This window comes from Mya arenaria, chromosome 9, assembly GCF_026914265.1.
Source record: "Mya arenaria isolate MELC-2E11 chromosome 9, ASM2691426v1".
Lineage (NCBI taxonomy): Eukaryota > Metazoa > Mollusca > Bivalvia > Myida > Myidae > Mya > Mya arenaria.
The window spans coordinates 71,962,953-72,035,041 of record NC_069130.1 but is presented as its reverse complement, the minus strand read 5'-3'; the positions used below and the strand labels follow the sequence as shown (position 1 = coordinate 72,035,041).

Here is a 72,089-nt window from a genome sequence, read left to right as displayed (position 1 = left end):
TCTGAAATCCGACGTTTTTATTTACCTGCAGTTTTTGCTCAGAGAAGTATTTTACCACTGACATACTTTCAAGAAGTTCAGAAGATTTGTCGCGACATAACAAGATTTATAAATCAACTATTAAGTATTTGACGAGATACGGGGGCAATAGCGGTACCAATACCAGACGACTAGAGACAATATATGCCTTGAACCTGATATACTTCAACCTATTAAATACTTTAACCATGTTGTACGTTTTTATAATACAGTTGTATTAACCCGTCGGTTGTTTTATTACTATTGTGATTTTGTAAACCGAAAAAATCAACGACGACCGTGAAACGAGGTGAAACATTTTGGCAAACGATTTACGAAATTAAGACGAAAAGACATGCTTCCTTTAACTGTACAGTGTTTTATTCATAAGAATGTACAATGTCACTTTAAGAATACTTGTCAAAATCAGCAAAGTCAAGTCTTAAAAAAGACACAATGAATGAATAAGGGATAAATACGTCAGAACTTTGTGAACTTATCAGAATGTTTAAACCAAGATGGTAATAGATAATTAATAAAATACTTATTAATAAGGTGATTTCATAACCTTTCTGGCTCAGGCAAATACAGCAAACATCGGACAAATAACTGGGCCAATATGAAATCACCTTATTAATAACATTATAATATAACTTGATTTTATCTTCACGGACAGCGATTGTTGTCAGAAAAGCATTTTGTTAAAGCATTCATGCAGATGTTGTTCGAAGTCAATATAATGATGTGCTTGTCTCTTTAAGGAGAGCTAGACATATTTCTTATAGATATTGGGCGACACATCCGTATTATCAAGGTATCCAATGACACACGAGATCATTGAAATCTCAGGGCAACTATTACGGAGCAATACCCGGAACAAACGACAACACAATAAGTCTAAAAATGGGAATGGACTCCTGCTTTGGTGTCATTTGACCTGTACAAAATTAAGTGACATTTAACCTAAAAAGATTTATCAAAGGGGTCACTCCTACCTGCTATCTAGCATAACATAACTATGAATTACTGCAGTTTAACAATGTCAGAAAATCTCGAAATGCCTAAATAGAAGAAAGTGAAACATCTTAAATTTGATCTAAATGTGTTGAGTACAAAAAGTTGCAACAAAAAACCTGCAGCCAACATGCAGAATACCCTCCAATCTTTCAATTGCAACCAGGATTATCACCTTTACTTGAAGAAATTTGTTCAAGTTTCTAAAAGTATCCAAAACAAATCTCAACACAGTGTTCTGCTACACAACCAAAAAAGACCACTCTATTTTTTTATTATATAATATTGATTCATACAATCAACCTTATTACTATTTCATTAATTACCTTTCAATATTACACGAACACAAAAGCCTTTATTTGTGAAATTATTTGTAAATTAAAAAATATAGCATACATGTTGTGGTTACATTACCCTATTACTTCTTCCCCTAATTCCCCAAATTAAAGAATTTGTGTAATGAAACTATAACATGTATGTTATATTTTACACAATGTATTGTATTATGATATGCTTTGTATGTATGTTATGTTGTTATTAAACACTACTGTATAATAAACGTGAATAAAACGCCTTTCTGTTTTATTTTGTTCTGATGAGTGATATAAAAGAAATACATTGGTGCTTTTGCATTTTTTACAAAAAATATACAGACATATATCTTGGAAGCATTTACTTGCAGTACTTTTTGCAACGCCTAAACATTTATGACAGTGAAAACAGGGGTGATAATACCGCGATAGGCGACAAAGGGGTACGGAAGTAACGACCTGTGTGATTTATTCAAAAGGTTCTTGGATGACGAATACAGTTTTAAATGATCGTAGTTACTCCCTTTCAATATCCAGAAAATGGTGTCACCAGTTTGACTCCGTTAAATCCTCGTGCCAGTGCGGCAGAGATTTATTCAAATAGTAAGTTATCGAGGGGTATAATGTGATGACGCTCCAATTGATATTTACTAATATTAGCCCGAATAAGCCCTTCTCGTTTGCATGTGGATATGGTACTTACACTGACACCGGTATTTTTTGTGTCCATCTGAATGACTTTACTCTACACTTTACTTTAGTAATTTTTACAAACATCAGTACTACTTACGACAACTTGAAGTCGTATGTAACGTTGAGGAAATTACTTGCTTCAGGCAATATGTTAGCATGTAACAAAGAAACGGGCAAAGCCAGTAATGGTCATAACCTGAAATATTACTGTGCGTACTTATTTCCTCAAAGAATCAGCTCCTTGTGTTTTGTTGAAACTCACCTTACGTCAAATGGACGGCAACGAGATGCCACACATTCTGATAATTTATCTTAAACGGGTGTCGAGATTAATTTTGCATACTCTTTACCGTGATCAAAGTTCATGGATTTCTTTGCAAATTCATGTATGTGTTTGCCTGTCACGACGCCTCAAGCAGCAACCTATTCATGACAATTAATAACGGAACAATACGAGGAACGAACAAGATATGTAACTTGCAACATCTGAGACGAGTTATGACTAATTGAATATTGAGATATTATACAGCAACTGTAGAAATCGACACCTGTATTATGATAACGTTCGATATTACATCCATTACCGATGTATAGCTGCCAATTGTTGTAAATTATTGTTTATCCAGATGCTGCAATGATTTACAACAGCTCATACACCACTTGAATTTTGTAAGAAAAAATGATAACTACCCAGATAAGAGTAGATACATTTTGTTCGTTTTTTAACGTTCCCCAGCTGTCTTTAATGTTAAGCTAAGCATTTCAGATGCTATCACTATTGTTTTATAAGTTATAGCCTTATGTCAAAGAGTTGTAAAGTGAAAAAAAAATAATACAGGTCCTATGGCTAAATGTTACGCATAAAATATCAAAATAAGATCATTTGGATTACTTTGAAATTCTTTATAAAACCACTATAGACATTTTAAACAATTAGATATGTTCCTTTTTGTGTGGGTTTTTCTTTTGATATCGGAATATTCATTTGTTTTTTTATGAAACACCAAGAATGTATAACAAATTCATTTTTATGTCATGGAATCGAAAAGTTAGTAAATCGAACACCTTTGAAAACAAGAATATGTTTCTTCTAATTTCTTAAAAACGATATATTCTATGTAAAAAATATAATGACAACGTTTGTTTTGTCGACTTAACTTTCCTATATGCTAGGATTGCAGACAACCCATCACATATAGTTAATTGAAAATGTCGAACCCAAAACATGTTAATACATTTTTCATTTGGTTGCTTACTTACGCTATAAAAGCCAAAAGACACATGTTATTTATTTTTGAATTTCCGACTGCATGATTTTTCAAAGAGTAGCCGTCTTTCAACTTTTTCCCGTACATAATAGTCGTTGAGCGTAGAGGTCTGTTCACAATGATCTGTAAACACGCAAATTATGTTTCATGCGTATGTTGTTAAAAATCGTTTCTTTGCACTCACAAATATCGCATATAATTCAATCAGGCCCGGATTCAAGGCTTCCCTCTACCAGGTGTGTTGTTTCCAGAGGCGATAACGGACCCTCTGGAATATTTCATCATACATTTCAGTTGGCATACAGAGTAAGTTATTTTATGGCCTATGATCTTAGGCCCGATCATCTGAGTTCTGCTTTGAGCTGATTATCGATGCCAATTTGGAGCCATCTCTAGGGATGCATCCATTGTCTTTTCCAGATGCGACGTGACCCAAACTCCTATTCTCCTATTAAATCGGCCTATGATGAGCTGGTGGAAGACTTCTTGGCTTCGTCATAACAGCCACATTCTGCTGCCTTAGTTTAATATCTTCCATTTTGACGGAGAGAATACTTATATTTCTTGAATTACATACAACTGTTGAGATACTCAACACTACTCAAGAACTTAAAATGCGTTATGATTCGTTTGGATTCGAATGCGGTTTTTACCATTCGTAATTGTTCGCATGTAAGTGTATGCCGTTTGTTTTCAGGACGTCAACAAATCGCTACAATTCGCTTGAACTCGTCATGACATTTCGGTTTCAATTAGCTCCTATACGTTATTATTCGCTACATTACGTATAAGTTCGCAAATTATCGCAAAGATTCGTCATCGGATCGTCCTCGATCACTTGTTTTGCAAATAAGCGTATCATGTTCCTTATTTTAACTTTTTAACGCCAATTTACGAAAGATACGCGAACATTTTCCGATTGGTTAACGTATTGAAAGATTTTTTTAACAAAGAATAGACGTAACGCTTAATCGCAACACATGTCTCAATATGTTCAAAATGTTCCGACGTAGGACTATTCGCAGCGGACACAAAAGCCCACAAACGCATCCATACGAACACCACCATCGATGATCAACGTACATATACTTATTGGAACGAACTTTACCCAAGTTCTTTTCGCCATTGCACGCAAGGTCACTGTGCATTCAAGACTTATCATTCTGATAACAGACGTATTAAGACCAAGTTTTATTTCACCACATGTACAAGTTAATGCAGGCAAGCATGACATATTATGATATAAAGAAACAAATAAACGAATAAACCAAACTTTCCACAGACACCTAGACTTACAGGTTACTTAACACTTATAATTATGTATCGTACACTAATAGCCCAAATGGGGCGGAGGGGATGGGGTTGGGGGCACAAACATGGGGATTTAGTACAGAAATTATAGCGTCTTATCAGTGCATACATCAGGTGGCTATCATACTGCTTCCAACCCAGTCTTTCAAATATCATCTGTTGTTATAAAAGTGATGAAACAATGACAAAGGGATAAAGTTGTACTATTCTTCAAACATTTAAGAAGATTTAACAATGTCTAAATGTACGCAAACACCTTCCACTGGTAATGGGTCCAAGCAAATAATTTGAATTATTGGATATTTATACAATTATTTGTCTGTATGTAAAATAAAAACATATGGATACATTATTTTCTTATCAGATATGTTTCTATAAGGGCACTATTTTCTACAGTGCCTTTGTTTGACTTCAAAAGCACATGTAATTATTAACTCCAGCAAGAACCTTTGTGTCTATAAAACAAAACATTGCTCGAGCAGAATCAATAGAAGCATTTCCGTGGGTCAACATAGCGTACGTTTCCATATCCGAATCCGTAACTATAAAACATTGTTCGGATATACCAATTTGTCAGGATCCCAGTAGCCAAGTATAATGAAGGCAAAACATGAATAACTGTGTAAACAAGCTTCATACTCATCATTTACAGCATAATCTTCTACAGAACTATTTGCTGCCATGTCGTAGTCTGCAAGGTATGTGAGTCGCTATAGTTATAAAACAATAACAGTACTTAAAATCATGATTTTTATAGAGCTTTGTAACTCTTCAGGCATTTTTGATGTCATGTACATTTTGCATATATGGGTGTACTGGTATATTGTGAGTTTAAACAGTTTAACAACACGGAGTTTTTATAAACTGCGATGTTTAAGAAACCTCTATGACAAACAGGATAATCTTAAATGTATCCTTGGTTTAAATTCTCGAGATTCATTGAATCAACAAAAAGCAAAAAGTTATTAATTTGTCTATTTATATGTAAAACCTACTCCCGGTTAGCCATAAACCTATCAATACTGAAACAATAGTAAAACAAATTGACCACTGTATATCTTTTGTGCAACACACGCGTTTGTACAGTTTGGTTCTGGATGACTTCTGAATTCAAATTAAATTTAAAACGTGTGCTTTTGAAAATAACTATATGTTTGGTATATATCGTTTTTTTTAATACAATGAACTATTTATTATACCTTCTACGTATTCGAAAAACATATTGCCAGCATTAACACATTTTTATGCCTAACAAATTATATTGCAAGCATTAACACATTTTATGCCCAACATATTATTAACCATAACCATATCAATTCTGAAGCAATAATAAAACACATACACCTTAATATCTTCTTTGAGTCACTCATGCGTTTGTACATTATGGATCAATCTGATTATTTGAAGCCATAATATGAAACAAATAGTAATTATGAAAATACACACTTCCTACAAGGGGCTCTGGCTGGACAGTACCAACTAATAGACCCGCATTTGTATCTTCTTTAAGCGAGTGTCATTTGTTCGTTTTATATTGCTCATACGCTCAAACAAGTACATACAGGCCAGAAGTCGTTCCAACATGTGCGAGTTGTTTCATATTTTGAACTTTGTATCTTAAACGGGTTTGCAATAGCATAAATATTGAAATCATTATGATCGACAATCTTCAAACAATAATTTAGTGCGCCTTTTCGATAATATTTTGTGAGAAAGACATTTGCATTTGTGTTACCAATAATTGAATGAAAAGTCACAGAAGTACAACAAACAAACAATAATACATACAGATCATACATCATAGTCATCCTAAATATCCTTATTGTTAGAGCCATTTTGAGTATTAATTTGTACATATGTTAAATGATTAAAATTTTCTTTAAAATTACGCTTCATACACCGTATGATCAAGAGCCTTAAGATAACCAAATAATATTATATGTATGTTTTAATGTAGATACAAACGTGCATTATGATTTGACACGGTATTTCTACACGCAAAAACAGTACGTTCTTAACAAAGCATCTTGTACACATGCTGACTGGTTCCCGTACAAGTTCACTCGGTCTATATCACTCTCAACACGTACACCGCCATCTTTATAAACGCCAATAGTTGCTTCGAATATACCAAACCCTGGTGTTGTTTGAAATTGCACAACATATCTGTCTAAACCTTCGGCATTCCAAAAAAGAGACAAAGCCGTTTGTATGTGACCTAATTTGTTAATTGTCCTTAAATACCTTCGAACAGAAGTAGTTTTATGGAATGTTAGTTTAGCGCATCGATCTTCTGACAACATGATGTGATTTAACATTTGCACGCCTGTTTCTGACATTGTTTTTGCTAAAGCGTGAGATGTTGGTTCCTCAATTGTTTGGTCACAGACGCAATAGGTATCTGGGATGCATGCATCTCTACAAGTTCTTGCTAAGGGAATTGTCTGAAAGAGACTTATTCCGCGAACTTTGCCTTCGCGATAAGCAATAGATGGTCTTGAAAATCTCTGTTTCAAAACGTCAACTATAGTTTGATGAAGGTCGAAATGGGTTGTTAGTCTGTTTGTATTCGCAAGCAACGATTCATGTACCGTCGCATGTCTTGATTTTAGTTGTTCTGGTATAATCATTTGCATCAATGGCATGCGATCTTCTAAAAAGCCGACAGGTGTGCTTCTTATACCACTGAGTCTATTTCCATGATCACTAAAGATGATGAAAACTGTATGTTTTAGATGTCCTTCATTCCCCATCCACCGTACAAAGTCGCGCAAATCGTTATCGCCATATTGAAGAGTTTTCTCAGAATTGTGACATAAAACATTGATCATGGACAAGGCAAAACGACGCTTCCCTTTATATAGATCCAAAAACTGCTTGAGGTAATTGATTTGTAGTGAATGCCTTGACATACCATTATAACAATTATAGTTAATATATGGGTAATTTCTTTTTACGGCGTTTCTGAGGGCTAGCTGATATGGTCTCATGTAGTGGTCAGTGGGAGGATCCTGGAACCCTCCTTTTAAGTAATTAAATGTATCCATGTACGGCGTATCTTCAGCATAAAACGTTGTATAGCCATTTTTAGAATAATTCTTCCACAGAAAGGGAATTGTGTCCATGTATGGCTTTTGAGGTAAATGTAATTCAGACACGTTCAACCCAGTCAGAAGCGGTATCAGGTTAGGAAAGGTGTTTTCACCAACCTATAAATATAAAACAAGAGCGGTAAACAGACACAATACGTATGTGAAAATCTACATAAACAAGCTCAGAAGCCAAAAGTTTAAACATAAACCCCGTTTAATGACACAGGGTAAACGTCAAAGACATAAAACACAAAATCACAAACAAAAAATATGGAACAGCACAAAACTACACAAACATCACAGTTCATGTATACTGTATAAAACAAACTATATAAAAACGTACAAGATACATCCACCGAATTTTTTTCTTTCTTCTAAATGTGTACATAAAGCAAACAAAATGCTATAGCTCGAGTCTGTCTAGGAAATGATGCCGATACACGTTGTCCAATTTAAACGATGATCGGAGAAAAGCTCTCTGAGTAACAACTAAGATTCATCTTAGATTATAACTAAAAGCATCCCGATTGCAGTTCAAGCGAAACCTAACCGATATTGCCTTGCTGACAACCGTGTAAAATCCTTAAAGGTGCACTCTTACCCCCAGAAATGATTTACCACACTTAATTACATTGTTTTTATATACCCAAAGCATGAATAAATGTCGAAAACAACCCTTGTTATGCTTGATTTGTTATCCGAATTGAAATAGCTCTTTTGTTCAAACACAGCGTCTCAAGCCTCGGCAGTCAGGGACTAAAAGGGGTGGGGAGAAAACCCGGAAAATTTGTTCTCATCAATCAGCTTAAAGTATCATACAAAATCATCATAAAGAAAGTAGATCCCTTTACAGGCAAAACGGCTGGGTTTACAACATCGCGTGGTAACTTGTATTTTGCCTCACCATAATGATTGTCTCGACCATAAGAAGCAAACATAAACTGGAAACCAACTTTGTCCGTTCTAAAAGTTAATGAAATACATGTAAAATATGTTTGTCCTATGGCTGCACTGTGACCTTAACACAAGCATGCAACAGAAAATCCGACATACATTTTTTAACAATAAGTGAAGCGATTATTTAATCGTGATTTAATTTACAATGCAAGTACATACTTTAAACTCGCTTCGTACGTACCGTACCTTTGTATAACCTTTAAAGTCGTAGGCTTGCATATCTCTCAGAATTTCCATTGTTTTAGGGAGTCTGCGAATGGCGGATGACCTCGATACTGAATCAATACCGAACAAGATGACGCTTAAGTGTTGTGGTGATTCCTCTGCCAACAGGAAGTCGCGATGAACAGACGTTGGTGAAATATTGGAGAATAAATTCTCGTAAATAATAACTTCAGAGCTGTTGCGGCAGGTAACCAGGTAGAAATCATACGGCAGCGTTGCTGGTAACTCCAACGGAATTGTGTTATTCATTCTGACACCCTTATCACCGTCAACGCGCATGATAGTCTGATAGTAGCACCTCAAAGTAGATTGTGTAATATTTACAATACGAAATGCACTTTGATTAAACGCTATAGTATTATTATTCATCTGGTATACAAGAAATACAAAAGATTTACATACAAACGGTTCTGCTTTCGGTAAAAATTGACGAAGAGATTTATCGAAAGGGTCTAAAATTGGTATTGAACATCCATATGAATCATATATGATAGGAAAAATATCATTTTTCTGAATCAGAATCAAAGCACAAGTAAACACTAAACTAAATATTAGCAAAATCAGAAAGAGACGCGTTTTGGTTATCTTCATTTTCACTTATCCGTTTAATTCGTTTATAAAACCTATTAACAGCTTTGTTTCATGCACTACCGACTAAAGATCCAAGACAAGAAATGTTTACGGCAAAGTGAGTATAATAAACTATAAAAGATTACGTATTTGTAGACAATGGTAACAGCTTTGTCTTGATGGAGTCTTTTATATATGATCGTTATCGGTCATATAATTTTTCTATAAATGCACACGTTTCATTAAATATCAGACAGACGTAACACGTAAATACGGGATTCGTCACGATTTTTGAATACTGTGAACACCCACACTCTTATTTCTGTTTAAACTGCTTGATCTTGATCAATTATTATAGGCTTAAGTATACACAATTAACGTCGTTGAACGAACAAAATGAAACAAATGCTTCAGTTCGATTTCAAACTAAATGCAACTTAACTCGTAGTTTGGCAAGAGTTTGTTTAAATCTTAAAGATTGAGGCAAGTATACGAACATATGATATACTCATAAAATGCAGAAATAGCCATATTTTGTCAATGAAAAGCAGCAAGCCTTTGAACAATATTCATTTTCTTATACATAAGAATAAATAAAGTAAACCTTCCCTGTCGCTTGTAATGGTATCTATCAAGTATTGCCTAAAAACTGACCTTTTCCTTCACTTTTATCTTAGCAAAATAAGTTGCCAATGACTTGAATCGGCTTTGTTTTTGTCATACAATTCACATGGTCAAATTTAAATGCATTAAGTTGTCAAATTTGTTCTTTTCAGTCCATTCATATAATTATCAGTATAATAATACACAAACATTGATCTTGTGTTCATAGATGGTCAAAACAATACTCTTTGTCCAACTGATAGTGATTGCTCCTTTCACAAATCGCGCAACAAGATAAATGGAAAATATCACAAACAAAACCCAAAAGATATATTATTTTCTGCGTTTGTGTGAAACGAATTAGAAGAAAATTATTTTCCCTTGTAATGGAATAATAACCGCCAGGTGGCGTTTTATATGCACGAGTGGTTCATAGGCACGAGTATTTCGTGCGTATATGAATGTAAAGGCATTCAGTACTGGGAAGCCGATACGCTCACATCGATACAATTGATAGTAAAATTTTACAAGCAAATGTTTAAGGTGGAAGATTTCTGTTTATTATGCAATTTCATCATATGAATGATCTTTTTGTTCTCACTTGTTTACATAACGTTGTAATTGACAATTGTATTGTTTGGTATAGTACGTGACATGAATCATATAAATGATATGCATTTTATACCTAACTGTTAAGGAGCTTATGGGTGATGAGGCCCGACATCTAGTGATACGAGACAAATCCTGTAAATCTGGATGACAAACGGGCAGAGGTTTCTGAGTTTTCCCCAGAAGGAGGGTTTTATCTCAGTTTATCCTCGGCCAGTCGACCACGTCTGTAAGCTCCATTTTTGTCAGGCATGTTGTTAAAAAGACTTTGCTCATGTTGCAAGTTCAGGCTGTATGTGTTAATCGGTTTCCCAAATCGCTTCACTGAGACTTCCAAAATAATACTATTGAAAAGTATTCATTTTGTTGTTTTCTATAGGATAGGAGGTTATAGAATGGTATTCAGGGAATTATATAATTGCTTGTGTTTGATATATCACATGACTTCAACAGGTCTTTTTTCTATTTACTTAAAGCAACTTTTAATTCCTCCAACCGCACAAGTAAGTTGTTGCGACGAGATTGGTAAGACATTTAACAAAAGAACGTAAGACGCTTTAACGAAAAGAAGACATTTTATATGTGAACAGTCCATGCATTAAAACTGATAAAGTGCGCAGCTGGCCTTAGAAGAGTTCTTAAATTCAAACTTCATTCACTAATTAATTCAGTAGTTGTTTGAAATCACCTTGCAATATTCTAATCCTTCGGTTTTCCAGTAATATGTTCGTATAGCTGCATAATTTAGTGAATAATGCACACAATAAGAATGAAGCGACGAAGTTTTGGTTTATCATAGTTACTACCTACTATTAGCTGTCACTCGCATACCACTCATGCATCAGAATAGCTTTATAGTTAAATTATATTTTCAACAAGGAATTGTTCTACACAAATGTTCACCGTTTTGAATCTTAATTACTTATAAATGAGTGGTGTTTAATACAACAAGTATATGTTATCATCGTATTCAAATTTTGAGATCCCCGATGCGAGCCCGCAGGCCGAGTTTACCTACTTCATTTTCTGTAGATCGCAATAATTGAACATTGATTGCGTATTTATTCGACCAACGGACACCGCCTCCTTCAACTCAATCGCCCATATGAAAGTAATATGAAGTCCAGTGATTGATTGTCGCAACAGTTAAATGGCAAAGTGTACTTCATTGTCGATTATGATAGAAGGTGTTAATGAAGTGTTCGTTCTTGCTGCGAATTTTATGGATGCCTTGTTTTAAAACTAAAAGGAGAAAGCCATCGTTCGACTCGCTACATCGCGATTTTTTACTTCTTAATATGGTCATAAACGCACACTAAACCAAACATTTATCAACAAAATATTTACAGTACGTTATTTATGTTAAAAACTGCAGAAACAAGCTCTGACAGTAGCAAAAAGTTTAAACAAAAACACTGTTTAATGGCTCATGGTAAACGCCAAAACAAACACAAAAAAAAAAAAAAACAAGAAACATGGAACAACAGCACAAAACTCTACAAACAGTACGGTGTATATATACTATATAAAAATCTAGGTATGTTTACCCAGGATTGTTAGGTTCCGCCTTCGAACGGTCAGTGTAAATTTAGTTGGGATTTAAACCAGTCTACGTGCACACACCTCACTCTTATCCCAACAATCCTGAATAAAGTACACAAGTTAAAGGTAAATCTTAACAAAGTATGCATTAACTTGAGAAAACTTAATAATAAAACACATAATACTAAACTAATAGGTAAATCCCAAGTACTTCAATGATTACTTCAATGATTACGGAAGCAAACTCAATCTAACGGAGGAATATACCTTACGCAAAAACCTCAAGGATACGATGCGGTTATTGTTTGAAACTATGAACATCACACACATTCTGCCTTAGAAAATAACAGGTTTAAGACTGTGTTATAACAGAGTTTCATAATAAAAAGCATTGTTGTCCTAAAACAGTGTGTGTATACGACGTGATAAATTATATATATGCTACGTCGGAAGGCAACATTTTGCCTAATATAATGCCTTAAATCAGAGATAACTTTCCTTTTGCTAAACCATTTTAAATAAAACAAAGGGCAGTCTATGCTGATTTGACAGTGAGAATATCAATGCAAATTTTAACACAATATTAACCGAGAATATAAAATCAAGCATGCAAAGAGATTGGGCCACAAGTTTTGCCAACATCAGTTACGGCAATCTCACGAAAAGTCACATTCTTTACCAAGCAAAGGTGTTTTATCAGCAAAGACAATGAGAGTAATATCTAATGTATATTGCATTGTTTATGTGGGGAAAAACATGATACTACAGTAGAAGTTGTAGAGAAAGACGTGTGAGAGAAAGAGAGATCGAGAGAAGATGAGCTCCTGATACCGATTGTTGGCGAATTTAGAATGAAAAGTACCGATTCATGTACCAATTTTTGCCTGATAAGTGTGAGTTTTTTTAGTTTTGAAAATTGAATGCGTCCAGTATGTGGCAAAAACATATTCTTCCATCGACATCTTAGTTTAGTATCAAACCTGTTAAGATAAAAAAGTTATTGAACAGATTGTGGCTGAGAAGGCAATGTTTACATTTTAACGTGTTTATTTTATCCACAATTGTTCGTATTTTCTCGGAAAATAGGGCATATTTGTGCATGTTGTAACTGTTCATTCATGTATATATTCCTATTTTCCAAACTTCATGGTTATTACTCGACTGTACAGGTTTCCTGACCGATTTTTTGTTTCTTAACCCCCCATTTTGTTGATTGCAAACCTGAAATGTCTGCCCTTGCTTAATAAAACGTTCAACTTCACTTAAGATCCGGCCGTTGTCCTCTTCTGAAAGATTGTTAAAACCAAATAGCAGTTGATCTTAACTGAGCGGATGGATTTTTTAGTCTTTCTGAAGATACTTATTCGATGGTCGGAGAATAGTGAACACCGAAATAAGATGTGTTCTGCATTATCGTCTACATTGCAATTAATACATAGTAGAGAGTCTAAAAGGTGAATGTTAAACAAGTCGGAATTTAGGTCACTGCCAGAGCTTCTAAAACGCGCATGATAAACCGAAAAGCGACGTTCTCCACAAATATAATAAGATGGGATGAAGGTTTGTTTAAATTGATCTTTAAATTGACGCTTAAAACTAGAGAGAGTTGGTGAGTGTCTTATTTCTATATCTAGTGAATCTCACAATGACCAGGATGACGTTATCGTTGAACGATTATATATTTCTAGGCGTCTATTCATTGTATAAATTGTTTCTCAGATTATAAGCATTAGAATAATTCACTGTTTAAATGTAAAGTGTAAAGTGTGCTAATAAATACGAAGGCAGTTCACCGTGGATATGTTTGTAAGCTAAAATTGACTTTTGTATTTTTCTTTTATCCGACAATAAATTCCAGCCGATTTCCTTAATTAATCTAGCTATTGAAACGTGTGAGACCGGTAACAAATCTTGCTGCTTCGAATCGCAGTTTTTCCAAGGTCTCCTTTTCATAAATTGTACAACCATCCCAGAAAACTGAGGCGTACTCTAGAATTGATCTGAAATTTGATGAAGAGTTTTACGATGAAGTTCATATTTTAAGGCTTGCATAGAACCAATAATTTTCCTGGCAGAACTAACGATTGAATCTAAATGATGGTGCCATGTACCATCAGGACCAACGTGACTCCTAAATGTTTGTGACGATGACAAAGTATTAGCGGCGTAGTGTCAAACAAGAGTTATGGTCGTTGCTGGTTATCAAGTGGACAAAATATAGCTTCTGTTTTAAAGGCTTGAATAATTACAGCCATTGTCTAGACCAGTCGGAAATTTTCTGTAGATCGTTATTAATTGTAGTTCCTATGTCAGTTGCGTTAGAAGATGAAACGGCGAGAGACCTGTCATCCGCAAAAAAAAACTAGTTGTGCTCGCAAGGGTACCAGCTGTGTCGGGCTTAAAATTAGAGAAGGATGTACCTATGAACACTCTTTAAGACCTATTTAGTAGATAATGAGACAGCCATCTTAGAACATAACCTGAAATTCCATATTCTTTGAGTTTAAAAATAAGGCCTCTGCCATGTCAAAGGCCTTCGATGTGTTGCAAAAATACAATGCTTGTATATTGTTTGTCGTTCAAAGTTTTACAGATTTGGTAATATATAACTTTATGTTGATGAACAGTTCAGTGTCCGGGGATAAAATCCGACTGGTGCATATAAATATGATTGTTTGGATACATATAATTGTAAATGTGTTTAAAAGGAATGCGTTCCATTATCTTTCCGACCCAGCTTTTCAAAAATATTGGTCTATAGTTGGACAAAGATGTCCGATCATATGCCCTTTTTATGCAGTGGCATACCATTTGCGAGTTTCCATTTTGTAGGATATATACATTATCGAATCGATCTATTAAAAAGAATACAGAGTGGAATACAAACGGAAGATAAGGTATTCTTTAGCATTCTATAACTTATTTCGTCAGGTTCATTAGCTTTATTGATATCAAGATTATCAAGGATGTCTTTTACTTTGGTTTCAATAATGTTTATGTGGCTTAGTTCACTATGTGTCCTCATGTTTAAGTTTGGTAAAGGAAAATTATCATCGTCGATGCTCGAAAGTGAAACGAAATAGTCATTCAGGGAATATGCCTTCTCTGAATTCGTGAAGGAGTAAGAGTTATCAAAATTTGGCAATGGAGGTATTGCATTGCTCTTGTTGTTGTTCTGTTTCACAAGCATTCGAACAGTTTTCCAATAAACCCGAGGATTGGATGAATTAAAATCAATTATGCTGTCCTCTAGGTTACTTAAGAATAGATCCTTTGCATGTTTAGTCATATTTGATACTGTATTTCTTACTTTTTTATATTCAATCCAATCACACCAATTGACAGATCGTGTCGCTTTGATTTTTAGTTGATCGCGTTTGTTAAATGATTTTCTAATTTCCGAGTTATACCATGGCTTATCAGAATAGCAAAGAGATGTATAATAAGTAGGGATACACTTTTTGGTTATCTCAATAAATGTTCTTGTAAAAAGATTGGTCGTCTGGTCGATATCTCCTTCGTTTAAGGGGTTCCAATTGATATTTCTAATTAGTTCGTTCATTTTATTGAAATCTGCTCGTTTGTAGTTCAATACCTTTGTTGTTATGGTAGAGCTTGACCAAAAAAACTACATTTGATATAAGCATGAGCACAATAATGATCACTTATATGTTGAGGAGTTTCTAATACACCAGAATTTAATACGTTTATGTTTTGTGAAATGGCAATCGGGTCTAACAATGTCCGCGTTGAGCGCGTTATTCTAGTTGGGTTGTTTATAACATTTCACAAATTATTAATTGTCATAATATCTCGAATTTTCCGATTTGATTGGTTAAGTTTGTCTTCGTTTTTGTCGCCAAGGATAACTATATTGTTACATAGATCTAAGCAATTGTTCACTCTATCCTAAAAGTCAACTGTTAAATCAGGATTACGATAAATCAGGCCTATTAGAAAACTTTCGGTTTCATATTTCAATGCAACCCATAATGATTCAGGTAAATAATGTTCTAAGTCATTATTGCGAACCTGTCGGAAGTATGCTGAGACGTACATAAAAAAACACCACCGGCGTGGGACGATTTATCTTTTCTAACATAAATTCATGACCATCAATGTGTAGAAAATCTTCGTTCACTTCGTTTGATAGGTGTGTTTCTGTGAAATACAAAACGTCAAAGTCGTTGAAGTGACTTTTTATTTAGTCAGTTTTTGAACGAATACTTTGAATGTTTTGATGTAACATTGAAAGACACGAAGCCTGTTCTGAATCGGGTCCAGGATTTGATTCTATATCACCTGACAACATCAATAAGATTGGTATAATAATATTAAATATGCCAGATTTAAACTATTATCAAAAATAACAGACTATTCACTTAATATACATCCTGTGCATATTATAAAAAACTGCCAAACCAGCTTAACATGAATATATATGCAAAAAGCTACAGAAATTAATGAAGCCATGTTTGATAAGATGGTATTTAAAACTGTCAGTGAGACACGTAGATATTTCAAAAGTAATTTAGCATAAAACGTAAGCTAGCGATTGTGTCCATAAAGGGAGTTATACGAAATATACATATACTTGAAGTTCTAAATAGAAATGCGTCGTATACCCCTGGGGCAATTCTATAAGAAGTTATGTCAGACACGATACTGTTGACTACTTGACGTCGACTATCAAATGTTTTTGCTATAGGGATAAACATGTGCAGAACAGTAAACAGGAGCATAGAGAAAGATGAAAAAATCGAAGAATGATAGAATATTGAGCAAAAAACAACATATAAATGAAACCATTTTTCGAACTTGCAAGTAAAAGTGAACTGCCCGTTAGTGTTTACTTGAAATCTTGAAAACGAATAATTATTGGTCGGTAAGTAACATATTATGTATCTGAGTGGAAAATAATAAGTGTATGTTCTAGCATAACAAATGCTTATGTATCTTAAGAAAACTACTATTGTAAACTTAATATACATTCATTGAAATTTTAACTGAACAAACTGTTGTCCAAGGGAAGCAACTTGTAGGCTTAACCTAAACTAATTCAAAGCATGGTCTTGTAATCAGAGCAAACATAACGATGTATAATAAACGTCATAGTGGTGTAAAAGTGTTATAACAAGATGCACAGAAAAGACGAACTAGGTTGTGACAACAAAGTATATCAGTAATTTACAAATACATTTAGCACACTGGATAACCGTTATTATGTACACCACACTGGTTAGTAAGTATGCTCTTTTCACTTCAGCACCAAATGAACCTTACAGTTCGCGAAGCAGTGTGGTAGTTTGTCATACTTTAAAAAGATCGAAAATGATATTAATTCAGTTAATTGTTGATTTTCAAGTTATGAAATTGCTACAGTTTTTTCCCAATTCGTTTCCTACTAAATTACATTTCATGAGCACCACAACCTATTCATTGGCACCACAACGTTCAGAAAATCGAGCATAGTGCAGCAAGTATAACAAATAAAGTTTTAAAATTTGTAACGAGGCAACCTTTTGTCAATAAAAATGCCACACATATGTAAAGAAACTGTTTAAAACCTGAGGTACATTTACAATTCTCACGAAAATCAGGTTTTTTACGTTGTCAACACTAACGTCTAGCAAGTTATGCAAGTTCTAGACGATCAGATTTTAAATTTTATTCAGAACTTTTACATTTAGAACAATTTATAGCCATTCCTTTGTCGAACTACATTCTTCATTTTTTTTCTCGTATAAACCTCTAAAAATAAAAAAATAAGAAACCATACCCACTGTTTATATCCATATTCCACTCATTGGCACTTTAACGGAAGACGCGTTGGAGCATTTTCAACACATAACAAAATGTTATGGCTCCAATGTTTGCCCGGCGTGTAATAGAATTATCGCTGACTGCTCACTTATTTCCATCTTTATTTTTACCCCATATTTTTTTTTCTAAACAAAACAGTTTATACGGGGAAGGGGATTTTGAAAGGTTGAAAGCAGGGCCTCCTGAAACCCACAATTTTGGGCCTTTTATCACTATTGTTATTGCTCGTTCCACCTTTTGTGATCAATGTGATTTCTAATCTATGAAGCGTGTACGTACAACGGAGTTAGAAAATTATACGAACGATTATCATGTATGTAGTGCATTAACATTTAAACTATAAATAAACTATATAATTGATTCTTTTATATTTACATATTCTCTCGCGAATAAACAGTCATCCGTCAAAAGACTCCGTTACGAGACGGAACTCTTCCTCTTAAGCGGTCACAAAAATCTTGACGTCATGTTATTTAAATTGCGATTTATATGGCAATCACTATGACGACAAACACCGACAATCAGTTTCGTTACGCTATGGTGAAGTTTTGTCGTTCGACATTAACACGCTCAATATAGATTATGAAACGAAAATAGCGGGTTCCATCACATTTACGTCCTTTAATTTGCTGATAGATGTATTTACAATTTTAATGTAATGGCACAAATAGCTTTAATATGGTGATGAAGGGGGTCCTTCCTGTTCCTTTCCCATTTTATTACATTGGTATCTACATCTTTTTTATATGTTAAATAAAAACATTATCAAAATTTCAAATAAGTCAGAATTGTACGGAAAAAAATTGATACAAATATTACAACTTTACTGCGCCATTTTTAAGTTTATTGTGTAAACGCTTTTCAAATTATGAAGATGAAAGAAGCTTAACGTTCGATGCTTTAGATATTTTTCGTAATTGTGTTTAACAATAGAAGCTTTATGAATATCGAATTTTCGATAAATACTATTCGAACGTTTAATCGAAAGCTATAATACAATACAGGGAAAATGTATAAAAACTGTTTGTTTAGAATAAATCAAAGTGAAATCAAAACACTGGTATTTCTTATATTCTTTTAGCACTCACCTGAAACTCCAGGAAACGTATTTGAATGATGCAAGTCAAGCAATTATTATATCCCATTTAAGGAGAGCTAGACATATTTCTTATAGATATTGAGCGACACATCCGTATTATCAAGAATTTTCTCAAGGTATCCAATGACACACGAGATCATTGTAATCTCAGGGCAACTATTACGGAGCAATACCCGTAACAAACGACAACACAATAAGTCTAAAAATGGGAATGGACTCCTGCTTTGGTGTCATTTGACCTGTACAAAATTAAGTGACATTTAACCTAAAAAGATTTATCAAAGGGGTCACTCCTACCAGCTATCTAGCATAACATAACTATGAATTACTACAGTTTAACAATGTCAGAAAATCTCGAAATGCCTAAATAGAAGAAAGTGAAACATCTTAAATTTGATCTAAATGTGTTGAGTACAAAAAGTTGCAACAAAACACCTGCAGCCAACATGCTGAATACCCTCCAATCTTTCAATTGCAACCAGGATTATCACCTTTACTTGAAGAAATTTGTTCAAGTTTCTGAAAGTATCCAAAACAAATCTCAACACAGTGTTCTGCTACACAACCAAAAAAGACCACTCTATTTTTTTATTACAATGTATATTGTATTGATTCATACAATCAACCTTATTACTATTTCATTAATTACCTTTCAATATTACACGAACACAAAAGCCTTTACTTGTGAAATTATTTGTAAAATAAAAAATATAGCATACATGTTGTGGTTACATTACCCTATTACTTCTTCCCCTAATTCCCCAAATTAAAGAATTTGTGTAATGAAACTATAACATGTATGTTATATTTTACACAATGTATTGTATTATGATATGCTTTGTATGTATTTATTAAACACTACTGTATAATAAACGTGAATAAAACGCCTTTCTGTTTTATTTTGTTCTGATGAGTGATATAAAAGAAACACATTGGTGCTTTTGCATTTTTTACAAAAAAATATACAGACATATATCTTGGAAGCATTTACTTGCAGTACTTTTTGCAACGCCTTAACATTTGTGACAGTGAAAACAGGGGTGATTATACCGCGATAGGCGACAAAGGGGTACGGAAGTAACGACCTGTGTGATTTATTCAAAAGGTTCTTGGATGACGAATACAGTTTTAAATGATCGTAGATACTCCCTTTCAATATCCAGAAAATGGTGTCACCAGTTTGACTCCGTTAAATCCTCGTGCCAGTGCGGCAGAGATTTATTCAAATAGTAAGTTATCGAGGGGTATAATGTGATGACGCTCCAATTGATATTTACTAATATTAGCCCGAATAAGCCCTTCTCGTTTGCATGTGGATATGGTACTTACACTGACACCGGTATTTTTTGTGTCCATCTGAATGACTTTACTCTACACTTTACTTTAGTAATTTTTACAAACATCAGTACTACTTACGACAACTTGAAGTCGTATGTAACGTTGAGGAAATTACTTGCTTCAGGCAATATGTTAGCATGTAACAAAGAAACGGGCAAAGCCAGTAATGGTCATAACCTGAAATATTACTGTGCGTACTTATTTCCTCAAAGAATCAGCTCCTTGTGTTTTGTTGAAACTCACCTTACGTCAAATGGACGGCAACGAGATGCCACACATTCTGATAATTTATCTTAAACGGGTGTCGAGATTAATTTTGCATACTCTTTACCGTGATCAAAGTTCATGGATTTCTTTGCAAATTCATGTATGTGTTTGCCTGTCACGACGCCTCAAGCAGCAACCTATTCATGACAATTAATAACGGAACAATACGAGGAACGAACAAGATATGTAACTTGCAACATCTGAGACGAGTTATGACTAATTGAAAATTGAGATATTATACAGCAACTGTAGAAATCGACACCTGTATTATGATAACGTTTGATATTACATCCATTACCGATGTATAGCTGCCAATTGTTGTAAATTATTGTTTATCCAGATGCTGCAATGATTTACAACAGCTCATACACCACTTGAATTTTGTAAGAAAAAATGATAACTACCCAGATAAGAGTAGATACATTTTGTTCGTTTTTTAACGTTCCCCAGCTGTCTTTAATGTTAAGCTAAGCATTTCAGATGCTATCACTATTGTTTTATAAGTTATAGCCTTATGTCAAAGAGTTGTAAAGTGAAAAAAAAATAATACAGGTCCTATGGCTAAATGTTACGCATAAAATATCAAAATAAGATCATTTGGATTACTTTGAAATTCTTTATAAAACCACTATAGACATTTTAAACAATTAGATATGTTCCTTTTTGTGTGGGTTTTTCTTTTGATATCGGAATATTCATTTGTTTTTTATGAAACACCAAGAATGTATAACAAATTCATTTTTATGTCATGGAATCGAAAAAGTTAGTAAATCGAACACCTTTGAAAACAAGAATATGTTTCTTCTAATTTCTTAAAAACGATATATTCTATGTAAAAAATATAATGACAACGTTTGTTTTGTCGACTTAACTTTCCTATATGCTAGGATTGCAGACAACCCATCACATATAGTTAATTGAAAATGTCGAACCCAAAACATGTTAATACATTTTTCATTTGGTTGCTTACTTACGCTATAAAAGCCAAAAGACACATGTTATTTATTTTTGAATTTCCGACTGCATGATTTTTCAAAGAGTAGCCGTCTTTCAACTTTTTCCCGTACATAATAGTCGTTGAGCGTAGAGGTCTGTTCACAATGATCTGTAAACACGCAAATTATGTTTCATGCGTATGTTGTTAAAAATCGTTTCTTTGCACTCACAAATATCGCATATAATTCAATCAGGCCCGGATTCAAGGCTTCCCTCTACCAGGTGTGTTGTTTCCAGAGGCGATAACGGACCCTCTGGAATATTTCATCATACATTTCAGTTGGCATACAGAGTAAGTTATTTTATGGCCTATGATCTTAGGCCCGATCATCTGAGTTCTGCTTTGAGCTGATTATCGATGCCAATTTGGAGCCATCTCTAGGGATGCATCCATTGTCTTTTCCAGATGCGACGTGACCCAAACTCCTATTCTCCCATTAAATCGGCCTATGATGAGCTGGTGGAAGACTTCTTGGCTTCGTCATAACAGCCACATTCTGCTGCCTTAGTTTAATATCTTCCATTTTGACGGAGAGAATACTTATATTTCTTGAATTACATACAACTGTTGAGATACTCAACACTACTCAAGAACTTAAAATGCGTTATGATTCGTTTGGATTCGAATGCGGTTTTTACCATTCGTAATTGTTCGCATGTAAGTGTATGCCGTTTGTTTTCAGGACGTCAACAAATCGCTACAATTCGCTTGAACTCGTCATGACATTTCGGTTTCAATTAGCTCCTATACGTTATTATTCGCTACATTACGTATAAGTTCGCAAATTATCGCAAAGATTCGTCATCGGATCGTCCTCGATCACTTGTTTTGCAAATAAGCGTATCATGTTCCTTATTTTAACTTTTTAACGCCAATTTACGAAAGATACGCGAACATTTTCCGATTGGTTAACGTATTGAAAGATTTTTTTAACAAAGAATAGACGTAACGCTTAATCGCAACACATGTCTCAATATGTTCAAAATGTTCCGACGTAGGACTATTCGCAGCGGACACAAAAGCCCACAAACGCATCCATACGAACACCACCATCGATGATCAACGTACATATACTTATTGGAACGAACTTTACCCAAGTTCTTTTCGCCATTGCACGCAAGGTCACTGTGCATTCAAGACTTATCATTCTGATAACAGACGTATTAAGACCAAGTTTTATTTCACCACATGTACAAGTTAATGCAGGCAAGCATGACATATTATGATATAAAGAAACAAATAAACGAATAAACCAAACTTTCCACAGACACCTAGACTTACAGGTTACTTAACACTTATAATTATGTATCGTACACTAATAGCCCAAATGGGGCGGAGGGGATGGGGTTGGGGGCACAAACATGGGGATTTAGTACAGAAATTATAGCGTCTTATCAGTGCATACATCAGGTGGCTATCATACTGCTTCCAACCCAGTCTTTCAAATATCATCTGTTGTTATAAAAGTGATGAAACAATGACAAAGGGATAAAGTTGTACTATTCTTCAAACATTTAAGAAGATTTAACAATGTCTAAATGTACGCAAACACCTTCCACTGGTAATGGGTCCAAGCAAATAATTTGAATTATTGGATATTTATACAATTATTTGTCTGTATGTAAAATAAAAACATATGGATACATTATTTTCTTATCAGATATGTTTCTATAAGGGCACTATTTTCTACAGTGCCTTGTTTGACTTCAAAAGCACATGTAATTATTAACTCCAGCAAGAACCTTTGTGTCTATAAAACAAAACATTGCTCGAGCAGAATCAATAGAAGCATTTCCGTGGGTCAACATAGCGTACGTTTCCATATCCGAATCCGTAACTATAAAACATTGTTCGGATATACCAATTTGTCAGGATCCCAGTAGCCAAGTATAATGAAGGCAAAACATGAATAACTGTGTAAACAAGCTTCATACTCATCATTTACAGCATAATCTTCTACAGAACTATTTGCTGCCATGTCGTAGTCTGCAAGGTATGTGAGTCGCTATAGTTATAAAACAATAACAGTACTTAAAATCATGATTTTTATAGAGCTTTGTAACTCTTCAGGCATTTTTGATGTCATGTACATTTTGCATATATGGGTGTACTGGTATATTGTGAGTTTAAACAGTTTAACAACACGGAGTTTTTATAAACTGCGATGTTTAAGAAACCTCTATGACAAACAGGATAATCTTAAATGTATCCTTGGTTTAAATTCTCGAGATTCATTGAATCAACAAAAAGCAAAAAGTTATTAATTTGTCTATTTATATGTAAAACCTACTCCCGGTTAGCCATAAACCTATCAATACTGAAACAATAGTAAAACAAATTGACCACTGTATATCTTTTGTGCAACACACGCGTTTGTACAGTTTGGTTCTGGATGACTTCTGAATTCAAATTAAATTTAAAACGTGTGCTTTTGAAAATAACTATATGTTTGGTATATATCGTTTTTTTTAATACAATGAACTATTTATTATACCTTCTACGTATTCGAAAAACATATTGCCAGCATTAACACATTTTTATGCCTAACAAATTATATTGCAAGCATTAACACATTTTTATGCCCAACATATTATTAACCATAACCATATCAATTCTGAAGCAATAATAAAACACATACACCTTAATATCTTCTTTGAGTCACTCATGCGTTTGTACATTATGGATCAATCTGATTATTTGAAGCCATAATATGAAACAAATAGTAATTATGAAAAATACACACTTCCTACAAGGGGCTCTGGCTGGACAGTACCAACTAATAGACCCGCATTTGTATCTTCTTTAAGCGAGTGTCATTTGTTCGTTTTATATTGCTCATACGCTCAAACAAGTACATACAGGCAGAAGTCGTTCCAACATGTGCGAGTTGTTTCATATTTTGAACTTTGTATCTTAAACGGGTTTGCAATAGCATAAATATTGAAATCATTATGATCGACAATCTTCAAACAATAATTTAGTGCGCCTTTTCGATAATATTTTGTGAGAAAGACATTTGCATTTGTGTTACCAATAATTGAATGAAAGTCACAGAAGTACAACAAACAAACAATAATACATACAGATCATACATCATAGTCATCCTAAATATCCTTATTGTTAGAGCCATTTTGAGTATTAATTTGTACATATGTTAAATGATTAAAATTTTCTTTAAAATTACGCTTCATACACCGTATGATCAAGAGCCTTAAGATAACCAAATAATATTATATGTATGTTTTAATGTAGATACAAACGTGCATTATGATTTGACACGGTATTTCTACACGCAAAAACAGTACGTTCTTAACAAAGCATCTTGTACACATGCTGACTGGTTCCCGTACAAGTTCACTCGGTCTATATCACTCTCAACACGTACACCGCCATCTTTATAAACGCCAATAGTTGCTTCGAATATACCAAACCCTGGTGTTGTTTGAAATTGCACAACATATCTGTCTAAACCTTCGGCATTCCAAAAAAGAGACAAAGCCGTTTGTATGACCTAATTTGTTAATTGTCCTTAAATACCTTCGAACAGAAGTAGTTTTATGGAATGTTAGTTTAGCGCATCGATCTTCTGACAACATGATGTGATTTAACATTTGCACGCCTGTTTCTGACATTGTTTTGCTAAAGCGTGAGATGTTGGTTCCTCAATTGTTTGGTCACAGACGCAATAGGTATCTGGGATGCATGCATCTCTACAAGTTCTTGCTAAGGGAATTGTCTGAAAGAGACTTATTCCGCGAACTTTGCCTTCGCGATAAGCAATAGATGGTCTTGAAAATCTCTGTTTCAAAACGTCAACTATAGTTTGATGAAGGTCGAAATGGGTTTAGTCTGTTTGTATTCGCAAGCAACGATTCATGTACCGTCGCATGTCTTGATTTTAGTTGTTCTGGTATAATCATTTGCATCAATGGCATGCGATCTTCTAAAAAGCCGACAGTGTGCTTCTTATACCACTGAGTCTATTTCCATGATCACTAAAGATGATGAAAACTGTATGTTTTAGATGTCCTTCATTCCCCATCCACCGTACAAAGTCCGCAAATCGTTATCGCCATATTGAAGAGTTTTCTCAGAATTGTGACATAAAACATTGATCATGGACAAGGCAAAACGACGCTTCCCTTTATATAGATCCAAAAACTGCTTGAGATAATTGATTTGTAGTGAATGCCTTGACATACCATTATAACAATTATAGTTAATATATGGGTAATTTCTTTTTACGGCGTTTCTGAGGGCTAGCTGATATGGTCTCATGTAGTGGTCAGTGGGAGGATCCTGGAACCCTCCTTTTAAGTAATTAAATGTATCCATGTACGGCGTATCTTCAGCATAAAACGTTGTATAGCCATTTTTAGAATAATTCTTCCACAGAAAGGGAATTGTGTCCATGTATGGCTTTTGAGGTAAATGTAATTCAGACACGTTCAACCCAGTCAGAAGCGGTATCAGGTTAGGAAAGGTGTTTTCACCAACCTATAAATATAAAACAAGAGCGGTAAACAGACACAATACGTATGTGAAAATCTACATAAACAAGCTCAGAAGCCAAAAGTTTAAACATAAACCCCGTTTAATGACACAGGGTAAACGTCAAAGACATAAAACACAAAATCACAAACAAAAAATATGGAACAGCACAAAACTACACAAACATCACAGTTCATGTATACTGTATAAAACAAACTATATAAAAACGTACAAGATACATCCACCGAATTTTTTCTTTCTTCTAAATGTGTACATAAAGCAAACAAAATGCTATAGCTCGAGTCTGTCTAGGAAATGATGCCGATACACGTTGTCCAATTTAAACGATGATCGGAGAAAAGCTCTCTGAGTAACAACTAAGATTCATCTTAGATTATAACTAAAAGCATCCCGATTGCAGTTCAAGCGAAACCTAACCGATATTGCCTTGCTGACAACCGTGTAAAATCCTTAAAGGTGCACTCTTACCCCCAGAAATGATTTACCACACTTAATTACATTGTTTTTATATACCCAAAGCATGAATAAATGTCGAAAACAACCCTTGTTATGCTTGATTTGTTATCCGAATTGAAATAGCTCTTTTGTTCAAACACAGCGTCTCAAGCCTCGGCAGTCAGGGACTAAAAGGGGTGGGGAGAAAACCCGGAAATTTGTTCTCATCAATCAGCTTAAAGTATCATACAAAATCATCATAAAGAAAGTAGATCCCTTTACAGGCAAAACGGCTGGGTTTACAACATCGCGTGGTAACTTGTATTTTGCCTCACCATAATGATTGTCTCGACCATAAGAAGCAAACATAAACTGGAAACCAACTTTGTCCGTTCTAAAAGTTAATGAAATACATGTAAAATATGTTTGTCCTATGGCTGCACTGTGACCTTAACACAAGCATGCAACAGAAAATCCGACATACATTTTTTAACAATAAGTGAAGCGATTATTTAATCGTGATTTAATTTACAATGCAAGTACATACTTTAAACTCGCTTCGTACGTACCGTACCTTTGTATAACCTTTAAAGTCGTAGGCTTGCATATCTCTCAGAATTTCCATTGTTTTAGGGAGTCTGCGAATGGCGGATGACCTCGATACTGAATCAATACCGAACAAGATGACGCTTAAGTGTTGTGGTGATTCCTCTGCCAACAGGAAGTCGCGATGAACAGACAGACGTTGGTGAAATATTGGAGAATAAATTTCGTAAATAATAACTTCAGAGCTGTTGCGGCAGGTAACCAGGTAGAAATCATACGGCAGCGTTGCTGGTAACTCCAACGGAATTGTGTTATTCATTCTGACACCCTTATCACCGTCAACGCGCATGATAGTCTGATAGTAGCACCTCAAAGTAGATTGTGTAATATTTACAATACGAAATGCACTTTGATTAAACGCTATAGTATTATTATTCATCTGGTATACAAGAAATACAAAAGATTTACATACAAACGGTTCTGCTTTCGGTAAAAATTGACGAAGAGATTTATCGAAAGGGTCTAAAATTGGTATTGAACATCCATATGAATCATATATGATAGGAAAAATATCATTTTTCTGAATCAGAATCAAAGCACAAGTAAACACTAAACTAAATATTAGCAAAATCAGAAAGAGACGCGTTTTGGTTATCTTCATTTTCACTTATCCGTTTAATTCGTTTATAAAACCTATTAACAGCTTTGTTTCATGCACTACCGACTAAAGATCCAAGACAAGAAATGTTTACGGCAAAGTGAGTATAATAAACTATAAAAGATTACGTATTTGTAGACAATGGTAACAGCTTTGTCTTGATGGAGTCTTTTATATATGATCGTTATCGGTCATATAATTTTCTATAAATGCACACGTTTCATTAAATATCAGACAGACGTAACACGTAAATACGGGATTCGTCACGATTTTTGAATACTGTGAACACCCACACTCTTATTTCTGTTTAAACTGCTTGATCTTGATCAATTATTATAGGCTTAAGTATACACAATTAACGTCGTTGAACGAACAAAATGAAACAAATGCTTCAGTTCGATTTCAAACTAAATGCAACTTAACTCGTAGTTTGGCAAGAGTTTGTTTAAATCTTAAAGATTGAGGCAAGTATACGAACATATGATATACTCATAAAATGCAGAAATAGCCATATTTTGTCAATGAAAAGCAGCAAGCCTTTGAACAATATTCATTTCTTATACATAAGAATAAATAAAGTAAACCTTCCCTGTCGCTTGTAATGGTATCTATCAAGTATTGCCTAAAAACTGACCTTTTCCTTCACTTTTATCTTAGCAAAATAAGTTGCCAATGACTTGAATCGGCTTTGTTTTTGTCATACAATTCACATGGTCAAATTTAAATGCATTAAGTTGTCAAATTTGTTCTTTTCAGTCCATTCATATAATTATCAGTATAATAATACACAAACATTGATCTTGTGTTCATAGATGGTCAAAACAATACTCTTTGTCCAACTGATAGTGATTGCTCCTTTCACAAATCGCGCAACAAGATAAATGGAAAATATCACAAACAAAACCCAAAAGATATATTATTTTCTGCGTTTGTGTGAAACGAATTAGAAGAAAATTATTTTCCCTTGTAATGGAATAATAACCGCCAGGTGGCGTTTTATATGCACGAGTGGTTCATAGGCACGAGTATTTCGTGCGTATATGAATGTAAAGGCATTCAGTACTGGGAAGCCGATACGCTCACATCGATACAATTGATAGTAAAATTTTACAAGCAAATGTTTAAGGTGGAAGATTTCTGTTTATTATGCAATTTCATCATATGAATGATCTTTTTGTTCTCACTTGTTTACATAACGTTGTAATTGACAATTGTATTGTTTGGTATAGTACGTGACATGAATCATATAAATGATATGCATTTTATACCTAACTGTTAAGGAGCTTATGGGTGATGAGGCCCGACATCTAGTGATACGAGACAAATCCTGTAAATCTGGATGACAAACGGGCAGAGGTTTCTGAGTTTTCCCCAGAAGGAGGGTTTTATCTCAGTTTATCCTCGGCCAGTCGACCACGTCTGTAAGCTCCATTTTTGTCAGGCATGTTGTTAAAAAGACTTTGCTCATGTTGCAAGTTCAGGCTGTATGTGTTAATCGGTTTCCCAAATCGCTTCACTGAGACTTCCAAAATAATACTATTGAAAAGTATTCATTTTGTTGTTTTCTATAGGATAGGAGGTTATAGAATGGTATTCAGGGAATTATATAATTGCTTGTGTTTGATATATCACATGACTTCAACAGGTCTTTTTTCTATTTACTTAAAGCAACTTTTAATTCCTCCAACCGCACAAGTAAGTTGTTGCGACGAGATTGGTAAGACATTTAACAAAAGAACGTAAGACGCTTTAACGAAAAGAAGACATTTTATATGTGAACAGTCCATGCATTAAAACTGATAAAGTGCGCAGCTGGCCTTAGAAGAGTTCTTAAATTCAAACTTCATTCACTAATTAATTCAGTAGTTGTTTGAAATCACCTTGCAATATTCTAATCCTTCGGTTTTCCAGTAATATGTTCGTATAGCTGCATAATTTAGTGAATAATGCACACAATAAGAATGAAGCGACGAAGTTTTGGTTTATCATAGTTACTACCTACTATTAGCTGTCACTCGCATACCACTCATGCATCAGAATAGCTTTATAGTTAAATTATATTTTCAACAAGGAATTGTTCTACACAAATGTTCACCGTTTTGAATCTTAATTACTTATAAATGAGTGGTGTTTAATACAACAAGTATATGTTATCATCGTATTCAAATTTTGAGATCCCCGATGCGAGCCCGCAGGCCGAGTTTACCTACTTCATTTTCTGTAGATCGCAATAATTGAACATTGATTGCGTATTTATTCGACCAACGGACACCGCCTCCTTCAACTCAATCGCCCATATGAAAGTAATATGAAGTCCAGTGATTGATTGTCGCAACAGTTAAATGGCAAAGTGTACTTCATTGTCGATTATGATAGAAGGTGTTAATGAAGTGTTCGTTCTTGCTGCGAATTTTATGGATGCCTTGTTTTAAAACTAAAAGGAGAAAGCCATCGTTCGACTCGCTACATCGCGATTTTTTACTTCTTAATATGGTCATAAACGCACACTAAACCAAACATTTATCAACAAAATATTTACAGTACGTTATTTATGTTAAAAACTGCAGAAACAAGCTCTGACAGTAGCAAAAAGTTTAAACAAAAACACTGTTTAATGGCTCATGGTAAACGCCAAAACAAACACAAAAAAAAAAAAAACAAGAAACATGGAACAACAGCACAAAACTCTACAAACAGTACGGTGTATATATACTATATAAAAATCTAGGTATGTTTACCCAGGATTGTTAGGTTCCGCCTTCGAACGGTCAGTGTAAATTTAGTTGGGATTTAAACCAGTCTACGTGCACACACCTCACTCTTATCCCAACAATCCTGAATAAAGTACACAAGTTAAAGGTAAATCTTAACAAAGTATGCATTAACTTGAGAAAACTTAATAATAAAACACATAATACTAAACTAATAGGTAAATCCCAAGTACTTCAATGATTACTTCAATGATTACGGAAGCAAACTCAATCTAACGGAGGAATATACCTTACGCAAAAACCTCAAGGATACGATGCGGTTATTGTTTGAAACTATGAACATCACACACATTCTGCCTTAGAAAATAACAGGTTTAAGACTGTGTTATAACAGAGTTTCATAATAAAAAGCATTGTTGTCCTAAAACAGTGTGTGTATACGACGTGATAAATTATATATATGCTACGTCGGAAGGCAACATTTTGCCTAATATAATGCCTTAAATCAGAGATAACTTTCCTTTTGCTAAACCATTTTAAATAAAACAAAGGGCAGTCTATGCTGATTTGACAGTGAGAATATCAATGCAAATTTTAACACAATATTAACCGAGAATATAAAATCAAGCATGCAAAGAGATTGGGCCACAAGTTTTGCCAACATCAGTTACGGCAATCTCACGAAAAGTCACATTCTTTACCAAGCAAAGGTGTTTTATCAGCAAAGACAATGAGAGTAATATCTAATGTATATTGCATTGTTTATGTGGGGAAAAACATGATACTACAGTAGAAGTTGTAGAGAAAGACGTGTGAGAGAAAGAGAGATCGAGAGAAGATGAGCTCCTGATACCGATTGTTGGCGAATTTAGAATGAAAAGTACCGATTCATGTACCAATTTTTGCCTGATAAGTGTGAGTTTTTTAGTTTTGAAAATTGAATGCGTCCAGTATGTGGCAAAAACATATTCTTCCATCGACATCTTAGTTTAGTATCAAACCTGTTAAGATAAAAAAGTTATTGAACAGATTGTGGCTGAGAAGGCAATGTTTACATTTTAACGTGTTTATTTTATCCACAATTGTTCGTATTTTCTCGGAAAATAGGGCATATTTGTGCATGTTGTAACTGTTCATTCATGTATATATTCCTATTTTCCAAACTTCATGGTTATTACTCGACTGTACAGGTTTCCTGACCGATTTTTTGTTTCTTAACCCCCCATTTTGTTGATTGCAAACCTGAAATGTCTGCCCTTGCTTAATAAAACGTTCAACTTCACTTAAGATCCGGCCGTTGTCCTCTTCTGAAAGATTGTTAAAACCAAATAGCAGTTGATCTTAACTGAGCGGATGGATTTTTTAGTCTTTCTGAAGATACTTATTCGATGGTCGGAGAATAGTGAACACCGAAATAAGATGTGTTCTGCATTATCGTCTACATTGCAATTAATACATAGTAGAGAGTCTAAAAGGTGAATGTTAAACAAGTCGGAATTTAGGTCACTGCCAGAGCTTCTAAAACGCGCATGATAAACCGAAAAGCGACGTTCTCCACAAATATAATAAGATGGGATGAAGGTTTGTTTAAATTGATCTTTAAATTGACGCTTAAAACTAGAGAGAGTTGGTGAGTGTCTTATTTCTATATCTAGTGAATCTCACAATGACCAGGATGACGTTATCGTTGAACGATTATATATTTCTAGGCGTCTATTCATTGTATAAATTGTTTCTCAGATTATAAGCATTAGAATAATTCACTGTTTAAATGTAAAGTGTAAAGTGTGCTAATAAATACGAAGGCAGTTCACCGTGGATATGTTTGTAAGCTAAAATTGACTTTTGTATTTTTCTTTTATCCGACAATAAATTCCAGCCGATTTCCTTAATTAATCTAGCTATTGAAACGTGTGAGACCGGTAACAAATCTTGCTGCTTCGAATCGCAGTTTTTCCAAGGTCTCCTTTTCATAAATTGTACAACCATCCCAGAAAACTGAGGCGTACTCTAGAATTGATCTGAAATTTGATGAAGAGTTTTACGATGAAGTTCATATTTTAAGGCTTGCATAGAACCAATAATTTTCCTGGCAGAACTAACGATTGAATCTAAATGATGGTGCCATGTACCATCAGGACCAACGTGACTCCTAAATGTTTGTGACGATGACAAAGTATTAGCGGCGTAGTGTCAAACAAGAGTTATGGTCGTTGCTGGTTATCAAGTGGACAAAATATAGCTTCTGTTTTAAAGGCTTGAATAATTACAGCCATTGTCTAGACCAGTCGGAAATTTTCTGTAGATCGTTATTAATTGTAGTTCCTATGTCAGTTGCGTTAGAAGATGAAACGGCGAGAGACCTGTCATCCGCAAAAAAAAACTAGTTGTGCTCGCAAGGGTACCAGCTGTGTCGGGCTTAAAATTAGAGAAGGATGTACCTATGAACACTCTTTAAGACCTATTTAGTAGATAATGAGACAGCCATCTTAGAACATAACCTGAAATTCCATATTCTTTGAGTTTAAAAATAAGGCCTCTGCCATGTCAAAGGCCATCGATGTGTTGCAAAAATACAATGCTTGTATATTGTTTGTCGTTCAAAGTTTTACAGATTTGGTAATATATAACTTTATGTTGATGAACAGTTCAGTGTCCGGGGATAAAATCCGACTGGTGCATATAAATATGATTGTTTGGATACATATAATTGTAAATGTGTTTAAAAGGAATGCGTTCCATTATCTTTCCGACCCAGCTTTTCAAAAATATTGGTCTATAGTTGGACAAAGATGTCCGATCATATGCCCTTTTTATGCAGTGGCATACCATTTGCGAGTTTCCATTTTGTAGGATATATACATTATCGAATCGATCTATTAAAAAGAATACAGAGTGGAATACAAACGGAAGATAAGGTATTCTTTAGCATTCTATAACTTATTTCGTCAGGTTCATTAGCTTTATTGATATCAAGATTATCAAGGATGTCTTTTACTTTGGTTTCAATAATGTTTATGTGGCTTAGTTCACTATGTGTCCTCATGTTTAAGTTTGGTAAAGGAAAATTATCATCGTCGATGCTCGAAAGTGAAACGAAATAGTCATTCAGGGAATATGCCTTCTCTGAATTCGTGAAGGAGTAAGAGTTATCAAAATTTGGCAATGGAGGTATTGCATTGCTCTTGTTGTTGTTCTGTTTCACAAGCATTCGAACAGTTTTCCAATAAACCCGAGGATTGGATGAATTAAAATCAATTATGCTGTCCTCTAGGTTACTTAAGAATAGATCCTTTGCATGTTTAGTCATATTTGATACTGTATTTCTTACTTTTTATATTCAATCCAATCACACCAATTGACAGATCGTGTCGCTTTGATTTTTAGTTGATCGCGTTTGTTAAATGATTTTCTAATTTCCGAGTTATACCATGGCTTATCAGAATAGCAAAGAGATGTATAATAAGTAGGGATACACTTTTTGGTTATCTCAATAAATGTTCTTGTAAAAAGATTGGTCGTCTGGTCGATATCTCCTTCGTTTAAGGGGTTCCAATTGATATTTCTAATTAGTTCGTTCATTTTATTGAAATCTGCTCGTTTGTAGTTCAATACCTTTGTTGTTATGGTAGAGCTTGACCAAAAAAACTACATTTGATATAAGCATGAGCACAATAATGATCACTTATATGTTGAGGAGTTTCTAATACACCAGAATTTAATACGTTTATGTTTTGTGAAATGGCAATCGGGTCTAACAATGTCCGCGTTGAGCGCGTTATTCTAGTTGGGTTGTTTATAACATTTCACAAATTATTAATTGTCATAATATCTCGAATTTTCCGATTTGATTGGTTAAGTTTGTCTTCGTTTTTGTCGCCAAGGATAACTATATTGTTACATAGATCTAAGCAATTGTTCACTCTATCCTAAAAGTCAACTGTTAAATCAGGATTACGATAAATCAGGCCTATTAGAAAACTTTCGGTTTCATATTTCAATGCAACCCATAATGATTCAGGTAAATAATGTTCTAAGTCATTATTGCGAACCTGTCGGAAGTATGCTGAGACGTACATAAAAAAACACCACCGGCGTGGGACGATTTATCTTTTCTAACATAAATTCATGACCATCAATGTGTAGAAAATCTTCGTTCACTTCGTTTGATAGGTGTGTTTCTGTGAAATACAAAACGTCAAAGTCGTTGAAGTGACTTTTTATTTAGTCAGTTTTTGAACGAATACTTTGAATGTTTTGATGTAACATTGAAAGACACGAAGCCTGTTCTGAATCGGGTCCAGGATTTGATTCTATATCACCTGACAACATCAATAAGATTGGTATAATAATATTAAATATGCCAGATTTAAACTATTATCAAAAATAACAGACTATTCACTTAATATACATCCTGTGCATATTATAAAAAACTGCCAAACCAGCTTAACATGAATATATATGCAAAAAGCTACAGAAATTAATGAAGCCATGTTTGATAAGATGGTATTTAAAACTGTCAGTGAGACACGTAGATATTTCAAAAGTAATTTAGCATAAAACGTAAGCTAGCGATTGTGTCCATAAAGGGAGTTATACGAAATATACATATACTTGAAGTTCTAAATAGAAATGCGTCGTATACCCCTGGGGCAATTCTATAAGAAGTTATGTCAGACACGATACTGTTGACTACTTGACGTCGACTATCAAATGTTTTTGCTATAGGGATAAACATGTGCAGAACAGTAAACAGGAGCATAGAGAAAGATGAAAAAATCGAAGAATGATAGAATATTGAGCAAAAAACAACATATAAATGAAACCATTTTTCGAACTTGCAAGTAAAAGTGAACTGCCCGTTAGTGTTTACTTGAAATCTTGAAAACGAATAATTATTGGTCGGTAAGTAACATATTATGTATCTGAGTGGAAAATAATAAGTGTATGTTCTAGCATAACAAATGCTTATGTATCTTAAGAAAACTACTATTGTAAACTTAATATACATTCATTGAAATTTTAACTGAACAAACTGTTGTCCAAGGGAAGCAACTTGTAGGCTTAACCTAAACTAATTCAAAGCATGGTCTTGTAATCAGAGCAAACATAACGATGTATAATAAACGTCATAGTGGTGTAAAAGTGTTATAACAAGATGCACAGAAAAGACGAACTAGGTTGTGACAACAAAGTATATCAGTAATTTACAAATACATTTAGCACACTGGATAACCGTTATTATGTACACCACACTGGTTAGTAAGTATGCTCTTTTCACTTCAGCACCAAATGAACCTTACAGTTCGCGAAGCAGTGTGGTAGTTTGTCATACTTTAAAAAGATCGAAAATGATATTAATTCAGTTAATTGTTGATTTTCAAGTTATGAAATTGCTACAGTTTTTTCCCAATTCGTTTCCTACTAAATTACATTTCATGAGCACCACAACCTATTCATTGGCACCACAACGTTCAGAAAATCGAGCATAGTGCAGCAAGTATAACAAATAAAGTTTTAAAATTTGTAACGAGGCAACCTTTTGTCAATAAAAATGCCACACATATGTAAAGAAACTGTTTAAACCTGAGGTACATTTACAATTCTCACGAAAATCAGGTTTTTTACGTTGTCAACACTAACGTCTAGCAAGTTATGCAAGTTCTAGACGATCAGATTTTAAATTTTATTCAGAACTTTTACATTTAGAACAATTTATAGCCATTCCTTTGTCGAACTACATTCTTCATTTTTTTTCTCGTATAAACCTCTAAAAATAAAAAAATAAGAAACCATACCCACTGTTTATATCCATATTCCACTCATTGGCACTTTAACGGAAGACGCGTTGGAGCATTTTCAACACATAACAAAATGTTATGGCTCCAATGTTTGCCCGGCGTGTAATAGAATTATCGCTGACTGCTCACTTATTTCCATCTTTATTTTTACCCCATATTTTTTTTCTAAACAAAACAGTTTATACGGGGAAGGGGATTTTGAAAGGTTGAAAGCAGGGCCTCCTGAAACCCACAATTTTGGGCCTTTTATCACTATTGTTATTGCTCGTTCCACCTTTTGTGATCAATGTGATTTCTAATCTATGAAGCGTGTACGTACAACGGAGTTAGAAAATTATACGAACGATTATCATGTATGTAGTGCATTAACATTTAAACTATAAATAAACTATATAATTGATTCTTTTATATTTACATATTCTCTCGCGAATAAACAGTCATCCGTCAAAAGACTCCGTTACGAGACGGAACTCTTCCTCTTAAGCGGTCACAAAAATCTTGACGTCATGTTATTTAAATTGCGATTTATATGGCAATCACTATGACGACAAACACCGACAATCAGTTTCGTTACGCTATGGTGAAGTTTTGTCGTTCGACATTAACACGCTCAATATAGATTATGAAACGAAAATAGCGGGTTCCATCACATTTACGTCCTTTAATTTGCTGATAGATGTATTTACAATTTTAATGTAATGGCACAAATAGCTTTAATATGGTGATGAAGGGGGTCCTTCCTGTTCCTTTCCCATTTTATTACATTGGTATCTACATCTTTTTTATATGTTAAATAAAAACATTATCAAAATTTCAAATAAGTCAGAATTGTACGGAAAAAAATTGATACAAATATTACAACTTTACTGCGCCATTTTTAAGTTTATTGTGTAAACGCTTTTCAAATTATGAAGATGAAAGAAGCTTAACGTTCGATGCTTTAGATATTTTTCGTAATTGTGTTTAACAATAGAAGCTTTATGAATATCGAATTTTCGATAAATACTATTCGAACGTTTAATCGAAAGCTATAATACAATACAGGGAAAATGTATAAAAACTGTTTGTTTAGAATAAATCAAAGTGAAATCAAAACACTGGTATTTCTTATATTCTTTTAGCACTCACCTGAAACTCCAGGAAACGTATTTGAATGATGCAAGTCAAGCAATTATTATATCCCATTTAAGGAGAGCTAGACATATTTCTTATAGATATTGAGCGACACATCCGTATTATCAAGAATTTTCTCAAGGTATCCAATGACACACGAGATCATTGTAATCTCAGGGCAACTATTACGGAGCAATACCCGTAACAAACGACAACACAATAAGTCTAAAAATGGGAATGGACTCCTGCTTTGGTGTCATTTGACCTGTACAAAATTAAGTGACATTTAACCTAAAAAGATTTATCAAAGGGGTCACTCCTACCAGCTATCTAGCATAACATAACTATGAATTACTACAGTTTAACAATGTCAGAAAATCTCGAAATGCCTAAATAGAAGAAAGTGAAACATCTTAAATTTGATCTAAATGTGTTGAGTACAAAAAGTTGCAACAAAACACCTGCAGCCAACATGCTGAATACCCTCCAATCTTTCAATTGCAACCAGGATTATCACCTTTACTTGAAGAAATTTGTTCAAGTTTCTGAAAGTATCCAAAACAAATCTCAACACAGTGTTCTGCTACACAACCAAAAAAGACCACTCTATTTTTTTATTACAATGTATATTGTATTGATTCATACAATCAACCTTATTACTATTTCATTAATTACCTTTCAATATTACACGAACACAAAAGCCTTTACTTGTGAAATTATTTGTAAAATAAAAAATATAGCATACATGTTGTGGTTACATTACCCTATTACTTCTTCCCCTAATTCCCCAAATTAAAGAATTTGTGTAATGAAACTATAACATGTATGTTATATTTTACACAATGTATTGTATTATGATATGCTTTGTATGTATTTATTAAACACTACTGTATAATAAACGTGAATAAAACGCCTTTCTGTTTTATTTTGTTCTGATGAGTGATATAAAAGAAACACATTGGTGCTTTTGCATTTTTTACAAAAAAATATACAGACATATATCTTGGAAGCATTTACTTGCAGTACTTTTTGCAACGCCTTAACATTTGTGACAGTGAAAACAGGGGTGATTATACCGCGATAGGCGACAAAGGGGTACGGAAGTAACGACCTGTGTGATTTATTCAAAAGGTTCTTGGATGACGAATACAGTTTTAAATGATCGTAGATACTCCCTTTCAATATCCAGAAAATGGTGTCACCAGTTTGACTCCGTTAAATCCTCGTGCCAGTGCGGCAGAGATTTATTCAAATAGTAAGTTATCGAGGGGTATAATGTGATGACGCTCCAATTGATATTTACTAATATTAGCCCGAATAAGCCCTTCTCGTTTGCATGTGGATATGGTACTTACACTGACACCGGTATTTTTTGTGTCCATGAATGACTTTACTTACACTTTACTTTAGTAATTTTTACAAACATCAGTACTACTTACGACAACTTGAAGTCGTATGTAACGTTGAGGAAATACTTGCTTCAGGCAATATGTTAGCATGTACAAAGAAACGGGCAAAGCCAGTAATGGTCATAACCTGAAATATTACTGTGCGTACTTATTTCCTCAAAGAATCAGCTCCTTGTGTTTTGTTGAAACTCACCTTACGTCAAATGGACGGCAACGAGATGCCACACATTCTGATAATTTATCTTAAACGGGTGTCGAGATTAATTTTGCATACTCTTTACCGTGATCAAAGTTCATGGATTTCTTTGCAAATTCATGTATGTGTTTGCCTGTCACGACGCCTCAAGCAGCAACCTATTCATGACAATTAATAACGGAACAATACGAGGAACGAACAAGATATGTAACTTGCAACATCTGAGACGAGTTATGACTAATTGAAAATTGAGATATTATACAGCAACTGTAGAAATCGACACCTGTATTATGATAACGTTTGATATTACATCCATTACCGATGTATAGCTGCCAATTGTTGTAAATTATTGTTTATCCAGATGCTGCAATGATTTACAACAGCTCATACACCACTTGAATTTTGTAAGAAAAAATGATAACTACCCAGATAAGAGTAGATACATTTTGTTCGTTTTTTAACGTTCCCCAGCTGTCTTTAATGTTAAGCTAAGCATTTCAGATGCTATCACTATTGTTTTATAAGTTATAGCCTTATGTCAAAGAGTTGTAAAGTGAAAAAAAAATAATACAGGTCCTATGGCTAAATGTTACGCATAAAATATCAAAATAAGATCATTTGGATTACTTTGAAATTCTTTATAAAACCACTATAGACATTTTAAACAATTAGATATGTTCCTTTTTGTGTGGGTTTTTCTTTTGATATCGGAATATTCATTTGTTTTTTTATGAAACACCAAGAATGTATAACAAATTCATTTTTATGTCATGGAATCGAAAAAGTTAGTAAATCGAACACCTTTGAAAACAAGAATATGTTTCTTCTAATTTCTTAAAAACGATATATTCTATGTAAAAAATATAATGACAACGTTTGTTTTGTCGACTTAACTTTCCTATATGCTAGGATTGCAGACAACCCATCACATATAGTTAATTGAAAATGTCGAACCCAAAACATGTTAATACATTTTTCATTTGGTTGCTTACTTACGCTATAAAAGCCAAAAGACACATGTTATTTATTTTTGAATTTCCGACTGCATGATTTTTCAAAGAGTAGCCGTCTTTCAACTTTTTCCCGTACATAATAGTCGTTGAGCGTAGAGGTCTGTTCACAATGATCTGTAAACACGCAAATTATGTTTCATGCGTATGTTGTTAAAAATCGTTTCTTTGCACTCACAAATATCGCATATAATTCAATCAGGCCCGGATTCAAGGCTTCCCTCTACCAGGTGTGTTGTTTCCAGAGGCGATAACGGACCCTCTGGAATATTTCATCATACATTTCAGTTGGCATACAGAGTAAGTTATTTTATGGCCTATGATCTTAGGCCCGATCATCTGAGTTCTGCTTTGAGCTGATTATCGATGCCAATTTGGAGCCATCTCTAGGGATGCATCCATTGTCTTTTCCAGATGCGACGTGACCCAAACTCCTATTCTCCCATTAAATCGGCCTATGATGAGCTGGTGGAAGACTTCTTGGCTTCGTCATAACAGCCACATTCTGCTGCCTTAGTTTAATATCTTCCATTTTGACGGAGAGAATACTTATATTTCTTGAATTACATACAACTGTTGAGATACTCAACACTACTCAAGAACTTAAAATGCGTTATGATTCGTTTGGATTCGAATGCGGTTTTTACCATTCGTAATTGTTCGCATGTAAGTGTATGCCGTTTGTTTTCAGGACGTCAACAAATCGCTACAATTCGCTTGAACTCGTCATGACATTTCGGTTTCAATTAGCTCCTATACGTTATTATTCGCTACATTACGTATAAGTTCGCAAATTATCGCAAAGATTCGTCATCGGATCGTCCTCGATCACTTGTTTTGCAAATAAGCGTATCATGTTCCTTATTTTAACTTTTTAACGCCAATTTACGAAAGATACGCGAACATTTTCCGATTGGTTAACGTATTGAAAGATTTTTTTAACAAAGAATAGACGTAACGCTTAATCGCAACACATGTCTCAATATGTTCAAAATGTTCCGACGTAGGACTATTCGCAGCGGACAAAAGCCACAAACGCATCCATACGAACACCACCATCGATGATCAACGTACATATACTTATTGGAACGAACTTTACCCAAGTTCTTTTCGCCATTGCACGCAAGGTCACTGTGCATTCAAGACTTATCATTCTGATAACAGACGTATTAAGACCAAGTTTTATTTCACCACATGTACAAGTTAATGCAGGCAAGCATGACATATTATGATATAAAGAAACAAATAAACGAATAAACCAAACTTTCCACAGACACCTAGACTTACAGGTTACTTAACACTTATAATTATGTATCGTACACTAATAGCCCAAATGGGGCGGAGGGGATGGGGTTGGGGGCACAAACATGGGGATTTAGTACAGAAATTATAGCGTCTTATCAGTGCATACATCAGGTGGCTATCATACTGCTTCCAACCCAGTCTTTCAAATATCATCTGTTGTTATAAAAGTGATGAAACAATGACAAAGGGATAAAGTTGTACTATTCTTCAAACATTTAAGAAGATTTAACAATGTCTAAATGTACGCAAACACCTTCCACTGGTAATGGGTCCAAGCAAATAATTTGAATTATTGGATATTTATACAATTATTTGTCTGTATGTAAAATAAAAACATATGGATACATTATTTTCTTATCAGATATGTTTCTATAAGGGCACTATTTTCTACAGTGCCTTTGTTTGACTTCAAAAGCACATGTAATTATTAACTCCAGCAAGAACCTTTGTGTCTATAAACAAAACATTGCTCGAGCAGAATCAATAGAAGCATTTCCGTGGGTCAACATAGCGTACGTTTCCATATCCGAATCCGTAACTATAAAACATTGTTCGGATATACCAATTTGTCAGGATCCCAGTAGCCAAGTATAATGAAGGCAAAACATGAATAACTGTGTAAACAAGCTTCATACTCATCATTTACAGCATAATCTTCTACAGAACTATTTGCTGCCATGTCGTAGTCTGCAAGGTATGTGAGTCGCTATAGTTATAAAACAATAACAGTACTTAAAATCATGATTTTTATAGAGCTTTGTAACTCTTCAGGCATTTTTGATGTCATGTACATTTTGCATATATGGGTGTACTGGTATATTGTGAGTTTAAACAGTTTAACAACACGGAGTTTTTATAAACTGCGATGTTTAAGAAACCTCTATGACAAACAGGATAATCTTAAATGTATCCTTGGTTTAAATTCTCGAGATTCATTGAATCAACAAAAAGCAAAAAGTTATTAATTTGTCTATTTATATGTAAAACCTACTCCCGGTTAGCCATAAACCTATCAATACTGAAACAATAGTAAAACAAATTGACCACTGTATATCTTTTGTGCAACACACGCGTTTGTACAGTTTGGTTCTGGATGACTTCTGAATTCAAATTAAATTTAAAACGTGTGCTTTTGAAAATAACTATATGTTTGGTATATATCGTTTTTTTTAATACAATGAACTATTTATTATACCTTCTACGTATTCGAAAAACATATTGCCAGCATTAACACATTTTTATGCCTAACAAATTATATTGCAAGCATTAACACATTTTATGCCCAACATATTATTAACCATAACCATATCAATTCTGAAGCAATAATAAAACACATACACCTTAATATCTTCTTTGAGTCACTCATGCGTTTGTACATTATGGATCAATCTGATTATTTGAAGCCATAATATGAAACAAATAGTAATTATGAAAATACACACTTCCTACAAGGGGCTCTGGCTGGACAGTACCAACTAATAGACCCGCATTTGTATCTTCTTTAAGCGAGTGTCATTTGTTCGTTTTATATTGCTCATACGCTCAAACAAGTACATACAGGCCAGAAGTCGTTCCAACATGTGCGAGTTGTTTCATATTTTGAACTTTGTATCTTAAACGGGTTTGCAATAGCATAAATATTGAAATCATTATGATCGACAATCTTCAAACAATAATTTAGTGCGCCTTTTCGATAATATTTTGTGAGAAAGACATTTGCATTTGTGTTACCAATAATTGAATGAAAAGTCACAGAAGTACAACAAACAAACAATAATACATACAGATCATACATCATAGTCATCCTAAATATCCTTATTGTTAGAGCCATTTTGAGTATTAATTTGTACATATGTTAAATGATTAAAATTTTCTTTAAAATTACGCTTCATACACCGTATGATCAAGAGCCTTAAGATAACCAAATAATATTATATGTATGTTTTAATGTAGATACAAACGTGCATTATGATTTGACACGGTATTTCTACACGCAAAAACAGTACGTTCTTAACAAAGCATCTTGTACACATGCTGACTGGTTCCCGTACAAGTTCACTCGGTCTATATCACTCTCAACACGTACACCGCCATCTTTATAAACGCCAATAGTTGCTTCGAATATACCAAACCCTGGTGTTGTTTGAAATTGCACAACATATCTGTCTAAACCTTCGGCATTCCAAAAAAGAGACAAAGCCGTTTGTATGTGACCTAATTTGTTAATTGTCCTTAAATACCTTCGAACAGAAGTAGTTTTATGGAATGTTAGTTTAGCGCATCGATCTTCTGACAACATGATGTGATTTAACATTTGCACGCCTGTTTCTGACATTGTTTTTGCTAAAGCGTGAGATGTTGGTTCCTCAATTGTTTGGTCACAGACGCAATAGGTATCTGGGATGCATGCATCTCTACAAGTTCTTGCTAAGGGAATTGTCTGAAAGAGACTTATTCCGCGAACTTTGCCTTCGCGATAAGCAATAGATGGTCTTGAAAATCTCTGTTTCAAAACGTCAACTATAGTTTGATGAAGGTCGAAATGGGTGTTAGTCTGTTTGTATTCGCAAGCAACGATTCATGTACCGTCGCATGTCTTGATTTTAGTTGTTCTGGTATAATCATTTGCATCAATGGCATGCGATCTTCTAAAAAGCCGACAGTGTGCTTCTTATACCACTGAGTCTATTTCCATGATCACTAAAGATGATGAAAACTGTATGTTTTAGATGTCCTTCATTCCCCATCCACCGTACAAAGTCGCGCAAATCGTTATCGCCATATTGAAGAGTTTTCTCAGAATTGTGACATAAAACATTGATCATGGACAAGGCAAAACGACGCTTCCCTTTATATAGATCCAAAAACTGCTTGAGGTAATTGATTTGTAGTGAATGCCTTGACATACCATTATAACAATTATAGTTAATATATGGGTAATTTCTTTTTACGGCGTTTCTGAGGGCTAGCTGATATGGTCTCATGTAGTGGTCAGTGGGAGGATCCTGGAACCCTCCTTTTAAGTAATTAAATGTATCCATGTACGGCGTATCTTCAGCATAAAACGTTGTATAGCCATTTTTAGAATAATTCTTCCACAGAAAGGGAATTGTGTCCATGTATGGCTTTTGAGGTAAATGTAATTCAGACACGTTCAACCCAGTCAGAAGCGGTATCAGGTTAGGAAAGGTGTTTTCACCAACCTATAAATATAAAACAAGAGCGGTAAACAGACACAATACGTATGTGAAAATCTACATAAACAAGCTCAGAAGCCAAAAGTTTAAACATAAACCCCGTTTAATGACACAGGGTAAACGTCAAAGACATAAAACACAAAATCACAAACAAAAAATATGGAACAGCACAAAACTACACAAACATCACAGTTCATGTATACTGTATAAAACAAACTATATAAAAACGTACAAGATACATCCACCGAATTTTTTTCTTTCTTCTAAATGTGTACATAAAGCAAACAAAATGCTATAGCTCGAGTCTGTCTAGGAAATGATGCCGATACACGTTGTCCAATTTAAACGATGATCGGAGAAAAGCTCTCTGAGTAACAACTAAGATTCATCTTAGATTATAACTAAAAGCATCCCGATTGCAGTTCAAGCGAAACCTAACCGATATTGCCTTGCTGACAACCGTGTAAAATCCTTAAAGGTGCACTCTTACCCCCAGAAATGATTTACCACACTTAATTACATTGTTTTTATATACCCAAAGCATGAATAAATGTCGAAAACAACCCTTGTTATGCTTGATTTGTTATCCGAATTGAAATAGCTCTTTTGTTCAAACACAGCGTCTCAAGCCTCGGCAGTCAGGGACTAAAAGGGGTGGGGAGAAAACCCGGAAAATTTGTTCTCATCAATCAGCTTAAAGTATCATACAAAATCATCATAAAGAAAGTAGATCCCTTTACAGGAAAACGGCTGGGTTTACAACATCGCGTGGTAACTTGTATTTTGCCTCACCATAATGATTGTCTCGACCATAAGAAGCAAACATAAACTGGAAACCAACTTTGTCCGTTCTAAAAGTTAATGAAATACATGTAAAATATGTTTGTCCTATGGCTGCACTGTGACCTTAACACAAGCATGCAACAGAAAATCCGACATACATTTTTTAACAATAAGTGAAGCGATTATTTAATCGTGATTTAATTTACAATGCAAGTACATACTTTAAACTCGCTTCGTACGTACCGTACCTTTGTATAACCTTTAAAGTCGTAGGCTTGCATATCTCTCAGAATTTCCATTGTTTTAGGGAGTCTGCGAATGGCGGATGACCTCGATACTGAATCAATACCGAACAAGATGACGCTTAAGTGTTGTGGTGATTCCTCTGCCAACAGGAAGTCGCGATGAACAGACGTTGGTGAAATATTGGAGAATAAATTCTCGTAAATAATAACTTCAGAGCTGTTGCGGCAGGTAACCAGGTAGAAATCATACGGCAGCGTTGCTGGTAACTCCAACGGAATTGTGTTATTCATTCTGACACCCTTATCACCGTCAACGCGCATGATAGTCTGATAGTAGCACCTCAAAGTAGATTGTGTAATATTTACAATACGAAATGCACTTTGATTAAACGCTATAGTATTATTATTCATCTGGTATACAAGAAATACAAAAGATTTACATACAAACGGTTCTGCTTTCGGTAAAAATTGACGAAGAGATTTATCGAAAGGGTCTAAAATTGGTATTGAACATCCATATGAATCATATATGATAGGAAAAATATCATTTTTCTGAATCAGAATCAAAGCACAAGTAAACACTAAACTAAATATTAGCAAAATCAGAAAGAGACGCGTTTTGGTTATCTTCATTTTCACTTATCCGTTTAATTCGTTTATAAAACCTATTAACAGCTTTGTTTCATGCACTACCGACTAAAGATCCAAGACAAGAAATGTTTACGGCAAAGTGAGTATAATAAACTATAAAAGATTACGTATTTGTAGACAATGGTAACAGCTTTGTCTTGATGGAGTCTTTTATATATGATCGTTATCGGTCATATAATTTTTCTATAAATGCACACGTTTCATTAAATATCAGACAGACGTAACACGTAAATACGGGATTCGTCACGATTTTTGAATACTGTGAACACCCACACTCTTATTTCTGTTTAAACTGCTTGATCTTGATCAATTATTATAGGCTTAAGTATACACAATTAACGTCGTTGAACGAACAAAATGAAACAAATGCTTCAGTTCGATTTCAAACTAAATGCAACTTAACTCGTAGTTTGGCAAGAGTTTGTTTAAATCTTAAAGATTGAGGCAAGTATACGAACATATGATATACTCATAAAATGCAGAAATAGCCATATTTTGTCAATGAAAAGCAGCAAGCCTTTGAACAATATTCATTTTCTTATACATAAGAATAAATAAAGTAAACCTTCCCTGTCGCTTGTAATGGTATCTATCAAGTATTGCCTAAAAACTGACCTTTTCCTTCACTTTTATCTTAGCAAAATAAGTTGCCAATGACTTGAATCGGCTTTGTTTTTGTCATACAATTCACATGGTCAAATTTAAATGCATTAAGTTGTCAAATTTGTTCTTTTCAGTCCATTCATATAATTATCAGTATAATAATACACAAACATTGATCTTGTGTTCATAGATGGTCAAAACAATACTCTTTGTCCAACTGATAGTGATTGCTCCTTTCACAAATCGCGCAACAAGATAAATGGAAAATATCACAAACAAAACCCAAAAGATATATTATTTTCTGCGTTTGTGTGAAACGAATTAGAAGAAAATTATTTTCCCTTGTAATGGAATAATAACCGCCAGGTGGCGTTTTATATGCACGAGTGGTTCATAGGCACGAGTATTTCGTGCGTATATGAATGTAAAGGCATTCAGTACTGGGAAGCCGATACGCTCACATCGATACAATTGATAGTAAAATTTTACAAGCAAATGTTTAAGGTGAAGATTTCTGTTTATTATGCAATTTCATCATATGAATGATCTTTTTGTTCTCACTTGTTTACATAACGTTGTAATTGACAATTGTATTGTTTGGTATAGTACGTGACATGAATCATATAAATGATATGCATTTTATACCTAACTGTTAAGGAGCTTATGGGTGATGAGGCCCGACATCTAGTGATACGAGACAAATCCTGTAAATCTGGATGACAAACGGGCAGAGGTTTCTGAGTTTTCCCCAGAAGGAGGGTTTTATCTCAGTTTATCCTCGGCCAGTCGACCACGTCTGTAAGCTCCATTTTTGTCAGGCATGTTGTTAAAAAGACTTTGCTCATGTTGCAAGTTCAGGCTGTATGTGTTAATCGGTTTCCCAAATCGCTTCACTGAGACTTCCAAAATAATACTATTGAAAAGTATTCATTTTGTTGTTTTCTATAGGATAGGAGGTTATAGAATGGTATTCAGGGAATTATATAATTGCTTGTGTTTGATATATCACATGACTTCAACAGGTCTTTTTTCTATTTACTTAAAGCAACTTTTAATTCCTCCAACCGCACAAGTAAGTTGTTGCGACGAGATTGGTAAGACATTTAACAAAAGAACGTAAGACGCTTTAACGAAAAGAAGACATTTTATATGTGAACAGTCCATGCATTAAAACTGATAAAGTGCGCAGCTGGCCTTAGAAGAGTTCTTAAATTCAAACTTCATTCACTAATTAATTCAGTAGTTGTTTGAAATCACCTTGCAATATTCTAATCCTTCGTTTTCCAGTAATATGTTCGTATAGCTGCATAATTTAGTGAATAATGCACACAATAAGAATGAAGCGACGAAGTTTTGGTTTATCATAGTTACTACCTACTATTAGCTGTCACTCGCATACCACTCATGCATCAGAATAGCTTTATAGTTAAATTATATTTTCAACAAGGAATTGTTCTACACAAATGTTCACCGTTTTGAATCTTAATTACTTATAAATGAGTGGTGTTTAATACAACAAGTATATGTTATCATCGTATTCAAATTTTGAGATCCCCGATGCGAGCCCGCAGGCCGAGTTTACCTACTTCATTTTCTGTAGATCGCAATAATTGAACATTGATTGCGTATTTATTCGACCAACGGACACCGCCTCCTTCAACTCAATCGCCCATATGAAAGTAATATGAAGTCCAGTGATTGATTGTCGCTGGCAACAGTTAAATGGCAAAGTGTACTTCATTGTCGATTATGATAGAAGGTGTTAATGAAGTGTTCGTTCTTGCTGCGAATTTTATGGATGCCTTGTTTTAAAACTAAAAGGAGAAAGCCATCGTTCGACTCGCTACATCGCGATTTTTTACTTCTTAATATGGTCATAAACGCACACTAAACCAAACATTTATCAACAAAATATTTACAGTACGTTATTTATGTTAAAAACTGCAGAAACAAGCTCTGACAGTAGCAAAAAGTTTAAACAAAAACACTGTTTAATGGCTCATGGTAAACGCCAAAACAAACACAAAAAAAAAAAAAACAAGAAACATGGAACAACAGCACAAAACTCTACAAACAGTACGGTGTATATATACTATATAAAAATCTAGGTATGTTTACCCAGGATTGTTAGGTTCCGCCTTCGAACGGTCAGTGTAAATTTAGTTGGGATTTAAACCAGTCTACGTGCACACACCTCACTCTTATCCCAACAATCCTGAATAAAGTACACAAGTTAAAGGTAAATCTTAACAAAGTATGCATTAACTTGAGAAAACTTAATAATAAAACACATAATACTAAACTAATAGGTAAATCCCAAGTACTTCAATGATTACTTCAATGATTACGGAAGCAGCAAACTCAATCTAACGGAGGAATATACCTTACGCAAAAACCTCAAGGATACGATGCGGTTATTGTTTGAAACTATGAACATCACACACATTCTGCCTTAGAAAATAACAGGTTTAAGACTGTGTTATAACAGAGTTTCATAATAAAAAGCATTGTTGTCCTAAAACAGTGTGTGTATACGACGTGATAAATTATATATATGCTACGTCGGAAGGCAACATTTTGCCTAATATAATGCCTTAAATCAGAGATAACTTTCCTTTTGCTAAACCATTTTAAATAAAACAAAGGGCAGTCTATGCTGATTTGACAGTGAGAATATCAATGCAAATTTTAACACAATATTAACCGAGAATATAAAATCAAGCATGCAAAGAGATTGGGCCACAAGTTTTGCCAACATCAGTTACGGCAATCTCACGAAAAGTCACATTCTTTACCAAGCAAAGGTGTTTTATCAGCAAAGACAATGAGAGTAATATCTAATGTATATTGCATTGTTTATGTGGGGAAAAACATGATACTACAGTAGAAGTTGTAGAGAAAGACGTGTGAGAGAAAGAGAGATCGAGAGAAGATGAGCTCCTGATACCGATTGTTGGCGAATTTAGAATGAAAAGTACCGATTCATGTACCAATTTTTGCCTGATAAGTGTGAGTTTTTTTAGTTTTGAAAATTGAATGCGTCCAGTATGTGGCAAAAACATATTTCTTCCATCGACATCTTAGTTTAGTATCAAACCTGTTAAGATAAAAAAGTTATTGAACAGATTGTGGCTGAGAAGGCAATGTTTACATTTTAACGTGTTTATTTTATCCACAATTGTTCGTATTTTCTCGGAAAATAGGGCATATTTGTGCATGTTGTAACTGTTCATTCATGTATATATTCCTATTTTCCAAACTTCATGGTTATTACTCGACTGTACAGGTTTCCTGACCGATTTTTTGTTTCTTAACCCCCCATTTTGTTGATTGCAAACCTGAAATGTCTGCCCTTGCTTAATAAAACGTTCAACTTCACTTAAGATCCGGCCGTTGTCCTCTTCTGAAAGGATTGTTAAACCAAATAGCAGTTGATCTTAACTGAGCGGATGGATTTTTTAGTCTTTCTGAAGATACTTATTCGATGGTCGGAGAATAGTGAACACCGAAATAAGATGTGTTCTGCATTATCGTCTACATTGCAATTAATACATAGTAGAGAGTCTAAAAGGTGAATGTTAAACAAGTCGGAATTTAGGTCACTGCCAGAGCTTCTAAAACGCGCATGATAAACCGAAAAGCGACGTTCTCCACAAATATAATAAGATGGGATGAAGGTTTGTTTAAATTGATCTTTAAATTGACGCTTAAAACTAGAGAGAGTTGGTGAGTGTCTTATTTCTATATCTAGTGAATCTCACAATGACCAGGATGACGTTATCGTTGAACGATTATATATTTCTAGGCGTCTATTCATTGTATAAATTGTTTCTCAGATTATAAGCATTAGAATAATTCACTGTTTAAATGTAAAGTGTAAAGTGTGCTAATAAATACGAAGGCAGTTCACCGTGGATATGTTTGTAAGCTAAAATTGACTTTTGTATTTTTCTTTTATCCGACAATAAATTCCAGCCGATTTCCTTAATTAATCTAGCTATTGAAACGTGTGAGACCGGTAACAAATCTTGCTGCTTCGAATCGCAGTTTTTCCAAGGTCTCCTTTTCATAAATTGTACAACCATCCCAGAAAACTGAGGCGTACTCTAGAATTGATCTGAAATTTGATGAAGAGTTTTACGATGAAGTTCATATTTTAAGGCTTGCATAGAACCAATAATTTTCCTGGCAGAACTAACGATTGAATCTAAATGATGGTGCCATGTACCATCAGGACCAACGTGACTCCTAAATGTTTGTGACGATGACAAAGTATTAGCGGCGTAGTGTCAAACAAGAGTTATGGTCGTTGCTGGTTATCAAGTGGACAAAATATAGCTTCTGTTTTAAAGGCTTGAATAATTACAGCCATTGTCTAGACCAGTCGGAAATTTTCTGTAGATCGTTATTAATTGTAGTTCCTATGTCAGTTGCGTTAGAAGATGAAACGGCGAGAGACCTGTCATCCGCAAAAAAAAACTAGTTGTGCTCGCAAGGGTACCAGCTGTGTCGGGCTTAAAATTAGAGAAGGATGTACCTATGAACACTCTTTAAGACCTATTTAGTAGATAATGAGACAGCCATCTTAGAACATAACCTGAAATTCATATTCTTTGAGTTTAAAAATAAGGCCTCTGCCATGTCAAAGGCCTTCGATGTGTTGCAAAAATACAATGCTTGTATATTGTTTGTCGTTCAAAGTTTTACAGATTTGGTAATATATAACTTTATGTTGATGAACAGTTCAGTGTCCGGGGATAAAATCCGACTGGTGCATATAAATATGATTGTTTGGATACATATAATTGTAAATGTGTTTAAAAGGAATGCGTTCCATTATCTTTCCGACCCAGCTTTTCAAAAATATTGGTCTATAGTTGGACAAAGATGTCCGATCATATGCCCTTTTTATGCAGTGGCATACCATTTGCGAGTTTCCATTTTGTAGGATATATACATTATCGAATCGATCTATTAAAAAGAATACAGAGTGGAATACAAACGGAAGATAAGGTATTCTTTAGCATTCTATAACTTATTTCGTCAGGTTCATTAGCTTTATTGATATCAAGATTATCAAGGATGTCTTTTACTTTGGTTTCAATAATGTTTATGTGGCTTAGTTCACTATGTGTCCTCATGTTTAAGTTTGGTAAAGGAAAATTATCATCGTCGATGCTCGAAAGTGAAACGAAATAGTCATTCAGGGAATATGCCTTCTCTGAATTCGTGAAGGAGTAAGAGTTATCAAAATTTGGCAATGGAGGTATTGCATTGCTCTTGTTGTTGTTCTGTTTCACAAGCATTCGAACAGTTTTCCAATAAACCCGAGGATTGGATGAATTAAAATCAATTATGCTGTCCTCTAGGTTACTTAAGAATAGATCCTTTGCATGTTTAGTCATATTTGATACTGTATTTCTTACTTTTTTATATTCAATCCAATCACACCAATTGCAGATCGTGTCGCTTTGATTTTTAGTTGATCGCGTTTGTTAAATGATTTTCTAATTTCCGAGTTATACCATGGCTTATCAGAATAGCAAAGAGATGTATAATAAGTAGGGATACACTTTTTGGTTATCTCAATAATGTTCTTGTAAAAAGATTGGTCGTCTGGTCGATATCTCCTTCGTTTAAGGGGTTCCAATTGATATTTCTAATTAGTTCGTTCATTTTATTGAAATCTGCTCGTTTGTAGTTCAATACCTTTGTTGTTATGGTAGAGCTTGACCAAAAAAACTACATTTGATATAAGCATGAGCACAATAATGATCACTTATATGTTGAGGAGTTTCTAATACACCAGAATTTAATACGTTTATGTTTGTGAAATGGCAATCGGGTCTAACAATGTCCGCGTTGAGCGCGTTATTCTAGTTGGGTTGTTTATACATTCACAATTATTAATTGTCATAATATCTCGAATTTCCGATTTGATTGGTTAAGTTTGTCTTCGTTTTTGTCGCCAAGGATAACTATATTGTTACATAGATCTAAGCAATTGTTCACTCTATCCTAAAAGTCAACTGTTAAATCAGGATTACGATAAATCAGGCCTATTAGAAAACTTTCGGTTTCATATTTCAATGCACCCATAATGATTCAGGTAAATAATGTTCTAAGTCATTATTGCGAACCTGTCGGAAGTATGCTGAGACGTACATAAAAAAACACCACCGGCGTGGGACGATTTATCTTTTCTAACATAAATTCATGACCATCAATGTGTAGAAAATCTTCGTTCACTTCGTTTGATAGGTGTGTTTCTGAAACAAAACACGTCAAAGTCGTTGAAGTGACTTTTTATTTAGTCAGTTTTTGAACGAATACTTTGAATGTTTTGATGTAACATTGAAAGACACGAAGCCTGTTCTGAATCGGGTCCAGGATTTGATTCTATATCACCTGACAACATCAATAAGATTGGTATAATAATATTAAATATGCCAGATTTAAACTATTATAAAAATAACAGACTATTCACTTAATATACATCCTGTGCATATTAAAAAAAACTGCCAAACCAGCTTAACATGAATATATATGCAAAAAGCTACAGAAATTAATGAAGCCATGTTGATAAGATGTATTTAAAACTGTCAGTGAGACACGTAGATATTTCAAAAGTAATTTAGCATAAACGTAAGCTAGCGATTGTGTCCATAAAGGGAGTTATACGAAATATACATATACTTGAAGTTCTAAATAGAAATGCGTTGTATACCCCTGGGGCAATTCTATAAGAAGTTATGTCAGACACGATACTGTTGACTACTTGACGTCGACTATCAAATGTTTTTGCTATAGGGATAAACATGTGCAGAACAGTAAACAGGAGCATAGAGAAAGATGAAAAAATCGAAGAATGATAGAATATTGAGCAAAAAACAACATATAAATGAAACCATTTTTCGAACTTGCAAGTAAAAGTGAACTGCCCGTTAGTGTTTACTTGAAATCTTGAAAACGAATAATTATTGGTCGGTAAGTAACATATTATGTATCTGAGTGGAAAATAATAAGTGTATGTTCTAGCATAACAAATGCTTATGTATCTTAAGAAAACTACTATTGTAAACTTAATATACATTCATTGAAATTTTAACTGAACAAACTGTTGTCCAAGGGAAGCAACTTGTAGGCTTAACCTAAACTAATTCAAAGCATGGTCTTGTAATCAGAGCAAACATAACGATGTATAATAAACGTCATAGTGGTGTAAAAGTGTTATAACAAGATGCACAGAAAAGACGAACTAGGTTGTGACAACAAAGTATATCAGTAATTTACAAATACATTTAGCACACTGGATAACCGTTATTATGTACACCACACTGGTTAGTAAGTATGCTCTTTTCACTTCAGCACCAAATGAACCTTACAGTTCGCGAAGCAGTGTGGTAGTTTGTCATACTTTAAAAAGATCGAAAATGATATTAATTCAGTTAATTGTTGATTTTCAAGTTATGAAATTGCTACAGTTTTTTCCCAATTCGTTTCCTACTAAATTACATTTCATGAGCACCACAACCTATTCATTGGCACCACAACGTTCAGAAAATCGAGCATAGTGCAGCAAGTATAACAAATAAAGTTTTAAAATTTGTAACGAGGCAACCTTTTGTCAATAAAAATGCCACACATATGTAAAGAAACTGTTTAAACCTGAGGTACATTTACAATTCTCACGAAAATCAGGTTTTTTACGTTGTCAACACTAACGTCTAGCAAGTTATGCAAGTTCTAGACGATCAGATTTTAAATTTTATTCAGAACTTTTACATTTAGAACAATTTATAGCCATTCCTTTGTCGAACTACATTCTTCATTTTTTTTCTCGTATAAACCTCTAAAAATAAAAAAATAAGAAACCATACCCACTGTTTATATCCATATTCCACTCATTGGCACTTTAACGGAAGACGCGTTGGAGCATTTTCAACACATAACAAAATGTTATGGCTCCAATGTTTGCCCGGCGTGTAATAGAATTATCGCTGACTGCTCACTTATTTCCATCTTTATTTTACCCCATATTTTTTTTTCTAAACAAAACAGTTTATACGGGGAAGGGGATTTTGAAAGGTTGAAAGCAGGGCCTCCTGAAACCCACAATTTTGGGCCTTTTATCACTATTGTTATTGCTCGTTCCACCTTTTGTGATCAATGTGATTTCTAATCTATGAAGCGTGTACGTACAACGGAGTTAGAAAATTATACGAACGATTATCATGTATGTAGTGCATTAACATTTAAACTATAAATAAACTATATAATTGATTCTTTTATATTTACATATTCTCTCGCGAATAAACAGTCATCCGTCAAAAGACTCCGTTACGAGACGGAACTCTTCCTCTTAAGCGGTCACAAAAATCTTGACGTCATGTTATTTAAATTGCGATTTATATGGCAATCACTATGACGACAAACACCGACAATCAGTTTCGTTACGCTATGGTGAAGTTTTGTCGTTCGACATTAACACGCTCAATATAGATTATGAAACGAAAATAGCGGGTTCCATCACATTTACGTCCTTTAATTTGCTGATAGATGTATTTACAATTTTAATGTAATGGCACAAATAGCTTTAATATGGTGATGAAGGGGGTCCTTCCTGTTCCTTTCCCATTTTATTACATTGGTATCTACATCTTTTTTATATGTTAAATAAAAACATTATCAAAATTTCAAATAAGTCAGAATTGTACGGAAAAAAATTGATACAAATATTACAACTTTACTGCGCCATTTTTAAGTTTATTGTGTAAACGCTTTTCAAATTATGAAGATGAAAGAAGCTTAACGTTCGATGCTTTAGATATTTTTCGTAATTGTGTTTAACAATAGAAGCTTTATGAATATCGAATTTTCGATAAATACTATTCGAACGTTTAATCGAAAGCTATAATACAATACAGGGAAAATGTATAAAAACTGTTTGTTTAGAATAAATCAAAGTGAAATCAAAACACTGGTATTTCTTATATTCTTTTAGCACTCACCTGAAACTCCAGGAAACGTATTTGAATGATGCAAGTCAAGCAATTATTATATCCCATTTAAGGAGAGCTAGACATATTTCTTATAGATATTGAGCGACACATCCGTATTATCAAGAATTTTCTCAAGGTATCCAATGACACACGAGATCATTGTAATCTCAGGGCAACTATTACGGAGCAATACCCGTAACAAACGACAACACAATAAGTCTAAAAATGGGAATGGACTCCTGCTTTGGTGTCATTTGACCTGTACAAAATTAAGTGACATTTAACCTAAAAAGATTTATCAAAGGGGTCACTCCTACCAGCTATCTAGCATAACATAACTATGAATTACTACAGTTTAACAATGTCAGAAAATCTCGAAATGCCTAAATAGAAGAAAGTGAAACATCTTAAATTTGATCTAAATGTGTTGAGTACAAAAAGTTGCAACAAAACACCTGCAGCCAACATGCTGAATACCCTCCAATCTTTCAATTGCAACCAGGATTATCACCTTTACTTGAAGAAATTTGTTCAAGTTTCTGAAAGTATCCAAAACAAATCTCAACACAGTGTTCTGCTACACAACCAAAAAAGACCACTCTATTTTTTTATTACAATGTATATTGTATTGATTCATACAATCAACCTTATTACTATTTCATTAATTACCTTTCAATATTACACGAACACAAAAGCCTTTACTTGTGAAATTATTTGTAAATAAAAAATATAGCATACATGTTGTGGTTACATTACCCTATTACTTCTTCCCCTAATTCCCCAAATTAAAGAATTTGTGTAATGAAACTATAACATGTATGTTATATTTTACACAATGTATTGTATTATGATATGCTTTGTATGTATTTATTAAACACTACTGTATAATAAACGTGAATAAAACGCCTTTCTGTTTTATTTTGTTCTGATGAGTGATATAAAAGAAACACATTGGTGCTTTTGCATTTTTTACAAAAAAATATACAGACATATATCTTGGAAGCATTTACTTGCAGTACTTTTTGCAACGCCTTAACATTTGTGACAGTGAAAACAGGGGTGATTATACCGCGATAGGCGACAAAGGGGTACGGAAGTAACGACCTGTGTGATTTATTCAAAAGGTTCTTGGATGACGAATACAGTTTTAAATGATCGTAGATACTCCCTTTCAATATCCAGAAAATGGTGTCACCAGTTTGACTCCGTTAAATCCTCGTGCCCAGTGCGGCAGAGATTTATTCAAATAGTAAGTTATCGAGGGGTATAATGTGATGACGCTCCAATTGATATTTACTAATATTAGCCCGAATAAGCCCTTCTCGTTTGCATGTGGATATGGTACTTACACTGACACCGGTATTTTTTGTGTCCATCTGAATGACTTTACTCTACACTTTACTTTAGTAATTTTTACAAACATCAGTACTACTTACGACAACTTGAAGTCGTATGTAACGTTGAGGAAATTACTTGCTTCAGGCAATATGTTAGCATGTAACAAAGAAACGGGCAAAGCCAGTAATGGTCATAACCTGAAATATTACTGTGCGTACTTATTTCCTCAAAGAATCAGCTCCTTGTGTTTTGTTGAAACTCACCTTACGTCAAATGGACGGCAACGAGATGCCACACATTCTGATAATTTATCTTAAACGGGTGTCGAGATTAATTTTGCATACTCTTTACCGTGATCAAAGTTCATGGATTTCTTTGCAAATTCATGTATGTGTTTGCCTGTCACGACGCCTCAAGCAGCAACCTATTCATGACAATTAATAACGGAACAATACGAGGAACGAACAAGATATGTAACTTGCAACATCTGAGACGAGTTATGACTAATTGAAAATTGAGATATTATACAGCAACTGTAGAAATCGACACCTGTATTATGATAACGTTTGATATTACATCCATTACCGATGTATAGCTGCCAATTGTTGTAAATTATTGTTTATCCAGATGCTGCAATGATTTACAACAGCTCATACACCACTTGAATTTTGTAAGAAAAAATGATAACTACCCAGATAAGAGTAGATACATTTTGTTCGTTTTTTAACGTTCCCCAGCTGTCTTTAATGTTAAGCTAAGCATTTCAGATGCTATCACTATTGTTTTATAAGTTATAGCCTTATGTCAAAGAGTTGTAAAGTGAAAAAAAAATAATACAGGTCCTATGGCTAAATGTTACGCATAAAATATCAAAATAAGATCATTTGGATTACTTTGAAATTCTTTATAAAACCACTATAGACATTTTAAACAATTAGATATGTTCCTTTTTTGTGTGGGTTTTTCTTTTGATATCGGAATATTCATTTGTTTTTTTTATGAAACACCAAGAATGTATAACAAATTCATTTTTATGTCATGGAATCGAAAAGTTAGTAAATCGAACACCTTTGAAAACAAGAATATGTTTCTTCTAATTTCTTAAAAACGATATATTCTATGTAAAAAATATAATGACAACGTTTGTTTTGTCGACTTAACTTTCCTATATGCTAGGATTGCAGACAACCCATCACATATAGTTAATTGAAAATGTCGAACCCAAAACATGTTAATACATTTTTCATTTGGTTGCTTACTTACGCTATAAAAGCCAAAAGACACATGTTATTTATTTTTGAATTTCCGACTGCATGATTTTTCAAAGAGTAGCCGTCTTTCAACTTTTTCCCGTACATAATAGTCGTTGAGCGTAGAGGTCTGTTCACAATGATCTGTAAACACGCAAATTATGTTTCATGCGTATGTTGTTAAAAATCGTTTCTTTGCACTCACAAATATCGCATATAATTCAATCAGGCCCGGATTCAAGGCTTCCCTCTACCAGGTGTGTTGTTTCCAGAGGCGATAACGGACCCTCTGGAATATTTCATCATACATTTTCAGTTGGCATACAGAGTAAGTTATTTTATGGCCTATGATCTTAGGCCCGATCATCTGAGTTCTGCTTTGAGCTGATTATCGATGCCAATTTGGAGCCATCTCTAGGGATGCATCCATTGTCTTTTTCCAGATGCGACGTGACCCAAACTCCTATTCTCCCATTAAATCGGCCTATGATGAGCTGGTGGAAGACTTCTTGGCTTCGTCATAACAGCCACATTCTGCTGCCTTAGTTTAATATCTTCCATTTTGACGGAGGAGAATACTTATATTTCTTGAATTACATACAACTGTTGAGATACTCAACACTACTCAAGAACTTAAAATGCGTTATGATTCGTTTGGATTCGAATGCGGTTTTTACCATTCGTAATTGTTCGCATGTAAGTGTATGCCGTTTGTTTTCAGGACGTCAACAAATCGCTACAATTCGCTTGAACTCGTCATGACATTTCGGTTTCAATTAGCTCCTATACGTTATTATTCGCTACATTACGTATAAGTTCGCAAATTATCGCAAAGATTCGTCATCGGATCGTCCTCGATCACTTGTTTTGCAAATAAGCGTATCATGTTCCTTATTTTAACTTTTTAACGCCAATTTACGAAAGATACGCGAACATTTTCCGATTGGTTAACGTATTGAAAGATTTTTTTAACAAAGAATAGACGTAACGCTTAATCGCAACACATGTCTCAATATGTTCAAAATGTTCCGACGTAGGACTATTCGCAGCGGACACAAAAGCCCACAAACGCATCCATACGAACACCACCATCGATGATCAACGTACATATACTTATTGGAACGAACTTTACCCAAGTTCTTTTCGCCATTGCACGCAAGGTCACTGTGCATTCAAGACTTATCATTCTGATAACAGACGTATTAAGACCAAGTTTTATTTCACCACATGTACAAGTTAATGCAGGCAAGCATGACATATTATGATATAAAGAAACAAATAAACGAATAAACCAAACTTTCCACAGACACCTAGACTTACAGGTTACTTAACACTTATAATTATGTATCGTACACTAATAGCCCAAATGGGGCGGAGGGGATGGGGTTGGGGGCACAAACATGGGGATTTAGTACAGAAATTATAGCGTCTTATCAGTGCATACATCAGGTGGCTATCATACTGCTTCCAACCCAGTCTTTCAAATATCATCTGTTGTTATAAAAGTGATGAAACAATGACAAAGGGATAAAGTTGTACTATTCTTCAAACATTTAAGAAGATTTAACAATGTCTAAATGTACGCAAACACCTTCCACTGGTAATGGGTCCAAGCAAATAATTTGAATTATTGGATATTTATACAATTATTTGTCTGTATGTAAAATAAAAACATATGGATACATTATTTTCTTATCAGATATGTTTCTATAAGGGCACTATTTTCTACAGTGCCTTTGTTTGACTTCAAAAGCACATGTAATTATTAACTCCAGCAAGAACCTTTGTGTCTATAAAACAAAACATTGCTCGAGCAGAATCAATAGAAGCATTTCCGTGGGTCAACATAGCGTACGTTTCCATATCCGAATCCGTAACTATAAAACATTGTTCGGATATACCAATTTGTCAGGATCCCAGTAGCCAAGTATAATGAAGGCAAAACATGAATAACTGTGTAAACAAGCTTCATACTCATCATTTACAGCATAATCTTCTACAGAACTATTTGCTGCCATGTCGTAGTCTGCAAGGTATGTGAGTCGCTATAGTTATAAAACAATAACAGTACTTAAAATCATGATTTTTATAGAGCTTTGTAACTCTTCAGGCATTTTTGATGTCATGTACATTTTGCATATATGGGTGTACTGGTATATTGTGAGTTTAAACAGTTTAACAACACGGAGTTTTTATAAACTGCGATGTTTAAGAAACCTCTATGACAAACAGGATAATCTTAAATGTATCCTTGGTTTAAATTCTCGAGATTCATTGAATCAACAAAAAGCAAAAAGTTATTAATTTGTCTATTTATATGTAAAACCTACTCCCGGTTAGCCATAAACCTATCAATACTGAAACAATAGTAAAACAAATTGACCACTGTATATCTTTTGTGCAACACACGCGTTTGTACAGTTTGGTTCTGGATGACTTCTGAATTCAAATTAAATTTAAAACGTGTGCTTTTGAAAATAACTATATGTTTGGTATATATCGTTTTTTTTAATACAATGAACTATTTATTATACCTTCTACGTATTCGAAAAACATATTGCCAGCATTAACACATTTTTATGCCTAACAAATTATATTGCAAGCATTAACACATTTTTATGCCCAACATATTATTAACCATAACCATATCAATTCTGAAGCAATAATAAAACACATACACCTTAATATCTTCTTTGAGTCACTCATGCGTTTGTACATTATGGATCAATCTGATTATTTGAAGCCATAATATGAAACAAATAGTAATTATGAAAATACACACTTCCTACAAGGGGCTCTGGCTGGACAGTACCAACTAATAGACCCGCATTTGTATCTTCTTTAAGCGAGTGTCATTTGTTCGTTTTATATTGCTCATACGCTCAAACAAGTACATACAGGCCAGAAGTCGTTCCAACATGTGCGAGTTGTTTCATATTTTGAACTTTGTATCTTAAACGGGTTTGCAATAGCATAAATATTGAAATCATTATGATCGACAATCTTCAAACAATAATTTAGTGCGCCTTTTCGATAATATTTTGTGAGAAAGACATTTGCATTTGTGTTACCAATAATTGAATGCAAAGTCACAGAAGTACAACAAACAAACAATAATACATACAGATCATACATCATAGTCATCCTAAATATCCTTATTGTTAGAGCCATTTTGAGTATTAATTTGTACATATGTTAAATGATTAAAATTTTCTTTAAAATTACGCTTCATACACCGTATGATCAAGAGCCTTAAGATAACCAAATAATATTATATGTATGTTTTAATGTAGATACAAACGTGCATTATGATTTGACACGGTATTTCTACACGCAAAAACAGTACGTTCTTAACAAAGCATCTTGTACACATGCTGACTGGTTCCCGTACAAGTTCACTCGGTCTATATCACTCTCAACACGTACACCGCCATCTTTATAAACGCCAATAGTTGCTTCGAATATACCAAACCCTGGTGTTGTTTGAAATTGCACAACATATCTGTCTAAACCTTCGGCATTCCAAAAAAGAGACAAAGCCGTTTGTATGTGACCTAATTTGTTAATTGTCCTTAAATACCTTCGAACAGAAGTAGTTTTATGGAATGTTAGTTTAGCGCATCGATCTTCTGACAACATGATGTGATTTAACATTTGCACGCCTGTTTCTGACATTGTTTTTGCTAAAGCGTGAGATGTTGGTTCCTCAATTGTTTGGTCACAGACGCAATAGGTATCTGGGATGCATGCATCTCTACAAGTTCTTGCTAAGGGAATTGTCTGAAAGAGACTTATTCCGCGAACTTTGCCTTCGCGATAAGCAATAGATGGTCTTGAAAATCTCTGTTTCAAAACGTCAACTATAGTTTGATGAAGGTCGAAATGGGTTGTTAGTCTGTTTGTATTCGCAAGCAACGATTCATGTACCGTCGCATGTCTTGATTTTAGTTGTTCTGGTATAATCATTTGCATCAATGGCATGCGATCTTCTAAAAAGCCGACAGGTGTGCTTCTTATACCACTGAGTCTATTTCCATGATCACTAAAGATGATGAAAACTGTATGTTTTAGATGTCCTTCATTCCCCATCCACCGTACAAAGTCGCGCAAATCGTTATCGCCATATTGAAGAGTTTTCTCAGAATTGTGACATAAAACATTGATCATGGACAAGGCAAAACGACGCTTCCCTTTATATAGATCCAAAAACTGCTTGAGGTAATTGATTTGTAGTGAATGCCTTGACATACCATTATAACAATTATAGTTAATATATGGGTAATTTCTTTTTACGGCGTTTCTGAGGGCTAGCTGATATGGTCTCATGTAGTGGTCAGTGGGAGGATCCTGGAACCCTCCTTTTAAGTAATTAAATGTATCCATGTACGGCGTATCTTCAGCATAAAACGTTGTATAGCCATTTTTAGAATAATTCTTCCACAGAAAGGGAATTGTGTCCATGTATGGCTTTTGAGGTAAATGTAATTCAGACACGTTCAACCCAGTCAGAAGCGGTATCAGGTTAGGAAAGGTGTTTTCACCAACCTATAAATATAAAACAAGAGCGGTAAACAGACACAATACGTATGTGAAAATCTACATAAACAAGCTCAGAAGCCAAAAGTTTAAACATAAACCCCGTTTAATGACACAGGGTAAACGTCAAAGACATAAAACACAAAATCACAAACAAAAAATATGGAACAGCACAAAACTACACAAACATCACAGTTCATGTATACTGTATAAAACAAACTATATAAAAACGTACAAGATACATCCACCGAATTTTTTTCTTTCTTCTAAATGTGTACATAAAGCAAACAAAATGCTATAGCTCGAGTCTGTCTAGGAAATGATGCCGATACACGTTGTCCAATTTAAACGATGATCGGAGAAAAGCTCTCTGAGTAACAACTAAGATTCATCTTAGATTATAACTAAAAGCATCCCGATTGCAGTTCAAGCGAAACCTAACCGATATTGCCTTGCTGACAACCGTGTAAAATCCTTAAAGGTGCACTCTTACCCCCAGAAATGATTTACCACACTTAATTACATTGTTTTTATATACCCAAAGCATGAATAAATGTCGAAAACAACCCTTGTTATGCTTGATTTGTTATCCGAATTGAAATAGCTCTTTTGTTCAAACACAGCGTCTCAAGCCTCGGCAGTCAGGGACTAAAAGGGGTGGGGAGAAAAACCCGGAAAATTTGTTCTCATCAATCAGCTTAAAGTATCATACAAAATCATCATAAAGAAAGTAGATCCCTTTACAGGCAAAACGGCTGGGTTTACAACATCGCGTGGTAACTTGTATTTTGCCTCACCATAATGATTGTCTCGACCATAAGAAGCAAACATAAACTGGAAACCAACTTTGTCCGTTCTAAAAGTTAATGAAATACATGTAAAATATGTTTGTCCTATGGCTGCACTGTGACCTTAACACAAGCATGCAACAGAAAATCCGACATACATTTTTTAACAATAAGTGAAGCGATTATTTAATCGTGATTTAATTTACAATGCAAGTACATACTTTAAACTCGCTTCGTACGTACCGTACCTTTGTATAACCTTTAAAGTCGTAGGCTTGCATATCTCTCAGAATTTCCATTGTTTTAGGGAGTCTGCGAATGGCGGATGACCTCGATACTGAATCAATACCGAACAAGATGACGCTTAAGTGTTGTGGTGATTCCTCTGCCAACAGGAAGTCGCGATGAACAGACGTTGGTGAAATATTGGAGAATAAATTCTCGTAAATAATAACTTCAGAGCTGTTGCGGCAGGTAACCAGGTAGAAATCATACGGCAGCGTTGCTGGTAACTCCAACGGAATTGTGTTATTCATTCTGACACCCTTATCACCGTCAACGCGCATGATAGTCTGATAGTAGCACCTCAAAGTAGATTGTGTAATATTTACAATACGAAATGCACTTTGATTAAACGCTATAGTATTATTATTCATCTGGTATACAAGAAATACAAAAGATTTACATACAAACGGTTCTGCTTTCGGTAAAAATTGACGAAGAGATTTATCGAAAGGGTCTAAAATTGGTATTGAACATCCATATGAATCATATATGATAGGAAAAATATCATTTTTCTGAATCAGAATCAAAGCACAAGTAAACACTAAACTAAATATTAGCAAAATCAGAAAGAGACGCGTTTTGGTTATCTTCATTTTCACTTATCCGTTTAATTCGTTTATAAAACCTATTAACAGCTTTGTTTCATGCACTACCGACTAAAGATCCAAGACAAGAAATGTTTACGGCAAAGTGAGTATAATAAACTATAAAAGATTACGTATTTGTAGACAATGGTAACAGCTTTGTCTTGATGGAGTCTTTTATATATGATCGTTATCGGTCATATAATTTTTCTATAAATGCACACGTTTCATTAAATATCAGACAGACGTAACACGTAAATACGGGATTCGTCACGATTTTTGAATACTGTGAACACCCACACTCTTATTTCTGTTTAAACTGCTTGATCTTGATCAATTATTATAGGCTTAAGTATACACAATTAACGTCGTTGAACGAACAAAATGAAACAAATGCTTCAGTTCGATTTCAAACTAAATGCAACTTAACTCGTAGTTTGGCAAGAGTTTGTTTAAATCTTAAAGATTGAGGCAAGTATACGAACATATGATATACTCATAAAATGCAGAAATAGCCATATTTTGTCAATGAAAAGCAGCAAGCCTTTGAACAATATTCATTTTCTTATACATAAGAATAAATAAAGTAAACCTTCCCTGTCGCTTGTAATGGTATCTATCAAGTATTGCCTAAAAACTGACCTTTTCCTTCACTTTTATCTTAGCAAAATAAGTTGCCAATGACTTGAATCGGCTTTGTTTTTGTCATACAATTCACATGGTCAAATTTAAATGCATTAAGTTGTCAAATTTGTTCTTTTCAGTCCATTCATATAATTATCAGTATAATAATACACAAACATTGATCTTGTGTTCATAGATGGTCAAAACAATACTCTTTGTCCAACTGATAGTGATTGCTCCTTTCACAAATCGCGCAACAAGATAAATGGAAAATATCACAAACAAAACCCAAAAGATATATTATTTTCTGCGTTTGTGTGAAACGAATTAGAAGAAAATTATTTTCCCTTGTAATGGAATAATAACCGCCAGGTGGCGTTTTATATGCACGAGTGGTTCATAGGCACGAGTATTTCGTGCGTATATGAATGTAAAGGCATTCAGTACTGGGAAGCCGATACGCTCACATCGATACAATTGATAGTAAAATTTTACAAGCAAATGTTTAAGGTGGAAGATTTCTGTTTATTATGCAATTTCATCATATGAATGATCTTTTTGTTCTCACTTGTTTACATAACGTTGTAATTGACAATTGTATTGTTTGGTATAGTACGTGACATGAATCATATAAATGATATGCATTTTATACCTAACTGTTAAGGAGCTTATGGGTGATGAGGCCCGACATCTAGTGATACGAGACAAATCCTGTAAATCTGGATGACAAACGGGCAGAGGTTTCTGAGTTTTCCCCAGAAGGAGGGTTTTATCTCAGTTTATCCTCGGCCAGTCGACCACGTCTGTAAGCTCCATTTTTGTCAGGCATGTTGTTAAAAAGACTTTGCTCATGTTGCAAGTTCAGGCTGTATGTGTTAATCGGTTTCCCAAATCGCTTCACTGAGACTTCCAAAATAATACTATTGAAAAGTATTCATTTTGTTGTTTTCTATAGGATAGGAGGTTATAGAATGGTATTCAGGGAATTATATAATTGCTTGTGTTTGATATATCACATGACTTCAACAGGTCTTTTTTTCTATTTACTTAAAGCAACTTTTAATTCCTCCAACCGCACAAGTAAGTTGTTGCGACGAGATTGGTAAGACATTTAACAAAAGAACGTAAGACGCTTTAACGAAAAGAAGACATTTTATATGTGAACAGTCCATGCATTAAAACTGATAAAGTGCGCAGCTGGCCTTAGAAGAGTTCTTAAATTCAAACTTCATTCACTAATTAATTCAGTAGTTGTTTGAAATCACCTTGCAATATTCTAATCCTTCGGTTTTCCAGTAATATGTTCGTATAGCTGCATAATTTAGTGAATAATGCACACAATAAGAATGAAGCGACGAAGTTTTGGTTTATCATAGTTACTACCTACTATTAGCTGTCACTCGCATACCACTCATGCATCAGAATAGCTTTATAGTTAAATTATATTTTCAACAAGGAATTGTTCTACACAAATGTTCACCGTTTTGAATCTTAATTACTTATAAATGAGTGGTGTTTAATACAACAAGTATATGTTATCATCGTATTCAAATTTTGAGATCCCCGATGCGAGCCCGCAGGCCGAGTTTACCTACTTCATTTTCTGTAGATCGCAATAATTGAACATTGATTGCGTATTTATTCGACCAACGGACACCGCCTCCTTCAACTCAATCGCCCATATGAAAGTAATATGAAGTCCAGTGATTGATTGTCGCAACAGTTAAATGGCAAAGTGTACTTCATTGTCGATTATGATAGAAGGTGTTAATGAAGTGTTCGTTCTTGCTGCGAATTTTATGGATGCCTTGTTTTAAAACTAAAAGGAGAAAGCCATCGTTCGACTCGCTACATCGCGATTTTTTACTTCTTAATATGGTCATAAACGCACACTAAACCAAACATTTATCAACAAAATATTTACAGTACGTTATTTATGTTAAAAACTGCAGAAACAAGCTCTGACAGTAGCAAAAAGTTTAAACAAAAACACTGTTTAATGGCTCATGGTAAACGCCAAAACAAACACAAAAAAAAAAAAAACAAGAAACATGGAACAACAGCACAAAACTCTACAAACAGTACGGTGTATATATACTATATAAAAATCTAGGTATGTTTACCCAGGATTGTTAGGTTCCGCCTTCGAACGGTCAGTGTAAATTTAGTTGGGATTTAAACCAGTCTACGTGCACACACCTCACTCTTATCCCAACAATCCTGAATAAAGTACACAAGTTAAAGGTAAATCTTAACAAAGTATGCATTAACTTGAGAAAACTTAATAATAAAACACATAATACTAAACTAATAGGTAAATCCCAAGTACTTCAATGATTACTTCAATGATTACGGAAGCAAACTCAATCTAACGGAGGAATATACCTTACGCAAAAACCTCAAGGATACGATGCGGTTATTGTTTGAAACTATGAACATCACACACATTCTGCCTTAGAAAATAACAGGTTTAAGACTGTGTTATAACAGAGTTTCATAATAAAAAGCATTGTTGTCCTAAAACAGTGTGTGTATACGACGTGATAAATTATATATATGCTACGTCGGAAGGCAACATTTTGCCTAATATAATGCCTTAAATCAGAGATAACTTTCCTTTTGCTAAACCATTTTAAATAAAACAAAGGGCAGTCTATGCTGATTTGACAGTGAGAATATCAATGCAAATTTTAACACAATATTAACCGAGAATATAAAATCAAGCATGCAAAGAGATTGGGCCACAAGTTTTGCCAACATCAGTTACGGCAATCTCACGAAAAGTCACATTCTTTACCAAGCAAAGGTGTTTTATCAGCAAAGACAATGAGAGTAATATCTAATGTATATTGCATTGTTTATGTGGGGAAAAAACATGATACTACAGTAGAAGTTGTAGAGAAAGACGTGTGAGAGAAAGAGAGATCGAGAGAAGATGAGCTCCTGATACCGATTGTTGGCGAATTTAGAATGAAAAGTACCGATTCATGTACCAATTTTTGCCTGATAAGTGTGAGTTTTTTTAGTTTTGAAAATTGAATGCGTCCAGTATGTGGCAAAAACATATTCTTCCATCGACATCTTAGTTTAGTATCAAACCTGTTAAGATAAAAAAGTTATTGAACAGATTGTGGCTGAGAAGGCAATGTTTACATTTTAACGTGTTTATTTTATCCACAATTGTTCGTATTTTCTCGGAAAATAGGGCATATTTGTGCATGTTGTAACTGTTCATTCATGTATATATTCCTATTTTCCAAACTTCATGGTTATTACTCGACTGTACAGGTTTCCTGACCGATTTTTTGTTTCTTAACCCCCCATTTTGTTGATTGCAAACCTGAAATGTCTGCCCTTGCTTAATAAAACGTTCAACTTCACTTAAGATCCGGCCGTTGTCCTCTTCTGAAAGATTGTTAAAACCAAATAGCAGTTGATCTTAACTGAGCGGATGGATTTTTTAGTCTTTCTGAAGATACTTATTCGATGGTCGGAGAATAGTGAACACCGAAATAAGATGTGTTCTGCATTATCGTCTACATTGCAATTAATACATAGTAGAGAGTCTAAAAGGTGAATGTTAAACAAGTCGGAATTTAGGTCACTGCCAGAGCTTCTAAAACGCGCATGATAAACCGAAAAGCGACGTTCTCCACAAATATAATAAGATGGGATGAAGGTTTGTTTAAATTGATCTTTAAATTGACGCTTAAAACTAGAGAGAGTTGGTGAGTGTCTTATTTCTATATCTAGTGAATCTCACAATGACCAGGATGACGTTATCGTTGAACGATTATATATTTCTAGGCGTCTATTCATTGTATAAATTGTTTCTCAGATTATAAGCATTAGAATAATTCACTGTTTAAATGTAAAGTGTAAAGTGTGCTAATAAATACGAAGGCAGTTCACCGTGGATATGTTTGTAAGCTAAAATTGACTTTTGTATTTTTCTTTTATCCGACAATAAATTCCAGCCGATTTCCTTAATTAATCTAGCTATTGAAACGTGTGAGACCGGTAACAAATCTTGCTGCTTCGAATCGCAGTTTTTCCAAGGTCTCCTTTTCATAAATTGTACAACCATCCCAGAAAACTGAGGCGTACTCTAGAATTGATCTGAAATTTGATGAAGAGTTTTACGATGAAGTTCATATTTTAAGGCTTGCATAGAACCAATAATTTTCCTGGCAGAACTAACGATTGAATCTAAATGATGGTGCCATGTACCATCAGGACCAACGTGACTCCTAAATGTTTGTGACGATGACAAAGTATTAGCGGCGTAGTGTCAAACAAGAGTTATGGTCGTTGCTGGTTATCAAGTGGACAAAATATAGCTTCTGTTTTAAAGGCTTGAATAATTACAGCCATTGTCTAGACCAGTCGGAAATTTTCTGTAGATCGTTATTAATTGTAGTTCCTATGTCAGTTGCGTTAGAAGATGAAACGGCGAGAGACCTGTCATCCGCAAAAAAAAACTAGTTGTGCTCGCAAGGGTACCAGCTGTGTCGGGCTTAAAATTAGAGAAGGATGTACCTATGAACACTCTTTAAGACCTATTTAGTAGATAATGAGACAGCCATCTTAGAACATAACCTGAAATTCCATATTCTTTGAGTTTAAAAATAAGGCCTCTGCCATGTCAAAGGCCATCGATGTGTTGCAAAAATACAATGCTTGTATATTGTTTGTCGTTCAAAGTTTTACAGATTTGGTAATATATAACTTTATGTTGATGAACAGTTCAGTGTCCGGGGATAAAATCCGACTGGTGCATATAAATATGATTGTTTGGATACATATAATTGTAAATGTGTTTAAAAGGAATGCGTTCCATTATCTTTCCGACCCAGCTTTTCAAAAATATTGGTCTATAGTTGGACAAAGATGTCCGATCATATGCCCTTTTTATGCAGTGGCATACCATTTGCGAGTTTCCATTTTGTAGGATATATACATTATCGAATCGATCTATTAAAAAGAATACAGAGTGGAATACAAACGGAAGATAAGGTATTCTTTAGCATTCTATAACTTATTTCGTCAGGTTCATTAGCTTTATTGATATCAAGATTATCAAGGATGTCTTTTACTTTGGTTTCAATAATGTTTATGTGGCTTAGTTCACTATGTGTCCTCATGTTTAAGTTTGGTAAAGGAAAATTATCATCGTCGATGCTCGAAAGTGAAACGAAATAGTCATTCAGGGAATATGCCTTCTCTGAATTCGTGAAGGAGTAAGAGTTATCAAAATTTGGCAATGGAGGTATTGCATTGCTCTTGTTGTTGTTCTGTTTCACAAGCATTCGAACAGTTTTCCAATAAACCCGAGGATTGGATGAATTAAAATCAATTATGCTGTCCTCTAGGTTACTTAAGAATAGATCCTTTGCATGTTTAGTCATATTTGATACTGTATTTCTTACTTTTTTATATTCAATCCAATCACACCAATTGACAGATCGTGTCGCTTTGATTTTTAGTTGATCGCGTTTGTTAAATGATTTTCTAATTTCCGAGTTATACCATGGCTTATCAGAATAGCAAAGAGATGTATAATAAGTAGGGATACACTTTTTGGTTATCTCAATAAATGTTCTTGTAAAAAGATTGGTCGTCTGGTCGATATCTCCTTCGTTTAAGGGGTTCCAATTGATATTTCTAATTAGTTCGTTCATTTTATTGAAATCTGCTCGTTTGTAGTTCAATACCTTTGTTGTTATGGTAGAGCTTGACCAAAAAAACTACATTTGATATAAGCATGAGCACAATAATGATCACTTATATGTTGAGGAGTTTCTAATACACCAGAATTTAATACGTTTATGTTTTGTGAAATGGCAATCGGGTCTAACAATGTCCGCGTTGAGCGCGTTATTCTAGTTGGGTTGTTTATAACATTTCACAAATTATTAATTGTCATAATATCTCGAATTTTCCGATTTGATTGGTTAAGTTTGTCTTCGTTTTTGTCGCCAAGGATAACTATATTGTTACATAGATCTAAGCAATTGTTCACTCTATCCTAAAAGTCAACTGTTAAATCAGGATTACGATAAATCAGGCCTATTAGAAAACTTTCGGTTTCATATTTCAATGCAACCCATAATGATTCAGGTAAATAATGTTCTAAGTCATTATTGCGAACCTGTCGGAAGTATGCTGAGACGTACATAAAAAAACACCACCGGCGTGGGACGATTTATCTTTTCTAACATAAATTCATGACCATCAATGTGTAGAAAATCTTCGTTCACTTCGTTTGATAGGTGTGTTTCTGTGAAATACAAAACGTCAAAGTCGTTGAAGTGACTTTTTATTTAGTCAGTTTTTGAACGAATACTTTGAATGTTTTGATGTAACATTGAAAGACACGAAGCCTGTTCTGAATCGGGTCCAGGATTTGATTCTATATCACCTGACAACATCAATAAGATTGGTATAATAATATTAAATATGCCAGATTTAAACTATTATCAAAAATAACAGACTATTCACTTAATATACATCCTGTGCATATTATAAAAAACTGCCAAACCAGCTTAACATGAATATATATGCAAAAAGCTACAGAAATTAATGAAGCCATGTTTGATAAGATGGTATTTAAAACTGTCAGTGAGACACGTAGATATTTCAAAAGTAATTTAGCATAAAACGTAAGCTAGCGATTGTGTCCATAAAGGGAGTTATACGAAATATACATATACTTGAAGTTCTAAATAGAAATGCGTCGTATACCCCTGGGGCAATTCTATAAGAAGTTA

General features: G+C 34.3%; 2 protein-coding genes across 2 annotated transcripts; both read right to left on the bottom strand.

The window, feature by feature from the left end:
• Window positions 1–41,971: 41,971 nt before the first annotated feature.
• On the bottom strand, window positions 41,972–46,417 carry LOC128246351 (uncharacterized). The gene is made up of 4 exons (XM_052964540.1): window positions 46,352–46,417; window positions 45,662–45,998; window positions 44,385–44,636; window positions 41,972–42,139 (listed from the first exon to the last, which is right to left on the bottom strand). The coding sequence occupies exons 2-4, from the start codon at window positions 45,977–45,979 to the stop codon at window positions 41,972–41,974; spliced, it is 738 nt and encodes a 245-aa protein (XP_052820500.1). The 5' UTR covers window positions 45,980–45,998; window positions 46,352–46,417.
• A 15,405-nt stretch (window positions 46,418–61,822) lies between these two features.
• Window positions 61,823–64,830, bottom strand: LOC128245549 (uncharacterized). Its single transcript, XM_052963748.1, has 3 exons — window positions 64,765–64,830; window positions 64,075–64,411; window positions 61,823–63,047 (listed from the first exon to the last, which is right to left on the bottom strand). The coding sequence occupies exons 2-3, from the start codon at window positions 64,390–64,392 to the stop codon at window positions 61,830–61,832; spliced, it is 1,536 nt and encodes a 511-aa protein (XP_052819708.1). The 5' UTR covers window positions 64,393–64,411; window positions 64,765–64,830; the 3' UTR covers window positions 61,823–61,829.
• Between the last annotated feature and the right edge of the window lie 7,259 nt (window positions 64,831–72,089).

Bases quoted from the DNA above. Each gene is read 5' to 3' on its own strand.
- LOC128246351 (XM_052964540.1), bottom strand. From the start codon at position 45,979: ATGCGCGTTGACGGTGATAAGGGTGTCAGAATGAATAACACAATTCCG. The intron at 44,637-45,661 runs GTACGGTACGTA...TTATATTTATAG, and splicing joins ACTTTAAAGGTTATACAAAG to GTTGGTGAAAACACCTTTCC. The intron at 42,140-44,384 runs GTAAAAAGAAAT...TTATAACTATAG, and splicing joins AGCTAGCCCTCAGAAACGCC to CGACTCACATACCTTGCAGA.
- LOC128245549 (XM_052963748.1), bottom strand. From the start codon at position 64,392: ATGCGCGTTGACGGTGATAAGGGTGTCAGAATGAATAACACAATTCCG. The intron at 63,048-64,074 runs GTACGGTACGTA...TTATATTTATAG, and splicing joins ACTTTAAAGGTTATACAAAG to GTTGGTGAAAACACCTTTCC.